The following is a 72,089-nucleotide window of genomic DNA, read 5'->3' as shown; positions in this document are numbered from 1 at the left end:
GGTACTTCTAAGTGTCTGTTGGCTGGACGCTGATGGTTATTATGTTCAGCCGTGTTTTACTGTTGTCTACACATTGGCTTGACCAGGCCAGGATGAAACATAGGGAGGGGATCACTGCGTGCCATACCTGTTATCCTCAGCACCCACTGAGGTATTTAGAGGCAGCAGTGTGTGGTGATGTTTCAGTAATGGTGACCTGGCCAGAAAATCCTTATTTGTTGTCGTGGCTCCTCTCCGTGAGCTCCCCTCTGGGTTCTAAGCGTCGTCTGCGAGCCACACCAGATGTCTACCAGGACTTCCCTGATAGCCTAGCTCTAGTCACTCAGGAAGCATTGCTGCTGAACTCGGCTCTGTGTATCAGGCATGGTTTCCAAAGTTTTCTGGTCCTCTGTGCCCATGTTTGTGGAAATGTTGAACATTCTTAGATTTATCTACATCTCTTCATTCCTATTCCACAGCGATAACTCCTTAGAGTAATATCTGAAGTTATAGTCATTTTCCTCATATCAGGGACTTTCTAACTATGTTAATGGGAGTTAGCCTGGTGGCAGAGACAGCCGTGAGAATTACCTTTCCTGCACCATTTAAACAATTTACTTGATCTCTCTTCAGCTTACCTGCTCATGCCTTTGGATCATTGATGTTGACCTTGTTGGAACTTTGTCTATAATCATGACAAACCCTTCAATAAAATCTAACCAAAAATAACATTTAAATGTCTGGGGGATTTATTAACCCCTTCACCGCCTTGTGGTGTGCTGTGACAGTCTTAGAAAGAGGTAATGTTTTACAAGACCGTATTCTACTGTGTCTATTCCAGCAGCCAACTCCCGAGGACAACATGTTTTTTAAAACCAGAAAAAAATGAATAGTAAAACAGCCAAAGTAGTGGATAGTATTAAGCACTGCCTGTTCAGTCCAAAGCGGGAATACTGAGCAGGGCCAGCAAGGCTCTCAGAACAGCTGTGCAGCTGTGACCCCGCACCGGACGGAGCTTCTGTTTCCTCATGGGAAGGTCAGGAGCCAGATGGCCCTCTCTTCTCAGCTGGTCTACTCCAGGCATTACCTTAGTTCAAGTTTTGTCTGGGAATTTATCATTGACTTCCAGAGGAATTTGAGGCCCTTCTTTGCTCTAGAACCCTCTGTCCGTACTCCATCAAAGTCCTGGAGAGCTCCATATACGCTGTTCTTTAACTAGTTTGTCTCATGATTTATGTCACTTTGGGGCAATGGGCTGCACCTCTGAACCAGCAGTGTGTAGCTCAGATGGAAAAGCAGGGAAGTCATTGTCTGCATCCCAGGCCTCCCACCAGCCGCTGTTAGGTCTTTGTCAAGTAGGTTAGCTCAGCTAAGTCCTTATGTCCTGTTGAATGAGCGGACTCATGCCTGAGATCTCAGCGTTATCGTCGTGATGACTTCCCGAGGTGCTTTCGAGGCTTCCAACATCAAGGTCTGTGCATAGGAGGTTCTTATGCCAGCCACCATGAGGACAGGTTAGGAATCCCAAATCTGAAAAATCAGAAACCATAAGGGCCACCAAATCCAAAACTTGCAAAGTGTCAGCACGATACTGCAAGCAAAAAATCCCACTGAAGAAGGTGCAGTGTAACCCCAGGTGCACTAAATGCATGGCATAAAATCACCTTGAGGCTACATGTGTAAGACATGCTTGGAATGTGTGTGTGTGTGTGTGTGTGTGTGTGTGTGTGTGTTAAAAAATCGGAAAGAGTCCCAAATCAAAAACACATTTTCTGAAGCCTTTGGAGTAACTTACCCTGTGTGGTTAGAAACCAAATGCGTATTGGTTGTTGAAACAATTTTCACAATGCACAGTAGCATTTCAAAGGCATCTGCAGATGTTAGAGCTGTGGTCACCTCTCTTCTTCCTAAGAAACAAAAACAGGTATCTGACTCTTCTGGCTTGCATGCGTGGATGAGATGCTGTCTTAAAAGAGTGGCTGGTTGATCACGTTGTCCGTGACAGGTCAGAGAGTTTTCTGCCCTGTGTTAAACCTATGCAGCTTAGAGAGGTTTCTTAGATACTACCTGAAGATTATAAACGCCCAGATGAGGTGCAAGGCTGTGTTTGCCTTAAAGAAACAGTAGCAGATAAACTTTTAGCAAGCCCACCGGCATGCTACGCCCCAATTCTCATATTACAAGAAAAATAATGAGGTTATCTTTCAGAGACTAGCATGTGTACTTTCCTAGTACCTTCAGTGAGACATTGTGCTTTTGTTACAGACAGACCTGCCCTTTACTCTGGAGACACATGCTTAGGGCTTTTGTTTGCTTGGTGTGGGGACTGATATGAAGGGCAAAGATTGAGCCTGGGCTCAATCTGTAGGAAACATGAGAACATTGTTTAAGTGAACAACATGAACTGGGCAGGAGCAGCAACAGCTTTCTCTGGGAGAAGGCACTATTCACTACAATTCTTCTCGCTAACAGTAGGTAAGCAGAACCCTAAATATACTGTCCAAGATGGGATTGCAATGCTGTGAAGTTTCTGGTGGCCGCTCTACACAGCAGAAGGTCGGAGGTCACTCCTTTCCTCACAAACAAATTTCCATTTCCATCTCATGTTATTGACACGCAGGATTCTGGCCCATCCCTGGCCGCTCGTTTTCTCTTTCCACATTCTTCCGTGCAAAGTGTGATAAATATGATGATGAGTGATTTTATGATCCATTTATCTCAGTAATGGTGACCTCTGTCACTTGAACCACGGCTCAGTGTATCCTCATGCTGCAAAGAGGAGGCATGGGGCATTGAGTGGAATTAGCGAGGAGGCAAGAGCTGATCGCCTTGTGCCAAACCAGTCATTAGCACCCTGGAAATGCCACGCTCTCAACGCATTACAGTGATTATGTAACAAGAGTGGGAGTCAAAATCAGGTGGCTCAAATAAAAGCATCGTCCATCTGCGGTCTGTACCCCTCGGCTCTTTCTAGAGTTTGGACAGTTCTTTGTTGGGGAAGTGCCCTGCGTCCTAGAGATGTTGAGAAGCTTGCCCTACCCAGGATATTCGAACCCTGAGACCTGCTTAGTCCTCACATAAGACTGGTGTTTCAGGGGTCTGGAGAGATGATTAGGGGTGACGAGCACTGACTGCTCTTCCAGAGGACCTGGGTTTGAGTCCCAGAGTCCACATGGCAGCCTGAAACTGTCTGTAACTCACACATGTGTGCACAGGTAGCTAGAGCAAAGCACATAGAATTAGCTAATTAGTTCGTTTTAAAAAGATATCTCTTAGACATCACCCCATGAGTGTTAAAGCATGTTCAGTTTTACAGTGCTATCCTAAATTCCATGTTGGAAGTCTGTAAATTAATTGTCTCTCAAGCATGAGGTCCTGAGTTCATATCTTTAATACCATGTAAAAGTCATTTGGTAATACGATTCCAGCATGAGGGTGGCAGAGACAGGTGGATACCTAGAGTTCATTGGAGAATTCTGTAAAAGAGCCTGCCTCAAAAAAGTAACACAGACAGCATTAGGGGAAGACACCTAACCTGTCTTTGACTTGCACACATGCGCACACACCTATTTACATGCACACACACACACACACACACACTCACGCATGCACACACACACACATACTCACAAATGCACACACACACACACACACACATACTAACACAGACACTTATGCACATATACACATGCACATACACTCACAATAACACTTATACATATACACGTGCACGGTCACACAAGTAGAAACTTTTATCCATGAAGGAGAAGGCAGTTAGTATAACATTATCTCCACTAACAAACATGTCTAGAAAGGAACCGACCATGCATGTTCTTCTATCCCGTGTGTGATCTGCCGGTGAGAACCGTGAGCAGGAAAGGGGTCCAGACTCTCATCTGCCTCACCTCTTCCGTGTTGGAACTGTGTGACCTGGGATGAGGTCATCATCCTCTCTATTGGTGTTTTAGTTTGGAGAAAGGAGTAGGACCCTGCCAGACCTGAGATAAAGGTTGAGAACCACACCAACTGGAAGGTGTTTGCCCAGAGCAAACTTCAAGACCTGCAGAGTGTTTAGAAAGGGAGCAAAACCCAGAAACTGGTTTTATTTTGAGAATTCCCTGAAAACTTTAGGGTCCTCCAGGGAATAATGGGAGGAGCTCCAGGGTGTTGCATAGGCAGAGCTAAGGTCGCTTTTTTGGAAGCTGCCACTTTGCAGCTGGCTTGACCATGCTCGTGGTTGGTAAGTGTGGAGTCGCCAGTCACCTTGACAGGAGGAGTGGTGCAAAGACACTGTTGGTGGCAGGGGAGGAGCGTCACTCCCTGCTCAAAAAGCAGGAATACTTGCTCATGCTTCCACAGTCTCCAGGCTGTGACTGTGCCTCATCAACTGGAGATTCTAAACGGGAGGAGAGGTAGTGACGCTTATTTAACGCCAACACCGCTGCTTTAATTGTGTCCTGCTCATTGGAAGATGCTGTATACTTCTCTAAAAATACTTGGCTAGATGCTGCGAGTTTTTCCTATAGGTGGAAAATTAATGTCACCTTATATGTAAGATTACATGTGCACACAAGTGTATGCATATGAGTTGTGTACACATAAGTCCATGCGTGTGAGTACATGTGTGGGAGTGCAGGCATCTGAGTCCATGTCTGAGTGTATGCATGGGACTGCATACATGTGAGTGTCTATGTGCATGCATGCATGAGGGTGCACATGTGAGTGCTTGCATGTGATGCATGCATTAATGTGTGCATGTGGGTTTCTGCATGTGTGGAGGCTATCAGTGCAGTGGAGGGCAAGAGACTACCTCAAGTATCTCTCTGCTTCTTTTTGTTTGTTTGCTTGTTTTTGTCTCTTGGGGTAGGGCCTTTCACTGGCCTGCACTGCCTAAGCAGACTGGTCTAACTGTTCAGTGAACCTGGGGACCTCCTGTCTCTGCTCCCCCAGTGCTGGGAATGACAAGGACACAACACGGCACTCAGCTTTTTTCTGTGGATTCTGGGGACTGACAGTGCCAGCGCTATCCCCCCTCAACCTTTATAAGGCGGGTTACAGCAAATCTTCTCCCTCTTCAGTATATGGATGGAAGTTGGCTTCCTGCCTGCGACAGTATAGAACTCAATAGTGTCACTTCCGACTAGCAGGAATCTTAAGTGCTGGGCGATCCATAGCCTTCCCATGTGTTTCAGGAAGCCTGTGCCCACTCTAAGGCAGAGGGACCTGCCTGCATTTGCTGTCTGCTTCATCTCATAACTTTCCCTGGAGTGTGTCTGGATGGCTTTGAAATTGGGGAAATGGAGGCATAGTCAGATTGAGGAATTTCATCAAAGATCATTGGGTGCAGAAATTAATAAGGGACAATTAATTAATAAGGAACAATACAGTGAATACTCACTGTATATGAACACAGAGTCCCCTGCCTCAGCTCTGAAGGGCTAAGAAAACCACCGTGTGTGAGCAGAGTCTTGTCTCAACTCTGAACCACTTGCCCTCGCTCAGACATCTTCATTGCTGGGCGACTCAATAGTTTGGAATGCACTGAAACCCACACCTCTGTTCCATTGCCACTGACAACATGGTGTCTAGAGAGAAGGCTCCACCTCTGAACTGCCTGTATAAGGCGCTGGATTTGATCCTCAGAGCCCACGGTTGTCATTCCAGCAGTGTGGGTGGGGAGATGGAGATAGCAGTTTCCCCGGGCTTGCAGGTCGGTCAGCCTAGCCTGCTTGGTGAGACCTCCTGGGGAGAGAACTGTCTGCAATCCGGAAGTAGACGGTCTGAGGAATAATGGCCAGTCTGTCCTCTGTCAGTCATAGCCACGGATGGGTTCACAGGAAGCAAACCACCACACGTGTGCAACTACGCACATACTCTCTCTCACGCATGCAAATAATAATAATGTTGTAGTTATGCATTTTATGTGTGGGGGTGTTTTCCCCGAATGTCTGTCTGTCTGTGTACCATGTGCACGCAGTGCCCAGAGTGTCCAGACGAGAGAGTCAGATCCCTTGGAATTGAAGTCGTACACGGCTATCAGCTGCCATGTGGTGCTGGGAATTGAACCCAGATATTCTGGAAAAGTAACTAGTGCTCTTAACCACAAAACCAGCCCCTTAAAATTATTTTTTAATTAGTTTTTTTTTATGATTCTGTTCAGGTTTTATTCGTCCTTTACTTTATTTATTTATTTATTTATTAAAGATTTCTGTCTCTTTAATTACCCTTTAAGTAACTCTTTTCTTTTGTCTTTGATATGACTCTAAATGCTGTATATCAAGGCTGGTTAAGGTTCTGTCTTGGGAATGCAGGTCTATTATTTCCACCTCAAGGCCTTCTTATATTTTAAATTTTTTCACAGATTAAAACGCAAATGTTGTAAGTTTGTCTTCATCTGGTAATATTATTCCAGCATAATTATTCAAGGGTTTTGGATAAGATAAAGCCATAAATATTACTTTTATCCTTCCCTATAAATTATTAAGCCCATGCCCGATTCAGGGAAATTTAATTTTATTTCATCAAAGCATACATCTTCAAAATATAATTTTGTGGGAGCCACTGGATTTCTGTCATCTTTATGATGTGCATGTGCGTGCGTGTGAGTGTGTATGTTTGTGTGTGTGTTTATAAAATTAGAAGGTTGTGTTTTATTTGAATAAACAAATGTGGACGGGGTAGACACAGCTTATCTAAGACATAAACTTGTCTGCCACCTTCCTCCTCCTAGAAGGAAAGTAGGGCAACTTCCAGGAACTTGAGCGGTGAAGTAGAATGTTGGGAGCCACAGACCAAGAGAGATCAGCAGAAAGGAAAAGTCATCAATGCACGGCTGCTAAGAGATGTGGAATGCAGTGATCTGTTCTCATGTAGGCTGCTCTGCTGGCAGCGTGTTGGTAACTACGCATGGGAGCAAGACTGACTGGGTCAGCATGCAGAGGAAGGGTCCTCTATGACAACGGGACCTGTTCTAAAGGAAGCTACTGGTAAGGTAGCAAGTAGTGGTCTGCCAGGGGGTGAGGAGACCCCTCTTTCTGTGACGGTGAGACCATTCGGTTGTTTATGTATTATTGAAGAACCACTGCCTATTGACAGAGATGAACTGTAAGACAACAGCCTAGAAGATGGAAGTAAGATGTCCCCCGCACCTAAAATAAATATTCCCAGGAGCCTCGCTTCCCTGGGTAGAAGGTGGCATCATATGGTCCTGACAGGTAGGACATGGGGCCTGAGATGCCTGAGGCTGGGCAGACAGGGAGAGATTGTAGCATCACAAGTCCATAGATGTAGAAATTCAAGAGGCTTCGTGGGAATTTTTCTTGTCCTGTCCTCTCTAATTCTGAATACATTTGTTATTGTCTCCGTGTATGTGTGTTTAAAGAAACATCATTCTGCAGCAGGCAGAGACATACTTAAGCTGGTGCATGCACTTTCATGCTGATATCTGCTGATATCCAGATTTTGAAGTTGAATGTAAGGAAATCTGTTTATCCCCAGAGGCCTGCGAGCCTTCCTTCTGGGCAGCGAGACACTGTCCCTTCTGCTCCCTGCACAAAATCTCCCTAGAATTCTCTGTTGCTCTATGGCTTTCTGGATCACTCAAATATTCTTTTTTTAAAATGGGCTTGGGGACGGGAGTGTGGATCATGAGTAGTACACGCTCTTAGTATGTGTAGGACTCCTCTGTATGGGAGGTGGGGTGGTAGTGAAGGAAAGGGAATCGTTTGAAGGGCCAGGGAGGGGAGAAGAGGTCTGGACCGCAGCAGCCTGTGCTGTGGACCAGCCTTCCCCATGCACTTCTGGTCTAGGTTTTGGATGACGTTTCCTTCATCTGGAATGGTCACAGTTGTGGGATGAAATCTTTCCCTTGTGCAGAGAGAGAGAACATGGGCAGGGTGGTCCTGTCACGCACAGTGGGACTGTCATGGAACCCTCTTTCTGTGATGAGAGGATATCAGGGGGGGGGGGGGGGGGGCTCATGTTTCTCTCTAGGAAGATGAGTCACATCAGACTTCTGCATTTCATCTCTGAAGACCAAGGGAAGAGGACACACAGGGGGAAGATGCCTGTCCTGGCTGGTCTCTATCATCTTCATATATGAATTGACGGAAAATCACTTGAAAGCAATGGTTTCATAAGATCTAGCTATAAGGTATTTTATTACTTAGTGATTGATGGGGGAGGTCCCAGTCCTTTGTGGGTGGTGAAATCCCTGGGCTATTAGTCTTGAGTTCTATAAGAAAGCAGGCTGAGCAAACCATTGGGAGCAAGCCGGTAAGCAGCATCCCTCCATGGCCTCTGCATCTGCTCCTGCCTTCAGGTGCCTCCCCTGTATGAGTTCCTGTCCTGGCTTTTCTCAATCATTGACTACAATTTGGAAACATAAGTCAGATAAACCCTTTTCTCCCCTACTTGCTTTTTGCTTGTCATGGTGCTTCATCACAGCAATAGAAACCCTAACCAAGGCAATATGGAAACTATGAAGCTAAGGGAAAAATTAGGTTTAGTATTGGAAATAATGCTTTGATAATAGAATCAATGGTTTAGTCTTTTGGGGGCCTTCATATATGTTCATGCATGTGATACACTCTGTGATCTCTCTAGGGCAGCATTTTCCTTATTGGCATGAAGTCATTGTATTACAAACACCACTGTCAAGCGTCCTTTGGATTTGTATAAATATGTGTGAAGGCAGGAAGACATCAGCTCCTGGGCCTTAGACAAGCACCATTATTTTATGTATGAATTTTGAGAGAGTGACTGGCCTGAAACTCGCTGAATAGTTTAGACTGGGTTCTGACAGCCCAGCCTGTGGAATTGTGAGCATGCACCACCATGCCCAGCTTTTCTGCATGGGCTCTCGGGATCAAGCCTATGTCCCGAGGCTTGCAAGGAAAGCAACTTGCCCACTGAGCCATCTCTGCAGCCCCAACCCCATTAACTTTCTAACACTGAGAGTGTCAGAGTGAACTCCCAGAAGCTACCTGGCCTTCAGGGTCCCGACTTTCAGGGTCCACATCATGGTCTGGGCAAGCCTCAGCTGTCCCAAAACTGCCTTAGACTTGCATCTGGGCTCAAGATTCTTTCCCAGTTTGTGACGAAGCCCCGTTAATCCTGTGTGATAGCAGAAGATTTAATCATATTAAGATCATGATGAGAATCACAAAATGTTTTTCTGTTCTTGGATGATTCTGAGGGCCCCGGTCTGCTCTCAGTGGGCTTGCATTAATTCACGAAGGTACATTCATGTAACACACAAATTAGTATCTGTATCTTTCACAGTAGCTAAAGTATTTTAATAAGTTCATTAAAGGAACTTGCAGAATCCCTGAATTTATTTTCAAATACACTTTGGCTTATTTATGCAAAGGCAAAGCCGCCAGCATGTTTGGGAAGAGCTGTCGCACTTGAATCTACATGGGTGTGCTCGGAGGGAGCTCCCAGACAGTGGGGTTAGAAGCCAGGCTGAGAGAGGTGCTGCCCCCTGGGGTGTGAGTCCAGATCTTGACCTAGTCTCACAACCTCCCTGAGCCTCTGCCCTTGAAGTGCAAGCATCAGTAACAGTATCAGGGGCCCACAGAATCCTTGAGGCTAAAGCAAAGAATCTCAGTGTGAAAATAGCAGGTTGGCGCCGGGACCATGTTCATTGCTGGTAGAGCTGTCGGTTTGCTCCTGACTCACCGCCCACTGTGTGTTCAACTTAGGGAACACATCTTCCCCCGATGGCTGTGGCTGTGTTTGCCATATTGTTCCTCTCTGAGTGTGTGTGTGCTCCTGAGTTCTGATACTATTCTTGAAATTTTTGCAGCTAAGGTATTCGTTCGTAAGCATTTTACAATGTTTATTTCTTAAACATTACTCTTATATCTCTTCTGTATATGTTCCTAAAAGAATGACCCCCCCCAAATTTATTTTCTGTCTTAAAATATTTATTTATTTTTTTGTGGTGTGTGTGTGTGTGTGTGTGTGTGTGTGTGTATGTGTGCCTGTATGTCTGTTCAGATCCAGAGACCAGAATAGAATATAGAATCCCTCAGACCCAGAGTTACAGGAATTTGCAGGAGCCCTAACTTGTCATTTGGGTTTTGGTGTGGGCCCCCTGGTCCTCATGAATGCACAGCAAGCCCCCTTAACCCCCAACCATCTCTCTCTCCAGCCCCTCATCTTATTTATTGACTGTGAATTTCCCCCTTTGCTGAGGATGTTGATGTTAGGGGAAAAAAAGTCAAGAAGGTACAAATGAGCAAACAAACCAAACAGTGTAGCTAAACTCGGAGGGACTGAGTTCTGATGTTTGTCTGTAGCCCCTGATTCTTTTTTTTTTTTTTATTGAGAAAAGGAAAAAAAAAACAAGTTTCTGCCTCCTCCCAGCCTCCCATTTCCCTCCCCCTCCTCCCATCCTTCTCCCCATCCTCCCACCCTTCTCCCCCCCCTACTCCTCTCCCCCTCCCTCTCCAGTCTAAAGAGCAGTCAGGGTTCCCTGCCCTGTGGAAAGTCCAAGGTCCTCCCCCCTCCGTCCATATCTAGGAAGGTGAACATCCAAACTGGCTAGGCTCCCACAAAGCCAGCACATTAAGTGGGATCAAAACCCCGTGCCATTGTCCTTGGCTTCTCATCAGCCCTCATTGTTCGCCATGTTCAGAGTGTCTGGTTTTATCCCATGCTTTTTCAGTCACAGTCCAGCTGGCCTTGGTGAGCTCCCAATAGATCAGCCCCACTGTCTCAGTGGGTGGGTGCACCCCTCGTGGTCCTGACTTCCTTGCTCATGCTCTCCCTCCTTCTACTCCTCATTGGGACCTTGGGAGCTCAGTCCAGTGCTCCAGTGTGGGTCTCTGTCTCTATCTCCATCCATCACCAGATGAAGGTTCTATGGTGATATGCAAGATATTCGTCAGTATTGCTATAGGATAGGGTCATTTCAGGTTCCCTATCCTCAGCTGCCCAAGGAACTAACTGGAGACATTGCCTTGGGCCCCTGGGAGCCACTCTAGGTTCAAGTCTCTTGCCAGCCCTAAGGTGGCTCCCTTAACTAAGAATTGTGTTTCCGTGTTCCCCATCCAACCTTCCTTTATCCCAATCATCCTTTTTCCCCAAGTTCCCCCCATCCTCCCCTTCTCCCTTTTCTCTCCCCATCTCCCCTTACCCCCATCCTACCCCATCCCCAAGATCCCAATTTTCTCCCTGGCAATTTTGTCTACTTCTCATAGCCAAGAGGATAACTATATGTTTTTCCTTACAGCTAACATCAAATTAAACAGAGAGAAACTCAAAGCCATCCCACTAAACTCAGGAACACGACAAGGCTGTCCACTCTCTCCATACCTCTTCAATATAGTGCTTGAAGTTCTAGCAATAGCAATAAGACAACATAAGGGGATCAAGGGGATTCGAATTGGAAAGGAAGAAGTGAAACTTTCGTTATTTGCAGATGATATGATAGTGTACATAAGCGACCCCCAAAACTCCACCAAAGAACTTTTACAGCTGATAAACACCTTTAGTAATGTGGCAGGATACAAGATCAACTCCAAAAAATCAGTCGCCCCCTTATACACAAAGGATATGGAAGCAGAGAGGGAAATCAGAGAAGCTTCACCTTTCACGATACCCTGATTCTTAAAATACCCGAAATTCAACTTCTCTGACTAGCTGGGGCTGAGCAGAAATCTGAGAAGGTGGTGCCTCTGAAATGCCACATCGGAACGAGGTTTCACCCCAACCCCCGTTTTTGGGGGTGTGCTGTGTGTTTACTCAACATGTGTGTGTGTTCCACTTGCCCATCTGGCATCAGCTCTGGGACCGGCCTTCCTGGCTGGTCTGTGTCAAGGGGACTTTCGCCTTCTCATTACAGCCAGGAAGGGAGTAAAACCCTCGAAAAGACCCCCTCATAGACCCCTTCACTTTTGTTCTGTTCTCTCTAAGCAAGTTTCTTTTTCTTTTTGCCATTTACCTCAGAATTTGCATTGCTTATTGATTGGCAATTTGGAAATTGTTTATTGTGCTCTTTTGTTTCTGTGTCCAAGAGCTAAAACAAAAGCCACCAGACCCTGCGAGGTGCACATTTGCATGCGGCAAGCGTAAAAAGTAATTGCTAATGCATATTTATGTGGCACAAATTTTCCATTTGTTTATGCATAAAATTATCAATAGTGCAGGGCGGCCCAGCCGTAGAAAATGGTGACCTTTTTAGCTTAATAAATAGAAATCAGCTGTTATTGTGAAAGGATCAGCCATTTATTCCGTGTTGAGGGACATTGCCGGGAAAATGCAGATCAGGGCTGGCAATATCATTAAATGGCAGGCCAGTGACCCTTTCCATGCAGTCTATTATACTTTATCTAATAGGGAATAAATGACTCTGCCTGGCAAATGGAATAAAGAACAACAGTGACTTTAATTTTTTTTATTATTTTATCACTATATGAATTTTAAGCCAGTAAAACAAACAGTGAATCTCATACTGACCTGGTGCTAGACTTCTCTCAGGAATGTCCATTCTAAAGTTACTTTTCGAGCTTCTTGGTCCTGGTTACTTAGTTACAGTGCAAAAGCCAGGCAGGCTATATTGTTCCCAGAGAGAAGATCTTCCAGTTTACAGAGGCCGCCTCCCCCTCCCTCCCACAGGCACCCTTCCCCCTCACCCCACAGCTAACTTGCACTTTGATTTGTGGGTTTCCTTGCATTTAACAAGGTTACCCTCTAATTGACATTGTTAAAATACTGAAGATAGAAGAAAGTATTTTCAAATTCAAGTTATAGAATAAGTTGAGGAGTTTTATGAGTTTTTCTTTTTTTTTACCTTTCTTACGATAAAAATACTTTTTAAAAGTCAAGTCAGTGGCCGGGCGGTGGTGGCGCACGCCTTTAATCCCAGCACTTGAGAGGCAGAGGAAGGCGGATCTCTGTGAGTTCGAGACCAGCCTGGTCTACAAGAGCTAGTTCCAGAACAGGCTCCAAAGCCACAGAGAAACCCTGTCTTGAAAAACAAAAAACCAAAAAAGCAAAAAAAAGTCAAGTCAGTGGTTCCTTTACTTTGGGAAATATTCTATAAACATAAACTTCCTCAGCTATTCATTCAGTATGTAAAAATATCACCCCAAGCTGCTCCCTCTCAGTGATTTTTTTTTCCATATTTGATAAACAAAATGGCTTTTGTCTCCCCAGAGCCCTGTACCTCTGTAGGATCTCGTACGGTGTTTCTTTGTATATTAATGAACCCTCAGACCTCTTGGCCTCTCCTCCCACACCCAGTTCTTAAATCCTTGTAGAATTGACTATTACATGGAAGTTGTGTCTGCTGTGGTCTCTGAACTGGGGACAATGATGACTGGAGACCCACTAAGCCTGCTCAATTCATGATTAGCCTCTGGGAGGCCCCCTGAGCACAACTCCCGAGTGGGCTCCGGACCACGGTTTCCTCAGCAATGGCTCTGCAGCCCTAGTCTTTCCCGGCTTTGGGCTTCAGAGTGCAGCATGTTCCACAGCCTGTCTGTCCACAGCGTGACTGAGTGAGCTTTTACTGTAGAAATGGTCCTGTCCTTCCTTTGGAAAGCAGAGGGTGTGAATAGGATTGCACCAGGGCACATTAGTCCATAAAATGAATATATTTTTATGTCATTTATAAGGTATTGACTTTAGGTCCATTAGGTCCCTTGTCTCTAGTGGGAAGAAAAACCATGATTTAATGGGCAGCTTGGAATTCCAGAAGCGCAGCCGCATTAACCCTTCATTTCTTGACTTCCTGCCTACTACCTGCAGCCTTCTGGGAGTCTGAGGAAGGCTTGGTGAAGAAGGTCTCAGCCCTTTCTGCCCCTTCCCTGAATTATACAAGGGGTCACCAGGATCCAGCACCCTGAGTGGCTGGCCTGTGGGGACTGACTGCCTTTACAGAAGGCACATGGTTACTAAGAAAGGCATTTGTAAACCCATAAGCTGACTGTGCTTTGATTAAGCAGGGTATATGTATTTCTCCAGAGTCTCAGAAGCTTAGGATATCATTTGAGAGTTGAAGGGAAGGAGGCTCTGATGTCCTGGGTTATCGTTTTGCTGTTGTTGTTTTTTAGTTTCGTTTGAAGGAAGTTTGTATTTCTGCCTCACATCATCACCGCTTCATGGCAGCCGTGACATTGCTCCAGCAAGTCTTCGCTGATGGTATCGGGACTAACGATCTCAGTCACTGTCAAAGTAGGGCTTTTCTTCTCCAGTCAGTGCAAAGAAAGATGCTGCTTTATACAGCTGCCTTCCCCTTTCCCTCAGGTGGTGACTGAAGTCTAGTTTCTCCTGCTATGGCATTAAATTTATGTTTCTTGCACTTATAATAATCCTAGTCACTTTTGTACAACTAACATTTTTGCCAATGAAATGGAATTTTCTCCTAGACAGGGACAGTGCCACGGCCATCCTTAAATTTGAAAAAAAGAAAAACCAAGTCATAGTAGACACGGGAAAATTTTCATAGTTTATTTTTTCAGTCTTCGGCTATCCTGATGTCTTATATAGTATATGCAGAGTGAAATCTGATTCTTTTTTTAATTTAACCTGACATAAAGAGGCTGACATTTGTAAGCACTTCAAAAAGCTCATAATTTACTTTGTTTTCAAATCAATTTGTCCTGTAACAAAAATATAAAAATAGAGGCTCCCTCTTGTGGGAGAAACCACTGTGCCCTGCGAATTTCACCTAAAGACGTGCTGAGACAACCTTTGCTTCCTTTGGGGGTAAATAGCATTGATCATCTGTTGCTCGCCGGTCAGATGCAGCCCTTTGTTGACCTGAGCGAAGTCGGTTGCAAAGGTTGTGAAGTCAGATTTTCATCTCAGGCTGAGTTCTCATTGGCCGGCTGCAGGCTGGAAGCCTCTGTTTGGTGCTGTCCTCTCCACATCAAGGATTTGCTGGAGTAGCGTTTTTTCATTTTACAGAACTTCGGTAGAGAAAGTGATCAGCTAATGAAACAACGTGGGTTCGGTTGTTTGTTTGGCTATCAACTCTTTGACTCTTTTGGGGGGCCTGCCACCCAGCTGCCAAATAAACACACATGGAGATGTTATCCTACTTACGAATGCCCGGCCTTAGCTTGCCTTGTTTCTAGCCAGCTTTTCTTAACTTAAATCATCCCATCTATCTTTTGCCTCTGGGCTTTAATCTCTTTTATATACCCTTTTTTACTTCTTACTTCCTGGCTTGCTATGTAGTTGGGTAGCTGGCCCCTCATGTTCTCCTCCTTTTTTTCTTGCTTCTCTGTCCTCTCCTCCCAGATCTCTCCTCCTTTTATCCTCTCTGCCTGCCAGCCCCACCTATCCTTCCTCCTGCCTCACTATTGACTCTTCAGCTCTTTATTAGACCAATCAGGTGTTTTAGCCAGGCAAAATAGCACCGCTTCACAGAGTTAAACAAATGCAACATAAAAGAATGTAGCACACCTTTGCGTCATTAAACAAATATTCCACCTCATAAACAAATGTAATACATTTTAAATTATATTGTACAATGGGGTTTCTTGTCTTGTGTCATCTTGGTGGTCTTTTGGATTCTTGTTTTCTTAAAAATCACAGTCAGGAAGAGATGGTACACTACACCAATGCCATTGATCTGGCAATTAAAATCCCAAGTCATTACTCAGAAAAGCAGATTCAGGAATGGAAAGCCCTGGCCTGAATCCACCATGCCCGGGTGACCTGCTTTTGTAAGTTGGATTCCTAGGAATCTCAATTGATGGCTTTTCGTTTTGGTCTAACCTGGGGAAACCAGGAGCAACGTCAGCTTTATGACTTCTGGATGCTGTACGAGGGGCTGGGGGAATAGATCAGCAGTTAGGTGCTTGCCTCTTCAGTACGATAACTTGAGGTGGATCCCTAGAACCCATGTGGAGAACAGGTGTGTTGGCCTGTGCTTGTAGTTGCAGGGCTAGAGAAGAGACAAGTGGCTCCCTGGGGACACTGGCCAGCTAGTGTACCCTCATGTAAGAGGTCCTGGTCAATGAGAAGCTCTGCCTCAAAGGAGGTGAACTTATCCTGGGGGCAACAGCCGAAGTTGACCTCCAGTTTCCACAGCCACTTGACCATAGGCAGGCGTGAGTGCACACGCGCGCGCACACACACACACACGCACACACATGCACGCACACACATGCACACACACACGCACACACACACATGCACACACACATGCACACACGCACACACACACACACATGCACACACTCACACACAAACAGGGGGGGGCATTTCAGGAAGAAGTGTCTTCCAGTCTAGCCTGTGCTAAAGCACTCATGGGCTGTTGCCATGATAGTTAGAGAGAACCAACTGAGGAGAGAAGCAGGGAATCACCTGCATGTGCATGGACTTTTTCTCTTGATTCTGGTGGCTTTAACATGGCAAGATAATGTCTCTTCTTGCATAAACCATAATTTTATTGTGCCTGTATATGTAAATTTATATAAGCATAAATTTGCATGTATAAATATAAATTGTTTTTGCAAAACCATAGACAACGCCTACGTCTGAGAATCACACATTGATATAGTCTCTAAATGGCACAATACGCCATTAATGGTCCAGTCTTCTCTTCCCATCATTCCTTTTGCTAACTGACACCATTCCTGTTCGAACCCATCTACAGGATTCTGAAGCCAAACAGAGTACATTTATATTCCAGACCTTGGAAAAGTCAGCTGCTACATTTGCTACATTACAAAAATGGAAGTGGATGTGGCATCTTTCACTTTTACTTTAGAAGTAAAGAGACATGGAGTTGGTACACGTAAAATTTAGGGCACGTAGTCTGCTACTCCAGTGATAGCTGGGCTTTAGCTTTGGTCATGAGCATCAAGAAGACAGTAGCTCTCCCCTGGAACACAGGTGAGAGAACCACCCCTTCCCTGCTTAATGGACCCACTCTGGAGGTTCAAAAAGTTTTTATTCTCTATTGAAAACACAGTTTCTTAAAATTTTTGCTGCTACTTTTTTATTGTTGTTGTTGTAAAAGAATTATTTCAGGTCACAATGGGTCTGTCACACACGCTAAAAATTTCCATAGACTGTTAAATATTCCAGGATATGTTTCTGTAAACACATACCAAGAAAAAAAGCAATTTTGCTGAGGCCAAACAAATATTTTCCAATTTCCTGGCAGAAACAGTCTGTGGGCATCTGGGCAGGCATTTATGAAATGTTAGTTTGTAGTTTCAGAAAAAATCCAGAATGTTCTTTGGGTCGGGAACTGAAAGTTTGACCATAAACCTGGAGTTGAAAAGGTTTTATGATCCTGCGGCTGACCAGCCTTGAGGTAGGTAGCACAGGCACAGGAATATTGAGGGGAAAGGACCACAGTGAGGGAGGAGGACCCGACTTAGTAAGATAAAATTATAGCCATATCTAGAAAGAAATATCCCAAGAGGAATATTCCTTCCCATGTTCCTTCCCAAAATGAAGTCATCTGGAAGTTTCCACTCTGTTCTTTGCTTTCATTGGCTAGGATGTCATCCCATGACCATGCCAAGCCTTGGAAGAATCGAGCAAAGGCATGGATGAACTTGGGAGCATTCTTATGGGCGGGCGTAGGAGCATAATATCAGGGCTTAGCTGACATGATCTCAGATTTCACTTCTAAGAATCCACAACTTAATTTGTCTTCATAGGTTGATGATGGGAAGAATTTGGAATTGATAATAGGACATTGGTTAGATAAATTTTGAGTATATTTATATGGCAAGAAATTATAAAACTAATAAGCAGTTTTAAACAATGTTTTTAATCACATGAAAATATTCACGATATTATGTTTACTGAAGCATGTCTGAGTCACATTGTGGATGCCTTGTGCAAACTTACACACACACACACACAAACTGCAAGCATTTAAAACTTAGTATAGCCTTGCTGAAAGTAAATAAATCAGTTATATTTGGCTGTGAATTACTGATCTTGGGAAATTTTCATTTCCATCATCATAACTTAGATTTTTCTTTATTTTTTAATTATGTGTGTGTGCATGCACACACTCACACACACTGTTCTTATAGAGCCCAGAAAAGGGTGCTGGCTACCCTGGAGCTGGAGTTATGTAGTTGTGGGCTACCTAACATTGGTGCTGGGAACTGAACTCAGATCCTCTGCAAGAGCAGCAAACATCCTTAACCACTGAGCTGTCTCTCCTGCCCCTTATGAACATCTTTAATATGCGTGATTTAATTGTAAAATTTGGGAAATATGAAAGTTATTAAATTCCCTAAGGTTTAACCTGTTACCTGTTATCTGCCTATTAAAACATTGCATTCATATTTGTTTATGAAGAGATTAGATAGCCCAGTTCTTAATCTCCTCTAGTGACTTGTCCTCGGCATGGTTAGGATGGTTTTTCCTTCTTAGTAAAGCCTATAACCACTAAAAATCTTGGTTGTCTTCGCAGCCTGGCAGCTGAGTTTGGGCACTTTCTGCTGCTGGACATTAGAGAGGCTCCTTCTATGACAAAGGCAACTAGCAATCCTCTGAAGATATGTTTTTCTCTGTAGAAGTTAAACTGGTGCTCTCATCTGGCCCTCATGGGTACTGCACACACGTGTTCATACCTATAATAGACACACATACACACAATTTAAATAATTAAATAGAAATCTTTAAAAATTTTATTAACTATGAGAGATACTGAAATTTTCTAAAAGTAATGATTCACAGAGATGCTTTTTTATCTGTAAGTGAGAGAGGGTAAGTTATACAGATTATAAAGAAGACTGCTTTTTAAAAATAGTGTTTTGGCCGGGCGGTGGTGGCGCACGCCTTTAATCCCAGCACTTGGGAGGCAGAGGCAGGTGGATCTCTGTGAGTTCGAGGAAACCACAGAGAAACCCTGTCTCGAAAAAGCAAAAAAAAAAAAATAGTGTTTTGTTTGTTTGATTGATATTTTTGAGACAGGGTTTTTCTATGTAGCTTTGAAGCCTATCCTGGAACTCTCGCTGTAGACCAGGCTGGCCTTGAATTTGTGGAGATCCGCCTGCCTCTGTCGCCTGAGTGCTGGGATTAAAAGTGTGTGCCACCACTACCTGGCTTTTAAAATAAAAATTTTAAAGCATCGTGTTACCTTAGAAAGTTCAAGGAGCACGAGTTTAAGCTTTGTGAGAATAATTGCGATGAGGGGCTCTGAAGAATTCTTCACAGCCATTTTCCTTGTGAGCCCCCAGGGGAGAGGTGTGGACTTGACTTTGCAGAGAGGCTGGTCACACTGTTGGTTTCACTGCTCACCAGCTGTGTCTTGGGCTCCTCGGGTGGAAAAGGTAAATAATTACGAAGAACAATATGCTGTGCAAATACTCCACAGACTCCGGCAAAGTCCTTCAAGCAGGGTAGACCTTACAACCCCGAGCTTGACTGGAGAGTGAGTCACTTGGTAAGTGACTGAGGTTTTCTTTCAGTAGGAAGAGAGAATGTTATTAAGTATAAATGCCTCTAAGAACATAACCCCAAGATAAACTAAGGAGAAACTGACAGAAGAATGCAGTGACTGGACACACAGAGGAGCCATGGTGCTAACCCACTCCTCCCTGCAGTTAATAGAATAAAAGGGATGGGCGAGTCGGGAGGGATTGGGACAGGGAAGGCTAAGGAGCCCAACCTGGTGAGCTTGGCAGAGGCTGGCACATGGCTGAAAACTGCTATTGTTCTCAAGCTCACATGGGAGTCACTAACATCACACCATACTGTAAACGAGTTTTGATCCAGTAGGGTCTCGGCTGTTTTCAAGGATTTGAAATTACTATGAGAAAGAGATTATGACCTAAATGATTAACAAAATGTATCTAGAAATGAAGTTTTGCAACTAGAAATAAATCAAAAGAGAAATAAGAAAATTTTAGCATTGACTATGAATAGTCTCTGCAAAGAGTTATAGAACACAGTAAATTCTTACTAGCAGATTTATTGACATAAATAAGTACATTATAAAAGAAAAGAGGTTTATAAGTCTGTTATGCAGTACTGTAAGAGAATAATCTGGGGACAGATTTTGGGGCAGAGAATTCTTGAAGCCAAAGAAGTAGCATGCAGCCTCCTTTATTTCTTATTTGTTTGTCAGAGGCATCATGAAAAGAACCAACGAAGAGAGCAAGGGGCATCAGGCTTAACTTATGAAACACCTCCAGGTTAAAAGCCAGGACTCAGACACCCACAGTTCACACCCTCCAGCATGCACACACCTCCAGGTTAAAAGCCAGGACTCAGACACCCACAGTTCACACCCTCCAGCATGCACACACCTCCAGGTTAAAAGCCAGGACTCAGACACCCACAGTTCACACCCTCCAGCATGCACACACCTCCAGGTTAAAAGCCAGGACTCAGACATCCCCAGTTCACACCCTCCAGCATGCACACACCTCCAGGTTAAAAGCCAGGACTCAGACACCCACAGTTCACACCCTCCATCATGCACACACCTCCAGGTTAAAAGCCTGGTCTCAGACACCCACAGTTCACACCCTCCAGCATGCACACACCTCCAGGTTACAAGCCAGGACTCAGACATCCACAGTTCACACTAGGCATCACAAAAACACCTCTAGCTTAAGCAAAACCTCCAGGTTAAAGACCATGACTCAGATAACCACAGTTCACACCCTCCAGCATGGACAAGGCAAAGAAAGAAATCCAATAATCAATTAACTTAAATTTTCAACCTATTTTTTGATGCAAGGGGACGACTCCACTTGCCTTGCAGGTGTGAAGCCTGGAGCTCAGATCCCCAGAAACCATATAAAAGCTGGTTGGGGGTATTGACCACTTGCAGTCTCGGCACTTCGTAGGCACAGATGGGGTGTCCAGGGAAGCTCTGAGGTCAGAAGATGAGGTCAACAAGTGGGGAGTCACTGAGGCAGACACCTGATGGCGGCTTGTGGTGTCCACACACCTATGTACATTCCTAGTGACTCACAAACATGCATGCTACCCATGCCGACACATGGATACATATGAATTGCAACACACACACACACAAGGGAGAGGGATTCAAAATTGTTTAATCTTACTAGTGATCAGAAAAAAACAGAGACAAGACACTAAAAACTCTCAGCAATGGTTCCTCTGCTTCAGAAAGTGGCCCATTACAGTGCCCCACAGTCCTGGGTATTGGCTAGGAGGAAGGCTTACTGAACCTCATGGGCTTGTTCCAATGTAAACAGTAACTACTTTTGGATACAATGTCTAAAAAGTTAGAGGACTCGGCTCCTGCTCAAAGATTGCAATAAATTTCAGAGGGGAATCCATGCATGCATATCTAGAGACAGGATATGTGCAGGAGAGGGGCTGGCAAGATGGTTCAATGGAGTGCTGGTTGCTTTTCTAGAGGACCTGAGATCTCTTCCCGGCAACCACATTGGGTGGCTCACAATCACCTGCAATTCCAGCTCCAGGACATCTGATGTTCCTTGGGTACCTGGAACAGACACAGACACAGACACACACGCATACATGCACACACACACATGCAATGCACACATACAGATGCACACACACAATGATAATAAATAGTAGTAGTAATACTAATAATTTAAAAAGGAGTGTACACTGGAGAAATGCTTGTATTTGCTAAACAATTGTTAGCACTTGCCACCAAGTAGACTGGCAATCACAGATGTCACTGGGTAATATCTAAAGGGAGAAAAGGAGGAATATTAGTTTAACTAATATTAGCAAGATAGATGAGAGCGGGCTACATAAGATGATCCTCAAGCAACTAAATCACACTGTTCAAGGCAACATTGGAGACTGTGAACCTCTAAAGGAAAGCAAGGGGAGGCCACTCTGAAACCCGGGAGTATTCAAGCGGTCTTGCACAATGATGGCGGAGGTTGAGGGGAGTATGGGATGGTGAGGGCAGGGGAATTCGGGGTCAGAGTGTTTCTCACCAAGGATGGCACTGGTGTTATTGGGTGGAGCCACACATTGGGTCATTGCTTAAATGATCATATTGTTAGTTGCACACTAAGCAAACATCAGAATTACTGAGTAAATGGTTTTAAACTTTATTTCTGTAGCATGGAAGTATATTTTAGTTGGGGAGTATATGTTGCAAGTATTGAAAATTCAGCTAACATACATTTCAAAATGAGAGCAAATAATGAGAGTAAATAGTTCAAGATACTTGTAAAATTTTGCACACGAGAAATGAGGCATAATAAAGCAAAATAAGCATTCTTTCCTGTAGTCTTTCTTAAAGGAATATGATAAAGATACTGCTACAAGATTGACCAGAAGTGAAATAGCCAGAGAAGAGGAGCACAACGGATATTTTATTTATGCATGTTTAAAATGCTTCATGTTAAAACACCCTTTTCAACAAATTCAACGCAATCAGAAAAGGTCTCTGTTGAGCTGCAGTGTGTAGACACAGGACAAATAAGAGAAAAACGCACTTCCCCACAGGTGTTAGAAGCCCAGTGTTTTACAGAGGCCCCTGAGGAAGGTGGCTGGCTGCGCCACTGGCGAGTTTTGTTTTCTCATCTGCTCTTGAGCTCGCATTCTTTCAGCAGCCCCGGCATTTAGAGTTATTTGCTTTAACCGTGTAGCCAGTTAATGATTTGTGATTCTGCATGGTTACTTTTGCCTTTGACCGTCTTTGTCTTTTACCTACAAATCAACAACCCCTTTGTTCTCCCCACAGACCAAATCCACACACCCTTCACCTGCCCTGATGTAGGAAGTCAATGCCTTTTTGGCTTGAAAAAGGAAAGCAATCCTAATATTCTGCGAACTGTCAAGTGAGTTCTGGGTAATTAAAGACTGTCCTGTGCATAGAGTTTTTAAGGCATTTTATCCCCGCAGGGTTCAGTGGCCTTTGAGAATGAGGGACTTTGTTGACAAATCCACCTCCCAAATTGTGCAACATTAATGAGAACCCTGAGCAGTACACTTTCACATTCTAATGTGGGTGGTACTTAGAAAAACAACTCACCAAAACAAAACACTGAATATGATTGATGCTGACTTTAAAAGGTCCTCCACCTGTGGACTGGAATATGCATCACTCAGAAAACATAATAATTAGCAGGGCTGAAAGACCACGGCCATAGCCGGTGACCTTCTGAAATCAAAACCTCAGTGATTATCTGGAAATTAAGAGAAAAGCGCACACCCCTTTCAGCTGTTCAAATTCAGGCTCCCAATGCTGTGTACCTGTGTCAGTGAGCTTCACAGTTCCTTCTAGAATTCTCTGAAAATGTGTGCTCTGGAGAGTCCAGCCTAGGAATCTGGAGTTTTGTTTCTTAATTAGTAACTTATGTGATATTTTCTGTGTGGCATAAAGTTTCTGGTTTTTTTTTAATTTCTATTATGCTTCCTTTCAGAATCTTTATTTAAAGATTTACTTTTGTGTTATGTGTATGTGTTTTGTCTATGTGTATGTATATAGACAGTGTATTAAAGATTTATATTTGTTTTATGTGTATGTGTTTTGTTGATGTATATGTATGTACACCGTGAATGTGCAGTGACCTAGATGGCCAGAAGAGGGCATCATATCCTCTGGAAATGGAGTTGCACATGGGAGCTCTAGTATTAGACTCCAAGTGAGAGCTAGGGACTGAACTTGGGTCCTCTGGGAGAGCAGCCAGTGTTCTTAACTGCCCCTTTCAGTATCTTTTGTAAATTGTTATGGATCATCTTTTCCTCTTGAAGGAAATTCCTTATATACCTCCAGGATAGTTTACTAGATCAACAGAGCATCTTCAATAAAGACAGTATGCAGAGAACGCTGAATGTTAAAACCTAATGGGATCCATCCTTTGTGATGTCTTTCTCAATATCAAATCATATACGTGTGTGATGCTGCTAGCATGTCTCCCTGCTTTGCATAAACAATATTCATCCAGGATTAACACGAGATTATCAGCCGTCTTTTCCAGCGTTTTAGGTACATGCCCACAGAGTACACTGGGGGAACCTTACTGGTGTGTTTGAATTACAGAACCAGGACAAACAGCATCAACAACACTGGTGGAAAAGGATGCTCTCTGCTCAGTCCTTCCACCGTGCCTGCTTCCCATTTCTTCACTGATGGCAGAAATGCTGACTTAGAGTCACTCAGGAGTAAGAGCGAGTCAATTGAATACTTTAAAAAAGTCAAATGACAGAGTGAGTCTTCGTAATTTAATAACAGCTGCTCAAGAGCTGCCCTCTTTGTCAGCAATTATTTGTAATTAAGAGCCTCTTCCCATCAAAGGAAATAATGGACGAGGCACTGACCGGAAGTCCCGAGGAGGCTGCACATGAGTGGGCCATTGCTTCGTTCCCCATCTGTTTTTTAGAACAGCAAAGTAGCAGAGAAGCAAGCCTAGCAGTGCAAACTGAGGGGAACCACCAGAGCTGACCGGCCTCCACAGAACTTTCTGCAGTCGGTATATGGAAATCCCAGTCATGTGTCTGCCCAGTGGAAGACACTGTGCCCAGTGACTCCACAAATGAGATGACATTCTGCACAATGAAGTCGAACCACTGGGATTCACTAGTAATATATATCTACTTCCTAAATTTTAAACATTATAAACCAGAATAACATTTTACTTTCTTTTATTTGTGTGTGTGTGTGTGTGTGTGTGTGTGCATATGCATGACCAATCGACATCTTTTCCTGTCAGCTAGGCTGGCTGGAAAGTGAGGATCCACCAGCTCCTGACCCCCAAGCCCTTGGGTTAAAACATGTCAAACTCGAGTCCTCGCATTTGTGCGGCAAACCCTTCACTCACTGAGCTAGCCCCAGCCCCCAATGGTCATTTTTAATATAATAAAATTCTCCAACTCATACAATGGGAATGATTCACACTGATTATGAGCCGATAGAAAAGTGGGGAAAGTGTTATATTCAATTCATAAGAGGAGGAAATCAAATAGGAAGTAAACAAAGATGTTGAATTTTGGAAGTAATTGAGTAGTGCAGCTTAGACATGGAGTTGTAGTTCCTTGAGAAAATTGGCAGAAGCTGAAACCAGCTGTGCAGATGGCTGGAAAGATTGCCGTGAAATGGAGTCCCTGACCTCTTGTCCATGGTGCGATCTTTTGCCCCATACCAGGGTATGTCTATATGTGTGTGCAGTACCTAGGGATGCCAGAAGAGGGCACTAGATCCCTTATAGCTAGAATTAAAAATGGCTATAAACTGCTGTGTGGGTCCTGGGAACTTAACCCAAGTTCTCTATAGGAGCAGTGAGACCTCTTAACTGTTATGCTTTTCTTCAGCCCTAGTATTTTATATTTATATTTATATTATATATTTATATATTATATATTTATTCTCCAGCCCTATATATTTTAAATGACTCCAATAGTGAGAAAGTATTTAATCAGCTATTAATAGAATAAACATTTGCTTATATTAATATTTCTAGCTTTAAGGATGTATTGCTCACGAATCTTGAGCAATACATTAAATCACTAAAGGTGTTATTGCTGCTGCTGCTGCTGCTGTGGGGGGTGGTGCATAAATCAGCAGGTAAAGTACTCGCTATACAAGAAAGAGGACTTGAATTTGGATACCCAGCACCCTCGCCAACTGGGCGTCTTGACTGATGAGCCACTGCAATCCCCGCATGGGGAGTGTAGGAAAGCAGGCCCGCAGGGCTTCGTGGCCACACACTCTGAGTTAGTGAGTTCCAAGTTCAGTGAGAGACCATGTGAGAAAATAAGGTGGAGAATGATGGAGGAAGACATCGAACCCTTAACCTTCCCAGGCTCTCACATGGCCGGGGCACATATGCACAAATGCACACATGAGGCACAAGAGTGTCTCATTCAGAGTGGAAGAATATATAGGAAATAGAACTTGGGGATTTGGGGACTGTATCACCACACACACACACACACACACACACACACACACACTTGTATGTGTGCGTACCTGTATGAATTTGTATCTCCCATATAAACAAAAATGCCCTGTGAGATCAGAAGTGGGTCCTTGTGTGTGTTGGGAACTAAATAAACCCAGGTCCACTGCAAGAACAGTAAACCCTTAACTCTGAGCCTTCTCTCCATACTTACATCACATTTAAAATCTTTCTTTTGCACGTTATACCTACTTACCTTTAATGAACATGTACTTTTCACCTTAAGAAAACTGCCCATTCCTTTTAAAACTTAGGGCATCAATGTGGTGGTCTTTGCATGGTGTTTTATTAGTTGGGGTTGTTACTCCTGCATAGACCCCTTATCTGGAGTCTTTGTTCTGATTTGTTAGGAGAAACTCTAAAGGAATTAAAGTTGGCAATTTGGGTGGATAGAAGTGGTCTGTGTGGGACGATACCGGCTCCAGTGTTTCCTCTGCGCTTACTGTGTCAGTGGTAAATCAGGGGACACGGGTCTCCTGGGGCAGTGTGCTGTAGTATTGATTTGCATCTTAGAGTTCGCCAACCAGTGACTGCATTTAGGTTTGCCTTGGTTATACTTAAGCCGTGGAAAATATTAGGAGTTAAAAAAAGGCCATGCAGCTTGAAAAGGAACTTCCAGATTCTGTCATAGAATGCAGGTTTCAGGGCTCATGGTCGTCACCCTGTGATAACGGTTACTTTAAACTCTATGCCAACATCCTTTCTTGTTCTTTAAGGAGAGCAAGTATCTCCTTGTTGGGAGCTTTTGTGTTCATACCTTCAAAGATGAGGGGGAGGGCTATGCTTATCCATGGCCATAAGGACACATGTTTTGAATGTAGTTAGGGTTTGTGCTGATTTAGTAGTTGTCTTTGTAGGTTCTCTTCCAAGGCCTATGACTTCACTAGCCCTGTGTAGCTGGCTAGGTTTCAGGTACCAGACTTGATTTCCCTCATGCATGTATATACATGTATGGTATATACAGCAACCAGTGAAAGAGTCCATGGATTGAAAGCAAGCGAGGGAGATGTATGGGCAGCTTTGGAGGGAGGAAAGGGAAGGGGAAATGATGTGATTATTTTATAATCTCAGAAAATTAAAGCAATAGTTAAATGTATTTACATGCACAGTTCAGTCTCAAGAAACCATCCAGCTTTTATCCCCGTCTTTATTTCATCACATTCATAACCAAATACCTCAACAATGAAAGTGTCCATGGCAGGGAAATGACCAAGGAGACAGATTGATTCTTTCGAATGAAGCGGATTTATTTTGAAAGTATGCTTGATAGGCCGATCGATGAGCGCCACAGTGTGATTTAAAGAAACTCCTTTTGGACATGAGCTCTGTCTCTGCCGCCGCTGGGCACAGCTGGGATGGACAGCTACAAACCAGGAGGCTTGATGCACAGACATATGGCCGGTTGCTTTTGCCTAGTCACCGGTACCTGGCAGAGAAACGCAAGGCAGGAAGATTTGATTTTTCACTCACCATCAGAAGGCTCGGTCCCTAGTCTCCTGCCTTCATGTTTCTGGGCCTGGAGTAGTGCAGAGCATTTCAGGGACAAGAAACAGAGTCTGAAGAAGGTACCAGGAAGGAGGTGGACTGTCCAGATCAGGATCCATGAGACCCCCTTCCTCCACATTGATCCTAGCTTCTAGAATCTCCACAACCTTCAAATATAGACCCCAGCCTGGGACCCCATTTCATAGCCAAACCATAATAGATGATTTTGTTTTATTTTGAACTTTTAACGAGTGTTGATATTAACATTTCTAGATAAACATTTTATATTTAAAGTGGGAATTAATTATCAATAGCAAAAATACATTGTAAAGATATTCATTCTCACAATTTATATATACACACACTCGTATATATATGATTATGCACACATAGAAATATATAAAGCCTAATTATTTTGGAAAGGAATAAAACTCACAGAAGCAGTCCAGCTCAGATGAACCTTTGAAGAGACCCTGCAGAGTACATACAGGTCTCAAGAGAAGGCACAGCAGACGAAGGCATTTGCCACCAACCCTGATGACCTGAATTCTATCCTGAAAGTCACACGATCGAAGGGAAGAACTGGCTCCTGCCAGTTAGTCTCTGGCTTCCACATGTGCCCCGTGTTTCCCGTACACATACATGCAAAAACAGATAAGAAAATGCAAAGGGAAAGAAGCCAATACAGAGCAAATATATGCTTTAACACTGTGGACTACAGAAGATCAGGGTAAAGTGACCTTGAGACTTGGTTAAAATCAGAGCAAATCTTAACCTTTTAAAAACCATCTTAGGAGTTAGAGAGGTAGCTCAGAGAGTCAAAAGCTTTTGTCGCTCTTTTGAGGGACCTTAGCTTGGTTCCTGGCACCCACACTGGGTGGCTTATGACTGCCTCTAACACCAGCTCAGGGTGTCGTTAACGCCCCCTCTGGCCGCTGCAGGCACCTGCACACAAGCACCTTCCCTGTAGGTAAGTACATCCTGTTCTTATTGTTTGCTTTATCCCCTCGGTCTCCCTTTGTTCTATGAGTACTGCTATTTGAAAGATAGACACACTCATCTCAAAATACCTATGCTACATTAAAAATCAGGCCTCCAGACTGTTTGTCAAGCAGAAATAATCCAGCTATTTCTGGTGTAGAAAGTTTTCAGAATAACATCATTTGCCCAGAAGCTGTTTCCAACCTACTAACTCCTGGAATTAGGATCTAAAAGTTCTAGAAGATTGGCAGTTATATAGCTGCTGGAAAGCGCCACGGAGCAAGAACATGGGTAGAAGTGAAATCTGATTTCTAATTGTTTCTGATGTGGATGTGTCTATTTGAGTCTACGGCACATGGCTGTAAGTACCCGTGGAGGCCAAAAGAGGGCATCGATTCCCTGAAGCTGGAGTCACACATTGTGAGCCTACTAGTGTGGGTGCTGGGAACTGAACCTGGATCTTCTGGAAGAGCAACATGCGAGTTTATAGCCATGAAACCATCTCTCCAGCCCCAGGATTGTCATTTCTCTGAGGCAGTTAGTTTCTGCCCTGAGAAAACAGAGAGGCTGTGCCTGGAAATGTCACTGGAAGTTGGTCTTAATGAAAAGCATACCCAATGACACCATGGTGCCCCAAAGTTCTTTGATGTGTTGTTGCCTTTTGAATGTCAGTTTGCCATAACCTGGAGTCCTGGGAAAGGGGTCTCAGCAGAGTAGTTGTCTTTATCAGGTTGTATTGGGGGCACGGTGTCAGGGATGGTCTTGGGACTGTATATATAGGAATTTTTATAGAAAGACTGACTGTGGGTGAACCTGTCCCTAGGCAGGGGTCATGAACTCTCTCTATAGGACAGGAGACAGCTAGACGGCAGCAAGTAGACAGCATGGGGATATCTGCATCCCCTAGGTCTTGACTGTGTGTGTGATGCCGAACATTTCTGCCTTGACTTTCCCAAAGGGTTGGTCTGTAACAGACTTGTAAAGCAAATAAACCCTTTCCTCCCCCCTGCACTTCTTTCTGCCTCTGTTCTTGCCGGAGCCACAGATGTGTAACTAGACTGTAGGCCTCTTCCTCTGCCTTCTTCACCTCTACTGCCTGCTTGAACACCCCCTCAGCTTGGGGCTCCATAGCACAGAAGCAAAGATCAGCTTGTTCTGCCTTGGTTCATCTTTTTCACAGTACTTTATGAGATACGTCAGAAGTGTGTTCCCCGGTGGTGTGTGGACGGTGGTCCTGTCTCAAGTGTCCCCCGCTCTGAGCATCTGGGTCCAGTGTTGAAGCCAAAGTTGTGTCAAGAATCCAGTGAGAAAACAGGAAGCGGAAACATTCCTGTGTGTTAGAGTTTAATGTTCACTAAATACACAGTTGTATGAACCTCCCCCCCCCCCCCCGCCATGTGGAGGGCATTGGGCAATCAACAGCCTCTTCTCATAATGTCCCTATGACAGAAAAAGTTGGACACCACCAAACTGGTTCCCTCTGTGTTGCCAATGAGTACTCTGGGCTTACTTATAGAGCACAGATAAGGGCTTATGGGTAGGAGTGTGGGTGACCTTAAAGCTGCGATACCGGAAATTCTGCATGCAACATGGATGGACAATGGCCTTCCCATGGCTCTGTGGATGGAGGCTTACCCCTTCCGTCAATGCTCCCAGGCTCTATGTTCTAACTCCTCCATGAGATCCAAGGCCACATTAAGTAAGGGTAGAATTGCATGCAACAGTCTGGGATGGGAGCCTGGATACTCAGGCGAGGGTCCTATGACAGTCCCACCCCCTCCTCTTACTGGGGATGACAGCAGACTGCAAGCCCAGCTGTGATGATCTTTCGCAAGGGAATGCAGCTGAACTCCCATCGATAGCATCTTCTGGATCGGGGGTGGTCCCGTAAAATAGATACAACAAGCCAAATGTGATTTCCTAAGAATTAGAATGTCCTAAGGTGTGGGATAGTCAAAGTGCATCTGTCTTTCCAGTAAAAGGCAGAGCCCCGAGGTGGAGCCCTCATATCCAGAGGCTTCTTCATGGGATTGCCTCAGGAGGGTACCCTTTGCCGCATCTCAAGTATTTGGTTCCATGTTTGGTTGTGGTGTATTGAATGTCTCTCTTTCAGAGACTATCATCTTTAGTTCAGGTCCTCGTGGAATCGAGAAGAAACCCAGCAGTAGGCGATAGTACTTGAGAAACATGGTTTTAGGGTGTGCAGTTCCTCCGTGATGTTCCGGGATGCTCAACTGGAGCACGGACCAGATCAGATTGGTCTGGGGTGTGCCTCTGAGGTCTTTTTTGCTGATGATGTAGGAAGGTCCAGGACTCTGTGGGTGATACCCTTCCCAGGCAGGTGAGGGTATGCTGTTGATAAAAGCCCGCCAGCCGAGCAAGCCAGAAAGCAGCATTTCTCCCCGGTATCTGTTTCGAGTCCTGCCTTGAGTTCCTGCCTCTGCTCCCGTGATGATGGACTGTAAAGTGTGAGGGGAGACTGCGCCTTTCCTCTTCGAGTTCGCTTCAGTCAGGGTGTCATCACAGCAGCCAAAGCCACCTCGACTTTGGGTCTCCTGCTCTGTGCAGGTGGAAAACGGTGTGCCGTGAATGCTTCCTGATGACCCAGGGAAAAGGACCTTAGCCCTCTGCTTTAGTGTGATGACAGGTCTTTTTTTTTTCTTGGTTGAGGGCTGTTTTGAAAGAGTTAAAAAACAAACCCTTGATGCCTACAATGAGTAGTGTATTGCAGAATTGTGGCTTAGAGTCATAGTTACTTAGAAAAAGCCAGCTCCTCTGACAAGTCATTCCGCCCCTGCATAGCCAGTTAATAGCTCCAGCCTATGGATCACCCGGCTCAGCGGGATCCTCGTTCTTCTGTTCCTAACATCTTAGTGTCAAATAGGAAGTTCCACAGCCAAAGACACAAACACTGATGTTTACCGCCTCTGTGCTGTTTTTGGTTTTGTTTTGTTTTGTTTTGTGGGGATCAACTTGACACAGCTAATCTCGTCTCAGGAGAGGGAACCTCAATTGAGAACATAGGTCTATAACACTGGCCTGTAGGCAAGTCTGTTGGAAACTTCCTTGGTTTCTGATTGATGCTGGAGAGGGAGTCCCCTCTTCTGGGATGTGCCACTCTGGGCAGGCAGTCTTATGGGAAAGCTACGCAAACTGAGGCATTGGACAATTAAATTAAATGAACCCCAAGTTCATATATGGAAAATTAAGAGTCGCAGGCTTGATTTTTTTTTATCTGTACTTGATGTGGGATTCCCCTCTGTATGCTATGAAGATGTTTTATTACCATTGGCTAATAAAGAAGCTGCTTTGGCCTATGGCAGGGCAGAACATAGCAAGTCAGGAAATCCAAGCAAGGATAGAGGAGGCAAGACGGCAGAGTCAGGGAGACGCCATGTAGCTACCAAAGACGCAAGATGCAAGGTAACAAACCACGAGCTTGTGATAAAATATGAAATCATAGAAGTAGGTTAATTTAAGATGTAAGAGCTAGCTAGGAATATGGCTGAGCCATTGGCCAAACAGTATTTTAATTAATATAGTTTCTGTGTTATTATTTGGGTCTGGGGCATATTCTCTACTTACATATTCCATTTTCCTAGTATGTACATTTTAATAGTGTACTGTTTAATCAACCTCAATTTTAAGGAAGTTATTATTTAAATATAATTTCCCCAAAGGCTATTCTTACCACTTCTTTTATATTTATTGTTTTCTTTTTTTTTTCTTTCTTTCCTTTTCTCTCTCTCTCTCTCTCTCTCTCTCCTTGGTGATGGTAGTATTTTGGGTTTGGTCTTGTTTAGATTATTGTGACAGGATTTTTTATTTGGTGCAGGCTAGCCTGGTTCTTGCCATCCTCATGCCTCAGCATCCCTTGAGACGTTCTGTTAGAATTGTAGCGCCATCATCAGAGTGAGATGAGAAATAACAAAAATGTGCGAGCCAGTTCCTCATTCCATGTGTACTCTTCACAGCATTAGGACAGAAGATTTTTCCTTTTTATTATTATTTATTTATTCATTCTAAACCATCGCCCTTATAATCTGCTGCAGTGTTCATACCCTGAAGACATGGAGAGAAGCATATTGGTAGGGCTATATTTGCATACTTCTGGCCAGCACAGCTCCTATTGACTGGTCACACAGCTGGGCACTTTGATTTGTGTTCCCATGAACTTATTTTCCATGTAACAATTCTGGTGTGGTGGGTACTGGATTACCACAAAGTCAATGAAAGGACCTAAGGTTGCATAATGAGTGAAATCAGGATTGCAGTCCTGTTTGCATTCCCCAATCGATTGACCTTGGCTTCCTCGGGGTCTTCTAGCCCACCTTCCTGCACTGGTAATGCTTGTTTCTTGGGTACGGTTTTACTCCTTGCCTCCTTCTCACCCCCCTGCCACACCATCCTCATCCATTTCCGGTCCCTCCCGAGAGTAATGTGTGCAGCAGTGAGGCTGGATGCTTGGCTTATCTTTCCCATAAGTCTTATTTCTGTGCCTTTGTTTTGGGACCTATAATTCTATTCAAACCTTTCACCCCTTACTCTCAACACCACTTGTTCATTTCCAACCCTCCCTTTGAAGTCAAAATCCAAAGACATGTCCTTTATAAAGAGCAATGACCTCCTGTGAAGATTTTTTTTTATAGAATTATAAACTCTGTATACAAGCTGACCTTAGACAGTATTCAGGCTGCCTCAGCCTCCCTATACCTCATGGCAGACATCACCAGCTTTGTGGTCCTTCACCCAACCAGAATGTTTTCCCTAGTGGTCATCCATTAGTTAGCAAGCCAATCATATTCATTGTTGGAAATGAATATTTAGAAGGTTTTTCTTTTTAATAAGTCACATTTTTCTTCCCTCTAACTGCCTGCCATTGATCTGAGCTGTTTCTTTTAATCCATCTCATCGATTGCGTTCCATTCAGCACTCTGTACTGTGTTAATGGTGTGAGTCTCAAAATTCTGTCTCCACCAACTCTGAAAACTCCCTTTAGTTGAGAATCATGGCTTAGCCGGACAGTGGTGGTGCACACCTTTAATCCCAGTACACTGGAGGCAGAGCAGTCATATTTCTGAGTCAGAGGCTAGCCTCATCTACAGAGTGAGTTCCAATTCAGGCGGGGCTGCGCAGAGAAGCCAAGCCCTGTCCGAAAACAAAGAAACCAAAGAATCCTGACTTATCCCTCTGTGCCTTACATACGTAGTACAGAACAGACATGTGGCCGGTCTTTAATAAACAGCACACTAAAGTGTGTCAAAAGACAGTGTGTGAGTGTATGTGGATGTGTTTCCTCTTTCTCAATATACCAACATGATCACATAGTAATTGTGAACAATAGTTCACACCCAGCACTAACAGCGACCACTGATTTGCTATGTAACCCACAACTTTACAAAACCTATTTCCTCCTCTTCTCTCCCTCGGTTCCTCTCTCCTCCACGCCTTCTCTTTCTCCTTTCTGCCTCACCTCTATTCCTTCTCAGCACATGCATGTCTACCACACAGCATACCCTCAAACCTCAGTTCCTCCAATGTCCAGTAATAGCTGTTTTCTTGGAACCATCTCTCTTTATATTTGACTCTGAATTTATGATCTTCCTGCCTTGGGTGGGGACTGGGAGTAAACCATGCTATAGCCGCTGGCTTCCAGAATGTTTCAAACCTCGCTTTCTTAATAAAAGTTTCAGAAACACTCACCTGCTTCCTTCAAGAAACACCGTCAGAAGACAAGTCCCCCTGTGCTCAGAATGGAAACCCACACAGGCAGAGGGGGTGAGAGTCGGGATGCGGACTCAGCCATCCCCAACTGCTGTCGCGTGTGGCCAGTCTTGGACAACTTCTGAAAACACTTTTTGCACGGTTTTACCATCTCTGAAATTGAATAATAGTACCTATTTCACAGAGATCTGAGCATTAACTGAATTAATGTATATAAAGCACAGAGGACACACATCTAGACTTCAATAAATGTTATTATTGCAAAAAGCACTCTCAGAGCAGTAGAACAATCCCTTATCGTGGAGCCGGTGCGGGAAATGGCTCTAATGATTGTCCAGTAATCAGTCACTCGCCTTTGGTTTCCACAGTTCCTCAGACCTTTATTTCCTTTAAGAGAAAGTCTTAGAATTTTTCTTTTTAGCACAACATCCAGAAAAGCTTTGCTCTGTGAGAGTGCTTTGCTCTTGAATAAAAGTCCCCTGTTTTTCTGAAAAATGTTTGGTACAAAATGGCCAGGAGCCTCTCCTCTTCAGCGTGACCTTCCCGTCTGTCTCATTGCTGGAGATCTTAAATTCACTGAGAAATGCAAAGGTAGTCTGGCTGCCAAGTCACAGCGATATAGTAACGCAACGATTCAGGGCAGTACAGAATTTTGCAAGTGATTTATTATTTATTGTGCTACGTTAAATGAGAAGGGTTACTAAGCAAGAGCTACTCTGCGAAGTGAGCCGTGTGTCACATCTTTTCTTTCATCGAGGACACTGGATACATTTAGGGGACCTTGAGAGGCCATGGGCATGCCGAGTGTGTCTTTCAGAATGAGTTCTAAAGTACTGTCAAATAAAGCTGGGCACGGTGGTGCATGCATGTAGTCTTAGCACTTGGGAGGTGGAGACAAGATCAGGGGTTCAAGGTCTTCCTCGGCTACATAGGGCATGTGAGGTTAGCCTGGGCTATGTGAGATCCTGTCTCATAAAGCGAGCTTATGAACAAACTAACTAAATGAGATAAAGTACCCTGGGCCTCCAAGAGCAGGATTAAAAGTGTTACCCGTTGGGGCTAGAGATAACTCAGTAGTTAAAAACGCTTGCTGCTCTCACGAAGCACCCAAGTTCAGTTTCCCAAAACTATGTAGAACGGCTCATAACTGCCAGCAACCTCAGCTCTAGGACTCCCATTCTCTCTTCTGGCCTTGGTGTCACCAGCAACAGACAGACAGACAGACAGACACAAACATACGTGCACACACACACACGTTATATATCTTGTGTGTTATGTCATGAACAGAAGAAAACACCTTCAAAAATTTTGACTTTTCTTAACTACAAAGCATGAGAATACACAAGAGTACGATGTTATGTCCTGTGATGTGGATTAGTGAAATACTGTTTCTTCCTCCGGCCTTTCTTTACTCTTCAGTCCGCTTTGAACATCCCATGTGTCTTCAGGGAAGAAATATTTAAAAATCTAGCTCCACTTAAGCAGCGTGCACATGTGTCTGCGTGTCTGCCCATGCCAAAGCAGGCAGCCCAAACCTGGAGCAGCCCTTCCCTTCCGCTCAGCCTGCCCTCATGAAGGGTTAACGAGAAGTCTATTGTACTCTGAAAGCCCAGTGGGCTCTTTCAGGAGACTCTAAACAATGGGCTCAGCGAGGCTGTTCTGTCTAATTACTCAAAGACAGGGATGTTAAAGAGGAATTAATGACAGTTGACAAGTGCAATTCATAATTACAGCGAAGCCGGGAGTCATGCAGCAGGCAGATGACAATAACTGGGTGGCGGTACATGGCAGCGTGCATGTGTGGCTGGTGCTCTCTGTGTGAGTTTAAAGTGAGAGGCTTTGTGTCTGTCGCCTGGTCACACTTCACGCTGCCAGGGCAGAAACAAATTCATCCACTCCAAGGCTCTCTCTGTGTCTCTCGCTCTCTCTCGCTCTGTTTCCCTCTCTCCCCTCTCTTCCTGCCTCTCCTTTTCCCCATGCTGTCCTGGCTCAGCTTTGTCAGTCTGGTGGAAGTCACACCACCACGTAACTTAAACTTTCCCAGGAGCGAGGCATGGCTCCTGTGCTGTCACTATCAGCTGGTTGGACAAAGCTCCTTAAAATTCCTGCTGGGAAAGTGAAAGAAGGGGCAGGGGAAAGGTGGGGGCACAAGCGGGATTTCCATATCAAAGGGCGAGGCTTTGGCTCGGGTTGGTAATTAAAGCATCCCCCCCCCCCCCCATTTTCATCTTCATGGTCAAGTCTTGAAAGGAAAAGAAGATTAGAATTCCTCGGGTCCTTTAGAAGCCAGGCTGGAGAGACTTAAATTAGGGGAAAGTTGAGCTGAGCCGTATCTGACCTAACCTGGCCAGTCTTATGTCTGATGCAACCTGCAGGTCCTCAAGCAGTTGTTAAACACCTTCCCATCTCTCTGTGCCCTGGTTAGCAAAGAACAGTGGGTGACCGCTTACTTTTCGCTGCCTACATCTCGGGCTTCCGCACTTATCACGGGGGACCATTCTTCATCACCCACTGCCATGATGGCGTGCCCACTGTGGGGATGGCTTTGGGTACTGCAAGCAAAAGGGGCTCATTTTCAGACACTTCTTCAGGCTGAGATCCCTGTTGGTATGGCTAGTTGTGAGCTTGTAGTTTTAACGTTCTTCATATCTGGCTAGGCCTCGCTATGACGGTCGTCGCGGCCCTCACGGTCATTGCCACACCCGGCTCGCTGTGGCTTCTCCCACACCCCCATTTGCAGAGTCATCGCTTTATGAAATAATTATTTTAAGTTGAAGTACGGGACTCACAGGCACTTTCGGATTGTTAAATGAGAAGGCCATTTGTGTTCCAGGAAAGGAAGACTTAGGCATCTTAGTCCATTTTTTTTTCTCCTCGATGAATAGAGCCTGGCCAAACCCTAATGTAGATAATTACATTTCGCCCCCCTAATTCCCTGGCCGCTTTAATTGGGAACGATTCCACTTTACATCCCCCTTCCTATGTGCTTTTAAACTCTTCTGGCTTCCCGGTGTCCTTCATCCACTGTCATGTCCCCTGTAGCCTCCAGTCCCCAACAGAGCAGCACCTAAATCACAGCAGAACCATATGCTGAACCCACGTTCCAGGGGTGCAGGGCCCAGGCTTCTCAGTAAGTGGAGAGCGGTTGGTTTTCCTAGCCCTGCGTGCCCACACATTCTCAAAGGTTGAGCCTGTACCTCAGGGTCGGTACTTGGTTCTTGGAAGAGCAAGAAGCTCGTGCATTCCATTAGGCAACAGTGCGCCTGGTGTATTGAAATCGCATCAGGAAGCAATTAGTGAAAACAGCGAAGGCTCGTGAGTAGCAAGGACAGCACAGAGTGTGCGGAGTAAGCCCACCTTTGACTGAGAAAGAAGCAAATGTCAGCACTTGCTACTGTCCTTGTGGTTGCCTTGTTTCTTTTTGGTTCACAGTCAAAGGTCCCAACAGCATCTTCCCATTTTTATGGAGCGACATGGATAGGTAGGCCACTGGGGTAGAGTTAACCGTGGCTGTAGCTTTGTAAGCAGCTGTGAATCTAAGCCAACACATAGAGACACATAGAGACATAGAGACTGCTCCAAGCACAAAGCTAAACATGCATGTCGGATATAGTGATCCACTTTTTAACTTACCCTGGCAACCCAGAGAGGGCAGCTAAGCAAGGGCTATCCCAGGGGCTGCCCAGGAAGGGTCATCACAGGACTGTTAGGAATATTCAAAACTGGCTTGGTGGAACAAACCTATAATCCCAGATCTTGCGAGGTTGAAGCAGGAGGATCTCTGTCAGCTTAAGAATGGCATACACTGTTAGTTACAATCCAGTCTGTGCCAGAGTGTGACAACCCTGTCTCAAAAGGACAAATAGCAAAACCACAATTATATATGTAAGACATTCTGGAAATATGTAGTCCTGGGCTGGAGGCATGGTTCAGTTCCCAGCACCTACATGGAGGTTCCCAACTATCTGTGACTCCAGTTCCAGGGGATCTGATGCCCTCCTATGACCTCTATACGTACCAGGAACTCACATGGTACACAGACACACATAGAGTTCAAAATCCTGCACATTCAAAATAAAAATAAATCGTAAAGCTAAAACAAAACCATGTATCCCCATAAGACACGCAGCCTGCGCTCCTGTACAGGGTAGTGGGAGCCAAGTGGAAGCTGTTGAGGACACCTAACAGAAAACTGCATCTATTCCAGGAAGCTAACGGTAGTTAGGCTGATGGTAAATAACTTCTTTTGGTGTTTCTGAATTCTGTGGCACCAAATCTTGAAACAGCCATTATCCAACACACCCTGTTGATATCAACTCTTACGAGTTTCTCTAAAATAGCTGTTGACAGTTGCTCCCATTTTATAGCAGAGGACACTGAGGCATGGGGAATGATGGGCCTTACTCTAGGCTTAAAGCCAAGGCTTGAAATTGCGAATCAGCTCTATATGCACGCTAAGATTTTAGGATTCTCTTATTTTTACTGCCATGCCTCAACAGCAGCTAAGTACCACAGTGAATTCCTGGAATTATCTTTTCTTACAAAGAGAAATGGGGTTTTCAGAATTAGACTTTACTATATTACCCAGAGAAGACAAAATGTCATGAACGTGGCCGTGAGTGGGGCCTCTCGCATCTCTTCTCTGTGGTAATACTCTCCGCGATCTGGCGCCTTCTCAGAGTTGCTCTGTACTCAAAGATACTCTTTAAGTTTCTGCTTCCCCCAGGAGGAGCCGCTGCTTTCTCCTCTCTTTCACTTGCCCTTTCCCTTCCTTATGCTAATGACAAAGAGACCACAGATGACCAAAGGGAACTTGCTGAGATGAGGAAGGGTCAGTGGTGTCAATTTTAGTCTCCAGGTTTCTAGGCGAATTTTCATGGCTGAATCCTGATGGTTGACATCGATAAATAACAAGTCAAAAAAAACTTTGATCTTAGAGCCTTCTCAGGTGATCGGCCACATTAGAGAGTGAAGATGTTAAAGCAAAAAGATGCGTGTTTATTTTCACAATTATTTCTTGTTTTTTATATTTGGTGTATGTGTGTGTGTGTGTGTGTGTGTGTGTGTGTGTGTGTGTGTGTGTATGGTGTGTGTGCGTGTGGGGGGGGGAGAAGAGAGAGAGAGAGAGAGAGAGAGAGAGAGAGAGAGAGAGATTGTGTGCGCATGCATCCACATGCCATGACATGTTTTTGAGGACAAAGGAAAACTTGTGGATAGGAGTCAGGTCTCTCCTTTCACAGTGTGCGTCCTGGGAATCGAACTCAGGTCCCTAGGCTTGGTCTCAGAGGCCTTGCCTTGACCTGCTGTGAATGGCTAAGCAAGCAGCATTCAGATCTTAATCTTTCTGGCACAAGTTCCTGTACTTGAACTGCCTGGTAGGGGCGCTGTCTTCTGCACTGGCTGCCTCTCTCTTGGTTTTCCCTTTGTTCCTCTCTCTCTTTTGGCCTCCTTTGTCTTTCTTTTCTTATCTCAGTGTCTTCCTGCATCTCTCTTGTTTCCCAGCCCCAGCGCATCATTTTCTGCTTTAGAAAACTCTGCTGCAGGGGCTCTGGGATGAATAAAAACGTAATCCACACTGTGCCCATTGTGCGCCCTCATTTGTTTTTTTGCCGTATCGATTTATCAGCAGAGGGAAATTACTTGCTGGAAGAGAGGATGCCAGTCAGAATGACATTTATTTCATAGTACAAGGAGGCTCTCCAGCGTGTTTCCATGTAACCCAGATATTGGAGCTGTAAAAGGCTTGTAACAAGGTTTAGAGCCATGATTAGATCGTGCGGAGCACCTTGCTTTCAGAACAACAGGCTCTCTGCAGGAGCTGGGGCCTCGGGGTATGGTCAACCCTGCTTCTCCTTTCTTCTTTAGCATAGATACAGAAGCTAGCCCTCCCCTCCCCTCCTAACTGCTTCTATTGCAAAAGCCAAAATCGTGCAGACTTTATAGGAGAATAAAAGAGGTGTGTTTTGAAATGCCTGCAGCTCTCGTGACATCAAATTAAATGTAAAAGTAGATGAAGTCCTGGCCTATTAATCCCCTTAACTTTTTTTGGCTTTTACCCTTTATTTTGGAGAAATTGTTTCGTTTTAATTCTCACCAAAGCGAATCTTTTCGTTCGATGATTGTAACTTCTGTGTGCTGAAGGCTATCAATTACCTGTGAAACCAAACATGCTTCTCTGCAGAACATAGAAAGAAAGGGCAAATTGTAGCCGTGAGAGTCTCCGGCTCAGATAGGAGAGGTAAATTTCAGAGGCATTTCTTCTCATTCGTGCAAGATGGGCACTGAAGAAATTAGCCTGTTTTCTCATCAACCGGGGTTTCTGTTAGGGCCGATACACCTGGAAGGTTCCACAAAGTATGTCCTTGATGAGACGACAGGATCACTCATTTTTAATTACATTTCTTTTGATACCTTTTATGTGCATGAGTCTTGGTTTGCATGTATGTATGTGCACCTGGTACATGCCCGGAACTCTCAGAGGGCATCAGATTCCCTGAAACTGGAGCTATGATGGTTGTAAGCCAACCTATGGGTGCCGGGAATTGAACCTGGGTCCTTTGCCAAAGCAGCCAGTGTCCTTAGCCATTCCTCTAGCCTTTATTTTTATAAGAACACACAGAGTTCATGTTTTTTCCTTCCTGCTTTCCCTATTGCCTAAGCTTATGCATTTGGTGACATTGGGAGGTAGTGGCAGTGCCTGGTATTTTGAGGATTAAAAGGGAATGCTAAGGCTAAGCTCACACACTTGGAGATCCAGGCCCTTCCTTCCTCAGCGAGCTAGAGGTCTCACTCTGGGCCTTACACACATAGACACTGTCTCCTGGCAACCTGGGAATCCAGCCTAGGACTTTTATCTTTGTGTGTGTACATGTGTGTATATGTGGAGGGGGATATATGGACATGTGTGTATGTGTGTATGATGTATGTAGGGCTGTGTACATTTGTGCAAGAGAGCAGTGTCTGGGAGATGGGAGCCAGTGTCTTTCTTTATTACACTCAACCGCAAGACCAAATTTGAATAATTCTTTTAAGGACCACATCTTGATGCTAAAGGGAACAGGCAGTGATAGATAGTAGGGTGTTGATAATTCTCTCTGTGTGTGAGGTGTGTAGTTTGTGTGGTATTTGTGTGTGTGTGTGTGTGTGTGTGTGTGTGCACAGCACACTTGTATAAGCCAGAGACTAATATCAAATATCTTCCTCTCTGACTCCACATCTTATTTTATGAGACAGTGTCTCTCACTGAGCATGTAGCTCACTGCTTCCACCAGAGCAGCTGCCAGAAAGCTCTAGCCATCTGCTCACCTCTGACCCCATACCAGGCCCACAGCTGAGGTTATAGGCGCACGCCATCCTGCCTGGCTATTTCCGTGCATGCTTGGGATCTGAACTCAGGTCTTTGATGTGGGATTCCCCTCTGTGTGCTATGAATATGTTTTATTACCATTGACTAATAAAGAAGCTGCTCTGGCCTAAGACAGAGCAGAATATAGGAAGGCAGAAAAATTGAACTGAAGGCAGGGAGAAAGAAGGCAGAGTCAGGGAGACACCATGTAGCTGCCAAAGGAGAAAGGTGCCAGAAGCTTATCGGTAGACCACAACCTCATGGGATACATAGATTAATAGAATGAATTAATTTAAGAGATGAGAGCTAGCTCCGCCTCAGCCACTGGGCAAACAGTGTTGTAGTTAATATAGTTTCACTGTGGTTATTTGTGTCCGAGCTGCTGGGAACCGTGAGCGCAGCCTCCCTTTACATGTCGCGATTGTGTGGCAAGCGTCTTACCACTTAACCATCTTTCCACCCCCGTTCTGTTCTTGGTGATTCACCCACTTCAGCGCTGAGGGCCTGAGTGGCAGTGGTGTCGTTAATTTTCGCTAGTCTTTAATTTTTGGAGATTATCTGGACGTTGAGAAAGAGCTTTGCAAAGTCAAAAGGAATCAAGCTTTTCTTTATCTGTCCCGAGAGTCTTAGGGGTCGGTTCCAGAACAAAGGCGGGACTGAGAAAACAAACTGTAAGACATTTATAGAGTCCAAGTTTTATACTCCATCGGAGTTTTCAGAATGAAGCTGGAAAAACCTGAAAACCAACAGCATTTTTTTGTCTATTATCCATAGATGGGGAGCATCCATGAAGATTGTGATTGGGTCAAGGTGTATGTCAGGTAGCATTGACTGGGACAGGCGAGGCCAGGGCAGGTCTTTCCCTACAAGGCCTGTGGCATGCCTTGCCACTGGGCATGGGCTAGAGCCCCTCTGGAATGAGGTCTTCAGGATGGAAGGAAGAAGTGGGGTAGTAACTGTTTCAAGTTTTATGACTTCTTTAGCTGAGAGGAGATTTATCTTCTCAGAGCAAGGAATTCCGATTTCCTTTTGACAGACAGGAAGATGGAAGAGAACTCTTGCCTCCAAGGCCTTCCAGTCTCCCTGAATTTAAGGCTTTGGGGTGTGACGGCACCCACTGCTGTAGGAGCCCCAGCAGAATGAGGCATCACTCTGTTACTCAGCTTCTCAGCTCTGACCCAGATTTTGTCTGTGGTTCTTCAGTTTAGCACGCATTGGGTAAAAGAGCGAATTAAGAGGGGGCTGGAGAGATGGCCCAGCACTTAAGAGTATTTACTATTCTTAAAGTACTGGGTTATCTCTCTTTCTTTTCTCTCATTTTTTAATTGATTTTATTGAGCTATACATTTTTCTCTGCTCCACTCCCTTTCCCTCCCCTCCCCTTCAACCCTCTTCCATGGTCCCCATGCTCGCAATTTACTAAGGAGATCTTGTCTTTTTCTACTTCCCATGTAGATTAGATCCATGTATGTCTTTCTTGGGGTCCTCATTGTTGTCTAAGTTCTCTGGAATTGTGAATTGTAGGCTGCTTTTCTTTGCTTTATGTCTAAAAGCCACTTATGAGAGAGTACATGTGATATTTGTCTTTCTGAATCTGGGTTATCTCACTCAATATGATGTTTTCTATTTATCCATTTGCCTGCTAATTTAAAGATGTCACTTTTTTGGCTGTGTAGTACTCCACTGTGTAAATGTACCACATTTTCCTTATCCATTCTTTGTTTGGGGTGGGTATGTTTCTTGTATCTGCATGGTAGCTCACAACCATCTTTTCCTCTAAATCCAGAGGATCTCACCCTTTTCTTGTCTCTGTGGGCACCAGGCACACAAGTGGTATACATACATAATGCAGGCCAAACACTCAGCACATAAAATAAAAATAAATAAATCACTAAGTTTTTAAAGAAAGGATGTAGGAAAAGCCCAGCCCAATGGGCGACGTGTTCGCCTCTGGCTAATGTTTACGTATAAATCTGGCGGGTGTGAGCCCCGCCGTTTTTTTTTTGTATTTCCTGCCCATCGCTGGATCCCTGGTGTTGTAAGCTATCCCTTCATTAAAATTTGCTGTTTCATATTAAGCTAGCCTGGTTAATACGCCGATTACAAAGGGACATTAAATTCTTAAATATTACCTTTATACAGCTGGTGAAAATGAGTCTTGTCTAGAAGCAGGGTGTGTAGTTGGGAGCCTCAGAGGTGAGTTGGTCCTGCATTCTCAGAGGCAGCTGCCGTGGTCTGGACACTCTTCACGTCTTTCTAGCATATTCCAGTACAGAGTAATGAAGGTGCCCATTCCGGGAGATCTAAGTTGGAATTTTGTTTGTGTTTTATTTTTTTCCCTCCCTATAGTAAGATGTCCAGGTCTCCTAGAAAGGACCTTGGAATTAAAGCCCAGGTGACTTGGGGTCTGACTTCTTCCTCCACGAAGAGACCCTCACTTTGAGAGCTAGCACACAATACCCAGAATTGTGGGTCCATCTCTGTTAAGTACCTGTTAACTAGTGACTGGCTATGCCCAAGGGAAGAGGTGGGCATTAATTAGACTCATTGTACCTGAGCCGATGTCCTTTCTATCGTAAGTCTACGTAGGGGACTTCAGGGGTGCCTCGCCGTGAATTTGCTTCATGATTTTAAAGTTGACCCTCTCAATTAGTATTTAAAAAGCAAAATAAAAATAAGGGTGTGGGAAATCTATTGTCCGTGTTTTTCGTCGCGGGGTGTTGTGATTTCTAAAACCCTTCAGAAGTTCAAACGGAATGGCTGGTGCCTTTGGATATTTTTAAAAAAAAAAACACAATGGCTGAGCCTTTCAGCCAACCCAGCCGCTGCCCTGTTCCAAGGACAGCTGCAGGGTCGGTTTTGACTCCTGCTGGTATTCAGGGGAAACCACCCTTTCGACATGTTTGCCCTGTGTCTCTGCAGTCTGCCTCCTTCTCCCTGGTGTAATCAGTGTTAGCATCCTTACCATAAGTGATTTCCATCTTTGCTGGTACCGTTTGCCATAGGTAGGCACCCAGCACAGTGTCTGTGTGTGCGGAGAATATGTTTAGTAAGTAAATTGTGTGAGGAGGCACATTTAGACCTCACGGCATACTCTCTCTTTTAAAATGGATGCATAGGAAAACTTTGCCCTTCTGAAGTTTAAGTTCATTGTAATAGTAACAATTTACCTGGGACTTTACTCAGGGCCAGATGTGCATTTGGAAATAGGCAGTTCAGAGAGATTCCTGACATGTTGATGTGGGATTTAATTATTGCCTAGTGCGGCTCTCCTGAATTACAGTTCAAGGCGAGGATGATCCAATTTCCTCTCCTAAGGAGGGAAGTTTCCTGCCCTAACTTTCTCGCTGTCAGTGCCCCCTTTGCTTTGGGAGACCAGCTTGATTCTACAAGGAAAGAAAGCCCCAGTTTGGTGTGTCAGCACCAGAATAATGGTGCTTGAAAGGACCCAAGGAGGCTGAGGCAGGTGGATCTCTCTGAATTTGAGGCTAGCCTGGTCTACAAAGTAAAGACCTAGCTAGTCAGGGCCACACAGTGAGAATATATCTCAAAAACTAAAAAACAAAACCAACAAGAACAAAAACAAAGTAAGTAAGTAATAAATAAAAGTTCCCAGGGAAATAAATAGTGCTTAAGTAGACCTTACTCAAGGGGTGTGGACTCCCATGAGCCCTGGCTTGTCTGAGTCTTCCGGCTGCTGGGCTCATTACTGGTTATTGGGGCTCGCTGGCCTTGGCTCTCACCCTCCGATCTGCGATGCCATGTGACTGACTGCATGGCAACGTATGTGAACTCGCCTGGGTGACAGCTGTCAACTGTAAGTGGCCATATGTAATGATGAGTAAAAGTTGTCGTCAACTGTCAATGAGGCCGTATGTAATGATGAGTGGGTGCTGTGTGATGAGCAGGAAGACGAGGGAATGAACCAACACCCAAGCCTGTCCCGTCAGCTGGCAGCAGGTATGATCGCTAAGATAAACAGGGTGATGGGAAACGTCTGATTTTCACTTCTTGTTTCTTTTCTTTCTTTAGATGATCAGGTTGACCTCAAACTCATTATGTAACCCAGTGCCTTGACGATTTTATGATCTTCCTGCTTCTGCCGTGCCCTGGACTGGGATGGCTGGCGTGAGCACCCAGACCCTGTTATGCCACTCTTGAGATTGAACTGAGGCCCTTGCATATGCTAGGCGAGCCCTCTACCAACTGAACTTCCTTAGCAGCCCATGATATATGCACACATATGTAGGTGTGTGTGTGTGTGTGTGTGTGTGTGTGTATGTGTGTGTGTGTGTGCGTGTATGTGTGTGTGTGTGTGTGTGTGTGTAGCTCTTGCGCCTGCGCTTCTGTTTGACCCCATTTTTCCCTAGATGGATAAATCCTATCCTTCAATGTTCTCTCTCAACTGATGGGAAAAGTCCCATGCTAGTCCACAAAGCAGAGGGAAGAACACATGATGGTCAGGAAGGAATTTGATTAGAATGACAATCAAAATCTTAAGGAAGCCCTCTTGTGCTTTTCCCCTTAGTAGGATAGGCCAATTGTTTTATTCAGGGACAATCATCTGCAAAAGGCTGACCATGCCAGGGCTGATGGGCAGCCATGAGTTGTGCTTTGGGGTAAATATCCTTGGTAGTACAGACAACTGACCAAAAGGCATGGTAGACCAATACGTCTGTCATTTGTCCAAGCCATCTGGGACAGCGCTGCTACAGAGGGGACATGTTTGAATCAGTGCTTCCCCCATAGTCTCCACCTTGTTCTTTCTTTCTTTCGTCATTTTGACTGGAAGGCCTTTCTTTATTCCATCTGCGTCATTGGCAATTCTTGGCCTTTTTAGGGAATCAAGCAATCTCCCAACCATTTACAAGGTAATGCTCATCAAAGCTAGAAGGCAGGGGTTGAAATTAGTCAAAAGTTGACCACGAGAGAGAGATCGTCAGTCTACAAAGGCTTATAGGGGGTCTGACCTTTTGAAATCACAGCACATAGTTGCCAGCCTCAAAGTCCTTCCTTTTCCTGCGTAGCCAGACTCAAGCCTACCTCACAGTGTGTTAACGGCATGTCTGGCTTTGGCTTGGTCTGTAGTCACAGCTCTTGTGGGGCACATGGAGTCTGAGAGCTCCAGCTTGGGCACACAGAAGAAGGTTCTCTCTGTTTCTCCCCTTCACCCCCTGAAGCAGAGGGTCTTCACCGTTGTGTTCTGCTCTACAGAGTGTAGGGTGTATTTATTTCAGAATGTGGACTTCTCGGTCTCCTGTCAGGGAAGCCAATAGGAAAAATTTTTTAAGACAAAATTTACCCTCTACCAAAATTGGGTTGTTCTTCACCAACCTCCTGTCCATCACCCCCCTCACCACACAGCTTTCAGAACATCCTCTTCTTTCACCAAAGCGAGAGGCTCAGCCTAAATCCCTGGAAACCATTTATTTTCTGATGAGTTCAGTCAAAGTTTATCTTGGGTGATAAACCTCAGAAAGACTGTTCTCAGACCCTAAACTGAAGAGACAGCATGAGAAATGGCTTTATAGAAAATGTCACCGACTTAAAAAATAATAAGCCATCAACAGTGCCTCATTGCTCCGGGGTAAAGATTTCATGTGCCAGGATGACGTCTGTCTGGCCCTTGTACCACCCTGAAGCTTAGCAGGCTCCGTGCTTCAGAGTTCTAGCTAGTCCTCCTGGATGCTGGGCTCCTTGTTTACTCACATTGTCAAAAGCTCCTGCTGTCTCTCCCTCCCTTCCTTCCTCCCTCCCTCCCTCCCTCTTTCTCTCTCTCTTTCTCTCTCTCTTTTTCTCTCTCTTCCTCTCATCTCTCTCTGACTCTTCTGTGAGGTAACCTTTAGTCCTTAGACAGATTCTCTTAGGTAAGAGAATTCTCTTACCTTAGCCATGGGACAGATCTCCCTGTGCGCGGAACTTTTCTAGGGGGATAGGCTAGTTCTTACCCAGCCCTCACCGTGTCCTCTCCCCGGCACTGCTCACTCTGGATGCCATCGCGTGAATGATGACTGATCAAAGTCCATCTTCTGGATGACTGTGTCTCCATTTTGTTTCCTTGTCCTCAGCACCAGGAAGGACACTTGAGAGCCAGCCAGTGATTTCCTAACCAGAAAGCTCCCTCTATAAGACACCTCCCGAGACAGAACTTGCAGCTGTTGGTGTCCTCTGTTCTATTGCTCATTTCTCTTTTAAGAAAGACTTCTTTTTATTTTTTAAAATTCTAATCTTTGAAGATATTTTTCTTTTGAAAGTGATTGATGGAAAACACGTAGTTTTGTTTTCTTAGATTTAGTTTGTTTGTTTGACTGTTTCATAAATCTCTGCTCCCCTTATCATTTAGCATTTTTATTTTTGTATGTATCACAAGCTGTTTCAAAGCTTTTGCAAGTATTTGGATTGTACTGTCATAACTCAGCAAGATGCGTCCACCCTGGGCAAGCCCATGTCTGTACAATGACAGCCTTACGGAGGTACTTTATCTCTGTGTACACATGGCCCGGCAAGAATTTTGTGATTTTTTTCCCTTCAATTTGTGGGAAACATTTAAAAATTTTTCTTTCACTTTGCACCTGTATACTAACTTCTCTTCCAAGAATATTTAAGCTCTAAGCACTTTCCAATCATGCCTTGATTAGCTGCCAGGATGGCAGTGTTTATAATGGAGGAGCTAAGGCAAAAAGAGCCAAAATTTCAGAATTATATAAAAAAATGTTGCTAACATGAGAATGTATTCCTGGCTCTTAGCCTCTTGCAGCTCCGGCGTCACTTCAGGTGGTATCCTGCTAGGTGGGTAATTGGGAATTAGTACTTTAGTTTTTCCTGAACATTTTTCCTTTCATTTGGAACATCAAGTTGGGGTATGATTGACAATGACTGATATGGACACTGGAAAATATTGTACTCGAAGCACTCTCAAAAGATAATTATCTATAAATAATCCGAGACCAACAGAAAAAAAAATGATGGACAAAGAAACTCAACAAATTTTCAAAAAACATTCACTGTGCTGTGACAACTCTGAAGACATTTTACAAGGAAACGTTGTTAAGTACCAGAGCCGGTAGAGCTAGGGGAGGAAACGTGGGTGCTTGGGCACCGGTGATGAGTGAGTTAAGGCCTTGGCCTTACGGCTAAAGCCTGCGTTTTGACCAGATGCAGGAAGGCCGGTTGCTGCTCCCCAGTGGCGCTAGCGTGCAACTCGGGGCTTGTGAGCAAGTCTGCATTGAGCTTGGTGATAAGCAGAATTTTACAGGTCACCAATGTCTAAACTAGGCATTTCCTCCCTCCTGCCTGCGCTGTTATCACCCATTGTGTATCATGTGCTATGAATTCTATGTCCGCAGGCGCCTTTTCCTTTCTTGCTCTGCACGCTCATGCTACAGGTCTGCCAGCCACTTTTATTTTTACTTAATTAAACCTCATTGTTACGGTCTGGTTAGGTCTAAAAACTTACTTAAAATGAGCTAATTTCCATTTCAGTGAATTCTAGATTTGGGCTGTAATATACACATGTGTGCACATGCTTATTTATGCCTCTTCCATACCTCCATGCTGGTAAAACACAGATTCTGCTCTTAATTGACCCGTGTGTCTATTGTAATCAGGCAGCCAGAGTGCAAAGCAAGTTTCAGAGAAGCAGCTGGGCGGGGCCAATTCCTTCTTCCAGCACAGCTCGGCTGAGCCAGGTGGCCTTGCTTGAAGTCCCCTGTATGTATTACATGGATTTGTTTCTTCCTTTATAAAGACTTCCCTGTTGTTTAGCTCCGTGTTCACTAATTAATTCAAGAACTAATTTATACACATTATGAAATTTCTCTTACTTGCTAAATACCATTTGAGGTGGTAGTTTTTTAAAAAGTAAGAAATAGTTTTTAAGTCCTCTGAAACACAAATTATATTCCTTTTTAATATCATAATTTCATCCTTGGAGAATTTTATACAATGTATTCTGATCATACTCACCCTTATCCTACCCTAAATCCACCTTCTACCAACCCTGGCTTTCCCAGTTTCACATCCTCTCTCTCTTCTAAAAACTTATATTCCTCTTGTGTGTGGACCTGCACACTGGGCCATAGCTGACCTACCAGGGCCACATCCTAAAGAAGCTGACTCCGCGCTCCTCAGAAGCCATCAGCAGCGACCTTCTCCTCCTTTAGGCAGTAGGCTCTGGGGCCCTACTGGCTTCCCTGCTGGGAGGTTGGCTGGTTTGATTTTGTACAGATCTTTCGCAGGAGACCACAGTTTCTGTGGGTTCCTAAGTGTAGCCATTCTGCCATGTTCAGGAGCCTGATTCTTACAGTCTTCCCATGCTCTCATCTTCTATAGTCCCCAAGGCTTTTGTGTGTGTTTATGTGTGCATGTATGCAAGTGAATGTGTGTGCGCATGTATGTATATGTGTGTGCATATACATAGCCTATGTGTCTGCATGTATGCATGTGCATACGTATGTGTGTATGCATAGCGTGTGCATATACATAGCCTATGTGTGTGCGTGTATGCATGTGCATACGTATGTGTGTATGCATAGCGTGTGCATATACATAGCCTATGTGTGTACATGTATGTATATGTGTGTGCATAGCGTGTGCATATACATAGCCTATGTGTCTGCATGTATGCATGTGCATACGTTATGTGTGAATGCATGAGTGAGTACATGGATGTGTGTCTGATATTGCTATTTCTTGAACTGATTAGTGACTTTTTAAATTATATCCAAATAGTATGTAAAAAGTGATAGATAACTAGATTGATTGATGATGTGAAAAAGAGAATCAAAACAATTTAAATTTAGCAAATCCAGGGTAAGTAGAAAATATCGTTCCTAAGTGGAGAAAGAACTTCAGTTTTCACTGTGTGTCTTTCAATCATGGAGGCTCTTACTGAACCTTTGTTAATGAGCTTGGTTACAGCTCCAGAAGAACGAGGCAGAAAACACAGCTGTGGTCCTAAATTGGGAGGTGTCTTTACTTTTCTTAGAAAGAAAATGTAATTTACTCAGAAAACCTAACAAATCCCATAATATAAAGAAATATTTTTAATCTAAAGTGGAGAAATATACCTTCATAATCGATGGCAGGTTATACTTGTTTAAAATGCGTCTTCTGGTAAGAGAAATGCACGCATTAAAAAATGCCTCAAAGTCCACAGTTGTTTTACTTTTTGCTTTTTGTTGCTTTTTGTTGTAGTTATAAAAAGATAGAGTTATGTTTAAAACATTCAAAATTATATAATGATAGAAAGCAAAAGCCTCAATAATCCTTTTTTTGTCCCCAAGAAAACCTATTTAACAGTTTCTTTTTCATCCTGCTGCAATACAGTAAGGCCACTCACCCTCAAAACCACCGCTTTCTCCCCTAACTTCCCACAGACAAGCATCAGCTTGATGTCTCTTCATTTGACTGGTCAAACGTGTGTTCTGTTTTGTGTTTGTGCACCTCTGGGTGATTCCATCAGGGAAACCATCTAGGGAGGTGGGTCTCTGTGCATATAGGGAGGCCGCATGTACGTCATCTTTTCACGTGCATTGACCTTTCATCCCCAGAAGCTGTGGGCGTGCACCTCACTGTCTGCGCAGGCACTTACCCTGGTGGTTAGCACGGCGGGCTTGTTTAAAGTTGCTTATGCTGATGGAGGACCTCTCACTGCAGTGTCTCCGCATCCTGTGATGTTAGCATGTGCACATGTGTGGAGCACACTCAGTGGAAATGAAGGTAGCATTGGAAGAACCGGAAGTTGAGATGAGTTCTCGCGATTCTATGTCTTCCAGCTCTCCCAGATTCCACCCCAGCCCTTTCTTCCCCGCAGCGGCTTGCATGCTACGGCACATGCACTGCGTGGCTTTGCTTTAGTGGCAATGCGCCGAACTGAGGCAAAGCCTTCTTTATAATGAAATTATTTTAATACCTTTCAGGCAAGAAATTAGTTTCATCAAGAAAATTGTTTTAATTTAGAAGAGATGCAGTGTTTATAACCATAACCAGGTTAAACATTTCGTCTCCATTCCTGGATCAGAAAATAGCTTCTAACCAGCAGCTAGCTGCAAATCGATTAGTTCAGTTTAAGGTTTTCTAATGTTATTAATATCCCACCCATTTCTACAACACCTACTTTTCTGTGCAGTTCTCTGAGGCTCTCATCTAACTTCACCAAACACACACCACTGGTGACCATAGACTGACTGCCACAGCCCAGGTCGCTGTCTTGACCAATAAGGATTTGGGTCCTAGTGCAGGACTGGATAAATGGTTATTTCCTAGGGGTAACAAGAAGCACACATGTTCTGGTGGTCTTCATTTTATCTTTATGTTTCCCCATACTGATACCCCTTTTAAAAAGTAGAACTTTTATAGTCAGAATCCCGATTTTATTCCCAATGGCTTTAATTATAGTCACAAATTTTAGAGGCTGATTAATTTTCATGAATCATCCAATACTTGCTGTGTGCTCAAAACCTAAATCAAGGGGAAATCCAGAATATTGACGGCCTACACATGGCAGCGTTGGTGTTTGCCAGAGCATCCGTGCCGTGGATCGTAACGGCGCCGCGTGTCAACGACAGCACTAATGAGCATGAATATCCCATGGAGTCAGAGACAGAAACATATTTTCTGTATCATCCCCCAGAGATGCTCTGGTCATCTGAATGCTGCGAAGTTGTGAGGAAGCTCGCACGTGCTGAGCCCACCTTTTACGGAAGCAGGGAAAGCAGTGGCGGGCGGGGAGGTTCCTTGTCACTGGCTCCCCTTTCCTCAATCTGAATTAAGGCCACAGCTGCTATAGTCCTGCCCAGGAGGGAGAGGTTACTTATTGTCCCCAAATTTGTTGTTGTTGTTTTTCTTCTTTTTACAGAAAATATTTTGTTTTAAATTTTCCCATGACGAGCTCTGGGATCATCAGAGAGAAACAAAGAGGCTTTTACCATTAGTTAGGCAGGGCTGCTGGTGAATCTAAAATCTGTCTCCATCAAAACTATTTTAAGTTGTGCTCAGATCTGGGTTCATTTTGGATGGCAGAACAACACATTATGAATTTGGATGTATTGAGAGATCCTGGTACCATATGTTATTTTTAGGTGTGATAGAGTATGATATAGGGACATTCTGCTTTAATTCTTTTAGCTGCTGAAGGAGAAGGCTCCATTATAACTCTAACAGAAATCTTGTCAGTGAGTGTTCCCTTCTTTTCAGTGCTGCCTGAGAATGCTGAGGTCTACATTTATAGACGGGTAACAACCGAGGGAGGGAGTTCTGGGTCCAGTTAACCCGTCATCCTGCCAGGTATCTCATAAGGCATTACACTTGAGAAAATACCCAGTCACCTGTGAGGACCAGAGTTACAAATAGGAGGATCATGTCACTGGGAAACATCGGCACCATGAGCCTCTGCAGGGAAAGTGTTCATTGTGTAGCGTCTGTAATGGAAGGGCAATGCGTTCAGCATGGGCATGTGGGCAACAAACTGGCACTTAGCATTTCATATCGTTTAAAAACCGAGCTTATTCTTCGTGCCACCAAGGGTAGCTGTTGTGGGATGAAATTCTACGGTCCTGACTGTCCTGTGATATACAGGTAGCCGTCACTTTGTATGTTTACAGTGACGTTTGAGCCCTACTGATTTTATTGAAGGAGGAAACGGGCAACCATCTTCTTGCATAAGCAGGGAGTTGGGCCAAGAAAGCTGTGTACAGAATAAATAATTTGAATACTCTCACATATTTCAAGATTTAATGTTGGGATGTGAAATTCTTGACATTTAACTTTGAGATGTGGTATAACCCTCTCTCCATACGTTACATTTCTGTTCTTCTGGAAACTGTGGTTTTTACAGAATCAGCAGCCATCTCATACAATGAGCTGTCAGCATCCAGTCGTATAAATGGATAATAGAAGACACTGGCAAGTGGAACGCAACAGAACACAGAAATTCCAACTTGGGGCTTAGCGTGGCTTGGGCTCTTCTTCTTCTTCTTCTTTTTCTTCTGCTCTTCCTTCTTCTCTTCCTCCTCCTCCTTCTCCTCTTCCTCCTCCTTATTTTTGTCTTACATTAAATATATTCTATGGAAGAAAAATCAGAATTTTAATTTTTGGTACATAATTTGGCGATGTAGATGAAAACTAGAATATACCTTGAAGACAGATTACGAATGGATTCACCCAGCACATGTAATTTTTGTTTTGAAAGCAATAGTCAGGCAGTAAATAGGACTTTGGGGCATGTCACATTTAAGGATCTCTTTATATAGCACCATAACTTCCTGTATATAAAAAAGATGAATATTTTTGCTAAAAATTAGCATAAGGCCTCTTATTTGGAGCCTCGTATCCCTCTGTGGCCTTGTGGTTTTATTCCTATGTCTCCTCTGCCGTCGTCAAATGTATATATTTGAGACATTGGCTTGGGAGGGAATGGGCAGGTTGAATCTCCTTTTGAAACAAATGTGAAGAAATCTCATTAAAGGGAATTGCCCACGCATCTTCAAACCACATTCGCTTCTGAGAGTTCGTGGGGGAAGACTTTATTTTCTTGTCTTTTACTGCTAAGTTCTGCTCTGTCTTAAGTGTCACCCAGCAGATCCCACACTTCCCAGGGCTGGCTCCGTGGGAAGTTTTTCAGGTGCTTTAGGTTTAATGCAAGGAGCTAATCATAGCTGCGGGGCTTGGCAAGGCTGTAAATGCTAACCCGGGCAGTAGTACCTGGTCACATGGTGCACTTCCAGGAGACTCCTCTACCTTTTATGTTCTTGTCCCATGCTGCTGACTTCTGCTTTCAGGAGCCTTAAAAATAAGACACACCAGACCGAGAGAAGTCAGAAGAAAGAAAAATATCATGGTGCAGTTTGGGACAATAACGGAAATCTTATGTTTTTCACTGATGATAAAATCTGATAATTTCGTGGCATTAAATTTACTTTGTTCCTCATCATCTCTGGGCAGAATTGTTAGCACGATGGCTACTGTGTCTTCTCTTTTGTTTCCCTAGATGATGCTCAGCGTGCAGATGCTCTAAGCCTTGACAAGCACCTCTGTCAAAGATTGCAGTTCTGTTTTGGTAGGCTTCCCCAATCCAGGACAAGGCAGTGGCTCACCTCCCCTTTGTCCCTTGGAGACTTGGAATGAATAGCAGTTGTAATACAATTGAATGGGGGTCAGGCGGGAGTTCTGATGGCCGCTAACTTTGCCTCTTGACCTGACTCAAAGTTGGTATTTCAACTGTAGCTAATTTATCACCAGCTACATAAATGAGGTGGTGTGTCTACTCACGTGTTAGAGATTTTAGTCCCCTCTTGTGATCTATGCACTACTGAGTGTGTGTCGGGAATCTTAAACTATAGAAGAGAGACAGTCTATGCATTTGTCTTCTGACTGTTCCTGTCCATCCGTCTGTCCATCCATCCACCCGTCCATCCATTTATCCATCCATCTATCATCTCTCTGATTGAATCTGTTTGATCAGAGTGTGAGAGCCAAGTAGAAATTCATTACACACGGCGCTATACCAAGTACAACACAAGCGTTAAGTTTCTGTGGCAATCAAGGGTTGGTTCATGTTTTAGGGGATATAAAATGTAGATTGTAAATAACAGAGAGGTGTTTGACATGGAGAGTCTGAACAGAGGCATTCGTGAATCTTAACATGTGGAGGGATGATATTGAGACCGTCTGGATGCATGGCCCTCGCACAGAGCTGAGCCCCCCGCAGGCTCTTCCCTTTCTCCCCTCTCTCTCCTTGGTTTCCTTGCTCTTCTCCTCAGCCATTCATCCAAGGAGATGACAGCAAGGCTGCTATCATGCATAGGCATTGTACTTCATTCTCTTTCTTAGACTGTAGGGAAACTGAAGGCAAGCAGAATGAGTTTCCACATGCACTTTCATGGGGGAGCCTGACTCACAGGGGAGCAAGCTCTTGCAGCTACGGGCCCTGTCCAGAGACCTGGGCATTGCCTTGAGGTTAATATGGCACTGTGGCTCTTCCAAAATGTGAGCAGGACTCAGGTTGTCTCGCGATTTTGGCCCTTTTAGTGTTTCTTACAATCCTGGTCACTTTCCTTTGTAACTTCAGAAAATGTCATCCTCAGAGGTACCCAGGTACATATGTGGCAGCTCCTTCCAACACAGCGTGAGTGGGACATGTCAGGTAAGAGAGGAGGGCAGAGCAGGAGGCCATTGTGATCCATGCGTTTGAAACGTTAGTCACTAAAATGCACAGCTGCATCTTCTTTATGATCTTAGTCCAGAAATGAGATAGTCAGGGGCTTTTCTATGTATATTCTGATATTATAGTTTGAAGTGACTTTTATAATCAAATAAATCATTGATATTTCTAAAATTTCTTTACTTAAATTATATTCTTTTGTTCCAATGACTGGAAGATCATCAGTGGTGTCGGAGGTGACGAGGAACTCACTGGAAATAGTATGAAGGTTACCCCTAGACTGGTACGCAAAAATGGGTGAGGGTAGAGACACTTGCCACCAAGTCTGATGACTTGAGGTCCCCACAACCCACAAACCTACATCGCAGAAGAGCTGACACCTGAAAGCTGTACTCTGATCTCCACTTTTACACCGTCCTTGGCCAATAAGTGAGCAAACGCTCTTTTGAAAGGAAGTCATCACACAGATGGCTCTTGTCTACCAGTTGTGTGGGGAAGATATTCACATGTGAAATAGGTCACCGTGCCATTGGTGTCAAAATGAATTGATGTACTTCTTGTCTGGAAAGATACGATTTGACTTGAGTTTCATTGTCGCAACTTCTTAAGTTTATAGCCACTAGCTCTGTGTGCCCTGCAGTGAGGAAAGTGGAAGGGTCCTGTGATTGGTTAGTGGTCAGAGCATCCAGAGGTCCCACTAGTGTAAGCCATGGGCAGTGACAGTTGGCGGCCAGTCACATGGGTCCACCATCTCTCAGCCCATTGTCGTGCAAAAATCATCTACTGGTTTCAATTGCATTGAAAACTAAAACCATGTACATAGAATTTTGTTTTTAGAGAGTTTAAGTGTATTATCTCCCAATACATAAAATGGCTAACTTTGACTAAAATGCATATGAAGATTACATGTTTTTTATATATACTAACCTACATCCCAAGTTACAACGCCATAGGTAAAAAAATAAAGCACACATAATTGAAAGATGCTTATAAGAAGATACACAGCTCTTGGTTCTTTTGCAGCTCCTTTGTATATGTGTTTGAATATAATAATTCCATCCTTTAGGACTGAAGACACGTGTAAGCCAGGCTTTCTCTAATATTAACTATGAAAACCAAAGAGGACATGGTTTGGGAGGAGTGTGGGACAGCTTCATGTGGAATTGTTGTTGTTGTCTTGTTGTCTGTGTTCCTTTAGTTTTAAATAAACCAGAGATTTTCCATAGCCCCAACCCTCCCCTACATGCACACACATTGAAAGTCTGGCGCCCTTAAGTAATTGGAATAAATGTGAACCCAAAATAAACTTAGAAAATATAAAATTATTTAATCTATGCTCCTGAGTTGCCAAGCTTTACTTGTAAGATAGGCTCTAAAATCATCTCTTCTGCACTCTAGGGTTGCACGCAACTTGAAAAAAGAAAGTCATTTTCCAAGCCTGGAGCATAAGAATGAAGTCAGTCAGAGACAGGGAGCCTTCCTGACATCCTGGTGGAGTGAGGCGGTGTGAGGGGGAGAGAAAACAGCAGTGCTAGACAAAGAAAATTGTTAGAAAAGGACAAATGCAGGTGGGCCAGGCCCCGGCATAAGTAATATAGATTCTGTGCGGTTATTCGGGACTGGGAGGCTGGGAAACATAAGAGCAGCCTCCATTTATAGCTAGTGGTCCCATGGAGTATAAGGCAGCCTTGGGTACACGCTGCACCACCCATGTAGAGGGCGGATGGTCCTTGGTGTGGGGCACCCCACGCCTCAGAGCACACCTGTGAATGTGCGGATGTCACCACACTGATTTCTCTTAGTGTTTGTCCATTCTGACCTCTCTCTACTCCCTGACCTGCCAGTATGATCAACATAATTCCTTGCCCTTTGTGCAAAGTCCCCTGGAGCAGGGCCCTATCCACCTCTGGTCAAGCTTGTTGCTTAGTGTACACCAACCACACTGCCTGCACCCTCTCAAACTCCCAAACCATGTAGGTTGCGTCTCTCATAGAACTCTCTAAGGTGGTGGGGGAGTGTGTGCCGTGCTAGTGAGCTGCGTGTTGTGTTGTGTGGTGCCTGTTAGTGACCTCCATCCTTCTGTTGTGGTGAGTCCACTGTCCAGTATGTTAGATCGATAACTGATGTGGTCGTCAGTTCCCTGAGAGAAATTAAGGCAGAGTAGTTGGGAACAGCCACAGCTCAATATTAAGTGTGAAGAAGTTGATCCCAGCATGTGTGTTTAGAGCCGGACAGCAAAATTGGAATGAAGAGCTCATGGAACAATGCCAGCCTCCCAGAGGAGTGTGTGTGTGTGTGTGTGTGTGTGTGTGTGTGTGCGCGCGCGCGCGCACGTAGGATGGGTGCACTTACCTTTGTGTGAATATGTAGAAGCCAGTGTTGGATATCAATTTCTGCATTATATTTTGATATTGGACCTCCCACTGAACCTGGAACTTCCTGTTTTGACTGGACTTAATTGCCGGCAATCACCTGTCTCTGCCCTCCCAGGATGCCTGAGAATGCAAAGGTTTTAACATCCCTATGCTGGCCTACCTCTTTCATGGGTGCCGGGGACCCCAACTCAGGGCCTCCTCCCTGTGAGGCAGCGCTTTTACTCCCTGAGCGTCTCCCAGGCCCAGGTTTGCCCTGGATAACTGGATATCCAGCGCTCCTTCCCTTTACTTCAGTGCATCTTCCTGAATACAGTCTTCACGTACGCACGTACGCGTCTAGCTTCGATCTGTTTCTACTCGAGCGTGTTGGAAAAGAACCCTCCATTCTGCTCTTTCCAGGGATCTATTTAAAACCCTGTCTGGTGATCCAATGCCAAGTTTGCCTCCAGGCCCTCCCTGTGCCTGCTCTACCATACCACATGGCAGCACACAGCAAGGCTGGCAGTGCCTTCCACTGCCATGGCAGTCTTCCGTGCCCCAGATTCAGAGGGCGACTACCCTTTGCCAAGAAGGTGTTTCCTTCCACAACACCGAGGTTCAGAAGGACGGCTGTTTGGGAGCAAGGCTGCTTGCTTGCTGCTAACTCGGTTGAAAGGGATTTTTGTTGTTGTTGTTGTTGTTGTTTAATACTTTTATTAAGTCGTTGAGAAGCTTAAACAGGGTCTTCTCATCATATTCTTCCTGTAGACCTTCCCAGATCCACCCCACCTACCTACCTACCTCTCCTTACTTCCTATTGTCTTCTTTTCCCCCATAACCCACTGACTCAAGCTTGTGCTACACATATTCCAGGCGTGGGGGGCATCCACTGGAGCGTGGTCAGCTCACCAGGACCTACAACATTAAATAGAGCTGACCCTCCCTCCCCAGTAGCCACCCACTGTCCACAGCTCCTAGGCTGGGGTGTAAAAAGGCCTGTTTGTGCCGATGGGTGCTGAGCGTTGCACTCTCGACTGCCAGTGACTTCACTTTTACATTTTCACAACCACTCTTAATTTACCCTATTCTGTGATTTTGTTCCTAGGCATATCTCTCTCTCTCTTTCTCTCTCTCTCTCTCTCTCTCTCTCTCTCTCTCTCTCTCTGTGTGTGTGTGTGTGTGAGTGTATGTGTGTGGTACTTGTAATGGCAGTGGATTCTTGCCTTCCACCATGTGAGTTCTGAGATTTGAGCTCAAGTCCCTGGTCTTGGAGGCAAGTCTCTTCTTTCCCTGGTGAGATAGTTTGCTGGCACCTATCATAATTTTTGCTTATCAAACTAGTAAGTTTTTATATTATACTATTTTGTATATTAAATTTTATTATATTTCCTTTGCCATCATAACCATGTACAGTTTTTTTTATTTAAATTTATTTATTTATTTATTAAGGATTTCTGCCTCGTCCCCGCAACCGCTTCCCATTTCCCTCCCCCTCCCCCGATCAAGTCCCCCGATCATTTTTACTTTTGGCCATTTTTTAATGTATTTTCTTTGCCATTCACATGAGTATATTGCTAAGATATTCTCTAAACAAGCTGTGTCCTCCTCCCAGCCTCTTTGCTTGTATTTTAGGGATTGGTTCATTTCATTTTACTCTTTCTTTTGTGTAACTATGATATGTTGTCTTTTGGCTTCTAAAGTCTTGTCTTTCATCATGAATATAGATGTAAGAGAACAACAGAGAGACCCATGCTCTGAGGACGTTTTCTGAGTATTCTACTATTTTATCCTTCTATGGCCTACTCTAACATTCCAGGTATCACAAACTTGCCTGACTGAGATGCCAAGCAGAACGGGGGAGGGACAAAATGAACCCAGATAACGGGCTATGAAAACACTGGTTGCTTCTGCTTGCTAGCAGTAGAATGCTGTATGCAAGAGGGTGGATATGGCATCCCCACATCCCAGAGATGCTCAGAAATAGGAATATTTGGTGGATTTTCTCAATCTTTACATTAAAAAAAAATGATCCACAGGCCACAAGGAATACCAAGCCTAGCACACAGGTGTTTTGCAAACCTATCATCCAAGGCTTTGCAACCAAGTTTTATGTGCTTTACCCAGCAAACACCGGCACACAACACCCCAAAGCAGCAGAAGTTCAGCAGTAGGATGGTTGACTAAGTCAGGAGTTTCATCCTTGCCGTTTTGCAGATCAGAAGGTAGCAGCGTTTCACCAGTGCTTGTGCTATAAAGCACTTAGCTACCCACCGTGTTCTTTAAAACAATTATGTATGCATATGCACATATGTGTGCGTGCACGTCAGAGAACAAGGTGAAGGACTTGTTTTCTCCTTCCTCCACGTGGGTGTTATGGGTCCAAGTCCAGTTTCCAGGAGTGGCAGTGTTGCCTTTACTGGCAGAACCATCGTGCCAACTGAGTCTATTGTGTTTCTAATGGGCAGAGTTCTTCCCTTGAAGGCTTCTTCTAATACTCAATCTACTTGGCCTCCTGTAGCTACTTGAATTTCCAGTGAGTATTAATTATGTGTAGATTTTCTTCTGTGTCAAAAAAATTGTTCTTCCATTTTGAAAGCCCAGCATTATTTTTGTTATCATTTGGATTTTGTTGCTGCCAATAGTAAAATTCCCTTTGATGAAAATGGAATTTTATAATTCTGATAAAGACTGAGAGATTAGTAGAAGATATTAAGATTTTGGAGAATATTGCATAGACAGATTGTTACATAAACAGGAAGAAGAAATTTGTTAAGTCCACAAGAGGTAAGCTGTTGTGGCCTCAGAAGAAAATGATGTAGTCTAGCTGGTAAGAGCAGACCCAGAAGAGATACACAAAGACTGGGAAGGCAGAATGGAGCAACGTGGGGTGCATGCTAGACAGGAAATGACCTAGGTGAATTTACACTCTTGCTGTAAAAGTTTGAGAATTATAAAATCCTACTTAAGGTCAGCAGGTTCTAAGTGCAGTCATGTTGGAGGCACACTGTGGGTTCGAATTCTTTGCCATATGTTATATAATTATACACTCCAAATTCCCCTATGGAAGATTCAGGATAATTATTATCTCCATAGAAACAGAGACCAAAGAGATAAACAATGTTTTTTAAAGACATACACTTAGCCGGGCAATGGTGGCACATGCCTTTAATCCCAGCACTTGGGAGGCAGAGGCAGGCAGATCTCTGTGAGTTTGAGACCAGCCTGGTCTACCGAGCTAGTTCCAGGACAGGCTCCAAAGCCACAGAGAAACCCTGTCTCAAAAAACGAGAAAATAAATAAATAAATAAATAAATAAAGACATACACTTAGTCATACATCCTCTTCTAAGTGTTAGAAAGATGTTGTCAGGCCGTTTAACTCCTAGTCTCTCTGTCTTTTCAGAACACCAGTGGTAAACGGCATAGCCATTTCAGTCAGAAGCTGTTCTGGGGAATCCCTTCCTCCTTAGGCAGGAGTGTGCATAGAGGTCTTAGGCAGGATTCTAGATAGTTGACATGTATTTAAGTTGATTGCAGAATTTATTGATAACACTGGTCAGGCTTCTCTTCAGCTGAGGGCAGTTACTTCCCTGAACCCTCTTCTTCTTTAATCCCATGGAATTTTCTGTTATTTCAGCTATATACATAAGGCTTCTCTTCTATTATCGATTGCGGCTGAGTTTATCCAAACTTAAGTCATTTTCATTACACAGGAAGGGTAAGAACTTTAGTTGCAAGACATTGTCCTCAGAGAATGGGTTATTTCACTCGATAGATACAGAGAGCTCCTAACGTGGGTGAGACAACAGGAGAGCCAGTTTTGTCATCAAGCTGACAAAATAACATCATGTGATGGCCAGCAGGGAAGGTCAGGTAGGCTGAGGCAGTGATGGGCTTGGGTCACCCATGGCATGACGTCACAGGGGCGGATCAGGAAAGAGTGGATGTTGCATTGTGCAGTGCTGCTCCACAGTTGGGGAAGAGGATTCTGAATATTCACCTCATTAAAAAAGAGAATTGAAGTGGATAAATAAACAATCAACACCCGAACTTGGATATTGTAGCAATGTATATGAGCATCAGAACATCTGATCGCACCCAGTGCCATGCAATGATGATCTGCCATCATTATCAAAGTGAAGGAAGAGCTGGAGAGATGGTGTGGCAGGTGGGTAAGGTGATCACTATGCAGGCATGAGCGCCCACATTCAGATTCCCAGCGCCCATGGAAAAGCCATGAGTAGTGACTGCAGAGACTGGCAGATGCTATGGATTCCTTAGCCAGCCTCGCCAAATTGGTGAGCTCCTGTTTCAGCAAAAGACTCTATCTCAAGGCAATAAGACAGAGAGGAAGACACACAAGGTCCTTCCCTGGTTCTGCCTACATTTGTTGGGATGTACACGTAACTCATATGCATTACACACCAAAGAACAAAACAAAATCAACTATGTTCAGTGTTGTTTTCTCAACTGGCGTCTGATGGGTGGGAGCAGAGCCCTGAGCCTGCGAAGGCATGGCCGCCTTCATCCTGTGAACTCCTCTCAAAGCACAACGCTTGCATTTAACTTGAAGACTAAGTTTCCTGGCTGTGTACTTCATTGGTTCCCTGATTTATTCTTTTGAGCTGGTAAGGTCATGTCTTCTGGACAGATGGCGTCGTAGCCATTTGGAATACTACAAAGAGTGAGGAACGGGCTCTGGGTCCTTCAACGTCAGGATGTCTCCCAATAACTGCATCAGTTTTCAGAGTTCTTTTCTTTATATTTATGTAGTATGGATGTGTTTTACTTCTACATAGGTTCACATGCATGTGTGTGTGTGTGTGTGTGTTTGTGTGTGTGTATGCAAGTTGAGGCCCCAGGTTGGCCCTGAGTGTCTTCCTTTGTTGCTCTACATCCTACACATGGAAGCAGGATCTCTCACCAAACCCAGAGCTCACCGTGTTGCCTAGTTGGTTAGACAGCCAGCTCCCTGTATAGAAAGGCTGCCATGTCCACCCAGCTTTTTATGTGTGCTCTGGAATCCAGATATAGTTCCTCATAGTTGCACGGTAAGGGCTTTACCCATTGAGCTTCGTCCTCAGACCCCTTTGTATGATTTATCGTGTCAAGAGATCGGGTGGGATAAGCAGAAGCCAGTGTCATGGCTGAGTGCTTTTGCTATTGCTTATAATCATCATCATCACCATCACCATCATTATTATCTCCATTGTTGTTGCTGTTACAGGGTTTCATGTAGCCCAACTAGCCTTACATTCATTATGTAGGTGAGTTGACCTTGAATTTCTTATCCACATCTTGAGTGATTACAGATGTGTGCCACCACGCCTGATTTCTGCAGTGCTGGTATTAAATGCAGGGCCTTGTGTATGTTAGATAAGCACTCTACATGCCCAACCCTTTATCTTGTTAGGAATATACCTTTTTATATATCTATGGACCTCACTGGGAAACCTCTGGCAAAGTCAAGATTGGAGCTTAGCGTTAGGACATGGTTCTTGGCTCTGTGGGTGATGGAGGCCTGATCTAAAGGGCTGTAGAATCCTTGGGACAGGGTGTTTTGTTACTGTTTAAACTCTGGTACTCAAAGTAAAATAGCTTGCCTATTATTTGTCTTTATTCTACTCTGTCCATCCCATTCTCTGTCATTCCCCAGCACCTTCCTCTGCGTCCTGTTATGGTTTTTCCAGGTGTAAGCCCCAAATGTTTCCTATGTTAACCTGTGGTCAGGGCAGCGAGCATGAGGCGCTCTCAATGCCCTGGCAGCCATAAACTAATTAAAGTAGACAGGAACCACCAACAAAAGAAAGTTCTCCGTTTCTCTCCCCTCCCCCTTCTTTTCTTTTTCTTTCTTTTTCCCAGTAAATAGCCAGCTCCTTTGTTCCCGGCTGTACTATTTCATTTCTGTCACCATTGTCCTCATTGTTCTCTCAAACAGGAGGGGTCTGGGCCAGGAGCAGCAAGGTCTCTGCTAATGACGGGAAGCCTTTAAAGTTTGTACAGCATTTCATCTTCTCTGTGGGAGTTTTAGGACGTACCCAGTGTTTGATCCCCACCGTGCAACTTTGCTTCTACTTAATTAACAGATCCCCCATTACCCTTTCTCATTGAGAGGCGCATGGGAGGCCCATTGGGAAGTAATTCAAGGCCAATCTGAGGGATGGCAAGAATTAGAGAAGTCAGTTGTTTTAAGGCTAATGCTCAGGAAATAAAGATGTCCCATTTCAGAGATCTCATTTAAAATTTTTGCTCATTTCTCTTTTGTGCTTCGAAAGAACAGGTGTGTCAATGATTTTGCCCCCGGAGCAGTGTAAGGGCCATCCAGGGACTGTTTATAGCTGCCAGGAATATCAATAAAAAGAGGATGATATTAGGAGATGTAACAATGTTAACGAGATTTTCCCCCTCTTTTTATGGCTCCCGGTCTCTTTCTGCCCAGCTTATTAGTCAGGTCTCAACTGCCCACCACAACTTTTTCAGGGCTCATGAGGCAAAATAGTAGGTGGGGCTCTTTCAGGGGTCACTCATTTTACAGTCCAGGAGAAGATAGACTTTGTTCTTGTGATGATTTTGTTCCAAGGGTGTCAATACGAGGCACAAATAACAAATCACATGCCAGCACTGGGATTCTGTCCCCCGTCTAGGCTCTTTGCAGCGAACGTGGCAGAACAATGCCACGAGTCACAAGTTGGTGTGCAAATGCCTCGAACCGAGCCCTTTGGTTCCTTGAATTTGCTTGCCTGAACCACAGGTAGCCCCGGTTGCAAAGGTGTCTGTAGGAAGCATGCCTTGCTCAACTTCCTGTCCTTCTAGTCCCCCAGTCTTATGAGCAATGACCCCCTTTATCTAATGAATTAGGAGTTACTCCTGCCTTGCAATTCTCAGTTTGCCACTTGGCATTGGGTATCAAAGCAGGGCTATTTAGTGCAGCAGTAAATGGCCCGCCACATTAGCCCCCTGGCACGCTGAGCTATTAGGTTGTTTTACTGTTGTTAAAGTTACATTTGTTAGGTGGAGTTGCTGCCCCTCCACACAGATCGAGCAGAGTCGGATGCCCAGTGGAGACAGCACATGCACACAACGTGAGCTAGGCAAGACCCAGAGGGTCAGGCCAGATGGCTGGACCTCAGATCAGCGGTACTCTCCGGATGCAGAAGTGAGACCCTGGAAGACTGTGACATTACAAAGGGGGCGGGCTGGGGGTTGAAGCTGGGGAGGCCACTGGACAGATGCGGATCTCTGCTGTGCTGTGACTAAACTAATTGCATGGGCTTGATTAAGCTCTCCTTTAGAGCAGTTCTTAAGTGAACCACTAATTGTCAGAGTACCGTGAAGTAAGAAAGGCCAGAGTTGAAGGCTCATGTGGCCAGCACCCACCGAGGCACCCACTGAAGTTGGACGGAAGGCTGGGGCACAGAAGAATATCCCCAAATGGAAGGAGAAAGAACTATTGTTATCGTGTGTGTGTGTGTGTGTGTGTGTGTGTGTGAGAGAGAGAGAGAGAGAGAGAGAGAGAGAGAGAGAGAGAGCGAGCAATAGACAGACAGTCAGACAGAGAGACACACATACACAGAGTGTTTCTGAAAGCTAGGAACATGCCAGCAGTATCTAGCTTCATGCAGCCAGCTTGCAGGGTTGAGTTGGCATTTGGTAACTTGGGAGCGGCTGCCAGTATGTGTGTGGTGGGAAAGAGGGAATAGACAACAAGAAAAACACATAGAGCTTTAAAAAAGATGTAAAATGATTCACTTCGAGCCATATGGACAAAAATGTTGTCACAAAAATAAGGCCAAAAAATAGTGCCAGGTTAGACTTTTAGTTCAAAAACATATGTATAACCATCCCATGAACATGAATTTTAATTAGTATTTTGATAGAGAGAAACCAGATATTTTTTTAACCTGCTCTGTTCTTGTTTTCTGTTCCTCTCCCAGTTTTAGCCTGCATTAAACATTCATGTACTGTATGTTTTGTGTCCGTGTGAAGAAGAATGCCTTATCCCGGGACTAGTGGGAATGCAAACATCTTAGTTTTCTGTGGCATACAAAATATCTTCCCGGTGGAGCATGCGAGTAGAAGCTCATCTCGGGGAAACGGAGCACTCTCTCTGAGACCCAGGCACACCAGGGAGGAAGGAAGCCATATGCCTCGCTTTCTGTCAGTACAGGCAGCTGGACCCATTCCGCTCCCCACATCCACCGCTCACACCAAGCACATCTAGTCTCTGGGGGGTGCTTTTGCAACAAGGTATGCATTTCACACATATGTGTACACACCCGTATATATGGCACATATATAATGCATATATAGCATATATTATTATCTATATGGCTATATATATAGAGAGAGAGCTGGCTATAACTACACAGATCTTTGGTGATGGATCATATAGTTTATCAATAAGTAAATCTAATGTATATTTATATATTTGGATTTCAGGTATGATCTACTTACTTTGATGCATGCATGACGTGTGCATATGTGTGGAGGTGCCTGTGCATGGGGTGCATGGGTATAGAGGCCAGAGGTCAATGCTGATTCTTTTATCATTCTCTATTTTGAAATGGTATCTCTCACTGCACTTGAATCTTGCCACTCCAGCTAGGAGGCTAGCCAGCAAGCCCTGGGAATCCTGTGTGTGCCCTCCCATGCCTACAAGCGTGTGTGTGTGTGTGTGTGTGTATGTGTGGGGGGGGGTGTTCCAGGTGCACACCTCTGTGTCAGACATCCCTATGAGTGCTGGACCAGAAATCGGAACTCAAGCCCTTAAGCCTGTGTTACAGTACTTTACACACAGAGCCTCTCCCCAGCCGCTGAGCTTGTCCTGCTTCTGCAAAGGATTGGTGATGATGGCAAGATGATGGCTGAGCTGTTCTCCCTTAGCAAAGGTTGCTCCTACCTTCAGTAGCTACTTCCTCAATCCCCTGAGTGGGATGGCTAAAGGCAATACTGTAAAGTGCGTGTATTAAGAAACTTGTTGGTACCGAGGAGGCCGGGTATATTCCAGGTTTCCCCCAAAGAAGGAATATTGGTGGATCAGGTATTTGTATTGTGAAGGATGAAAATTTAATAGTAATATGTAATATTAAATTTATTTACATTATATCAACAAATTATTAACAATATTATTAAAGTAATAATAATAAGTCATTATTATCACTTAACATTAAAACACATAGTCTGATAAGGTTTTGCATCCTGTAATTCTAAAAGCTGGGAGGTAGAGACAGGAAGACCAGAAGTTCAAGGTCATCCTTAGTGTGTAGTGACGTCCCAGACAGCCTGGGCTATATAAGACCGTTAGAAATCGACAGGTACCCCAAAGCAAGTGCAACAATAGCCATGCGTCATTCAGATCTCAGGACAAAATTTAAGTTATTTCATATTCTTTGCTGGAATCTCCAAGTCTTCCTGGGAGAACTAGCTTCATTTCAGATGAATCCAAAGATGAGTGTGAAATCTGCAATTGTCTTATAAAAGGCGAGGTTTACTCCCCGCTAGGGAGGGCAAAGGTGCCTCATTATATCTGGGCAATATGGCTAGTCCTCTTCTCCCTCATCTCCATCTCCCCCTAAGGAACCTGCACTCCCCCCCCCGGGTGGGTTCTACCTGGAGGCCTTTGTTGAATTTGCCCTCTTGGTGTTGTTGGTGGGCAAGGTTTTGTTTCCTGTGCTTTTCTCTAGAAGGAGTTAGCCATTGCTCCTGTAAAGATGATGCTGTGGATTGGCTCTGGAATATCCCCAGTTGTCTCTATGTCAAAGACTCATCTCCGGGGTGCGGCTAATGGAAAATGCAAGAAATTCCGAGAGCTGGGACTTATGGCCAGGCTGGAGATCACTGAGGATGTGGACCTCAAAGATATCAGATCCCAGACTACCTGTGGTCCCTAGATAAAAAGTCTTGCCACATCCTTTCCCATTATAGGTCCAGGCGCAATTGTCAGTCAGTCATGGCTGAAATGGGCAAAACCTTTTTTCTTTGTAAACTGATTGGCTCAGGCATTTCTTCCAGTAAGGGAAAGCTGATTGTTAAATCTTAAATGCAGATTATTACCACAGAGAGCAATGATACTGGACGTCCAGTGACCTCAAGGTGCAAACTGGAGTTCCCGAGAAGTTCATTATATAAAAACTGTAGATAAAAGAATCTGGATTTACACAGGTTGCTCAGTTTCCGCAGAGAGAAAACAAGTTGTTACTAAACATGCCTCCTCGCTTTGAGAGCTCTCTCTTGGGTTTATGGATGCCGGGAATGCTCCCTAGATTAGCATGTCAGATTTGCGTTGGCATATTTCATAGACTACTCATCCCTCTATGTAAGCACCTTTGCTTACTTACCAATGTCACTTGCTATGGCCGTGAAGAATGAAATTAGGCCAGGTTGGAGGGGCCACAGAGCAATTGACGCTGTGACAATTTTATTGAGAGCAATCCGATTTTTTTTATACCTTTATCATACTCTAAGTGCAATTGCTAGGATTCATACAATTGTAGTTGTCAGGATACAATGAAGTTTGTATCCTGTAACAAGATTAATGTCTAAGGCCAGTTTTCTGTCAAGTTTGCAAGCTTGCTTGATATCTGTGGGCACATACAGAGAAACACACAGTGGCCCGAATGCTTCATTGCCTGGGGGAGTACACCAGTCTCCCAGGAACTGGAAGGCATGTGGTGCTCCAGGAGCCATGGATGCCAACCTGAAAACCTTGTGACACATGTGTCTCAGGGCAGCTAGGCCAGGCCGACATCATGCTTCCTTGCACCTCTGTCCAGCCATTGACCCTTCTCTCTCTCCACCTGTCCATTCACCCATTGTTATCTGTATCAACTGTCCTCTCCTCCCTCCCTTCACACATCCCAACTTCTTGTAATCGGAGTGGCAGGTTACATTCCTGGCACCCGGCCGCCCGCACGGCTAGCTATACTCAAAATAATTACACAGAAACTGTATTCTTTTAAACACTGCTTGGCCCATTAGTTCCAGCCTCTTATTGGCTAGCTCTTACATATTGGTCTAACCCATTTTTAATAATCTGTGTAGCCCACGAGCTGGCTTATCAGGAAAGATCTTAACCTGCGTCTGTCTGGAGTGGGAGAATCATGGAGACTCACTGACTCAGTTTCTTTCTCCCAGCATTCTGTTCTGTCTACTCCGCCTACCTAATTTTCTGTCCGATTAGGGCCAAGCAGTTTTCTTTATTAATTAACCAATGAAAGCAACAGATAAATACAAGACCCACCTCCATCACCAACTCACCCATCTACCTACCCACCTATTCATCATTCCCCTACCCATGCATGCATCCATGCATGCATCCATCCACAAATCCAGCCATACATACATAAATTTCTCACCTCACATGAGTTCTACATGGGAGGAAAGTTGAATGTTATTTCCTTGCTGCCAGGGTGCTTGTATGTGAGATATTTTCTAACTCTTAGAGTTTCAGGAGCGTCCATGAATTTGGGTGAATTTGGGGTTTCAGAAACATCTTGTGAAATGAGAAAAAATTAAAAAAAACATTTCCTTCTAACTATTCCATGCATGTGGACCACTTTCAAGGGTTAGAACTCAGGGGAACTCAGTGGAAGTGTGAGCGGCCATCCAAGCTTCCCTGTCTTGCTCTGCTCCCTCAAAAGAGACATTGAGACAGTGCAGTCATTCAGACCAACCTTGGAACCCTCTCTCACACCAGTGGTTTTTCTGGAAATTGTGGGCTGAGCTTCGGAAAGCTTTTGGAGGGCAGGGGAATGTCATTCAGTGGTCAAATAGCCTTTCATGCATGGGACCCTTGGTTTGATTCTCAGCAATGCTGAAATGTAAATAAACATGAAAGAATATATGTAGTTAATATTATAACATTAGCTGAAATTGCAAAATGTTGGAGATAACCTAAGTCCTCATACATAAAATGCTTGTTGGATAAATTAAGATATGTTCATATAGTAAAATACCTGCGACAGTATAACTAATGAGAACTTCCTCTATGAATGACTTGAAGATGTTTCCAAGAGCCATGGTTAGGTGGAGATTTCTAAAAAGTCTTCGGAGAGTATACAGAGTGCTATTGTTTCCGTAAGAAAGACAAATAAGAATAACCACATATAGCTGCTCATTTAAAATCATAAATAAAGGAAAGATAGGTTGCGCTAGGAAAATTAATAGACTATCTCTAGTGTAGAGGTGGGAAAGAACAGAATTGATTAGATTCGAATAGTGCTGCTCCTATTTACAGTTTGATTTTTGACCCCTGTAAGCAGTTTGTTTATTTAAAAAGTCTGTTGTAAGCAGCAGAAATGAAACAATACTGCCTGATTGTGAAATGGATGGATAGACAGACGGCAATCTTTGTGGCCCGAACTTGGGACCGGTACTCTGTCAAAGACAGGAAGGGAAGGAGGGAGCGAGATACAGGAAATGATAAAGGGCTGTAGATAGTATTGGTGAGGGTCCGCCTTAGCCCGTAAATCCTGTATATCTTCATTTCCGGACACTGCCGGCACTGTCTTCTCCCCTCTTACAAAAAAGAGGAGACGGAGTAAAGCTATGACTCTTTTCCTACTTAGGAGGGCAGGGTGGGTCTACAATATGATTTCTTAGACAGTCTGCTGGACAGAGAACACGGTGTCTGTCCAAACTGTTTGCCTGCGTCTGAATCGTAATCATTAAAACAACGCGTTATAGGCCATGTAACTTGCTTTCTAATAAGCCACATTGTCTATGCCTCTCCTTTGTACTCACTACACAGAAAATGTCAATACTGTCCCCTTTTTGCTCCCTTTCAACCCAGCTTTTTTAGAGAGAAGCCTGCTTTCGAAGTTAACCCTTTCAGATAAAAAATGCAGTGGTTACTAAAATAATTTTATTAGTGAAATATTAGCATAAAAAGGGGAAATGGGAGGAGAGGGGAAACTGTGGTCAGTATGTAAAATAAATGAAAAAATGTTATTTAAAGAAAATAAATAAAAGAAATATTACCATAAAAAGGAAAAACCAAAGATGAAAATTGATTGATTTAATGACTTTTCAGAGAGAATTCCAGTGGCCCAAAATTTTTAAAGAAAGACTGAGTCTCTTCTTCTCTGCTGATTGGCAAGGTTCCTAGATGGTGTGTATGACTTAAAAATGTTTGGCATAACGGTGTGTGCCATTTAACCATCAACCAGCATTGCAGGTTTCTTATGTAACCCGAATTAGCAATTGTACCTGCAGTCAGGCTGCTTTGGTGATGAATAATGTACGGTCTAGAGTCACACCTTCAACTTTTGGTCATGAGAGAAGGGAAGGAGGGACGGGAACATAAGGCTGACACCCCCTGTCTATAGAGAAAGTGTGTTTGATTTCACCAAAAACACTGGCGCCTATGAGTATAAAAAACTAAATAGGTAAAATTTCAAACCATGTCAGTCAGGGCAAGCCATGCGAGACCTGAATGAGTAGGCGGGATTTTAGGAGATGGCGATGAGAAACCAGTACAGGAGCAGGCCCCCTGTGTGTTTGAAATTGGAATGAAAAACGTCATGAAGGCAGGAAAAGTCACCGTTTGGGTAAGGCGTCTGTCAGTCGGTGGTCTCAGCAGCAAACCTCCATGTCCACTACTTGCCTTCTAGCCCCAACAGAGGGAAAATATCAAGAATAAAATGGGAACAATGGTTTCTTATACCAAAAGCTATGAAATATAAGCATTGCCATTCTAAGTAGGCAAGGTCTACAAGCTTTAAAAATGGGGACCTATAGAATCTATACGCCAGACTCCTGGCCATGCTGACTGATGGGATGAATTTACTAACTGTAACTCTGGTATAAACATACACATTACTGCAAACACTTGCACACACACACACACAGAGAGAGAGAGGGGGGGGGAGAAAGAGAGAGAGAGAGAGAGAGAGAGAGAGAGAGAGAGGAAAAGAGAGGCGGGAGAGAGAGAGGGAAGGAGAGAGAGAGGGAAAGAGAGTAGGAAAGAGAGAGAGAGGAAGAGAGAGAGAAAGAGAGAGAGGGAGAGTGGGGGAGAGAGAGAGAGAGAAAGGGAAGGAGAGGGAGAGAAAGAGAGAGAGAAAAAGAGAGGGGGGGGGAGGAGAGAGAGACCCCTCTCCAGCACAGAACAGTCTTCCTCCTCTCCTCTGCCATCTTATCTACATTTCATCTCCCAGAGTAAATTCCCATCATTTGAACTTTTAAAAAATGTATTTCAAT

The sequence above is a fragment of the Microtus oregoni genome, unplaced genomic scaffold (genome assembly GCF_018167655.1).
Source record: "Microtus oregoni isolate MIOR12 unplaced genomic scaffold, Mior012 000002F_ref0000024, whole genome shotgun sequence".
Classification (NCBI taxonomy): Eukaryota; Metazoa; Chordata; class Mammalia; order Rodentia; family Cricetidae; genus Microtus; species Microtus oregoni.
The sequence above is the reverse complement of the archived record's forward strand: the minus strand, read 5'-3'. Positions refer to the sequence as shown.